At 32.1% G+C, this 72089-nt stretch overlaps 3 protein-coding genes and 1 pseudogene across 3 annotated transcripts; 3 read left to right on the top strand and 1 right to left on the bottom strand.

The window, feature by feature from the left end:
• Positions 1-13540: 13540 nt before the first annotated feature.
• Positions 13541-17014, bottom strand: LOC139895958 (SEC12-like protein 1). Its single transcript, XM_071878515.1, has 10 exons — positions 16758-17014; positions 16567-16664; positions 16144-16276; positions 15972-16063; positions 15224-15323; positions 15056-15128; positions 14817-14937; positions 14332-14451; positions 14063-14133; positions 13541-13953 (listed from the first exon to the last, which is right to left on the bottom strand). The coding sequence occupies exons 1-10, from the start codon at positions 16929-16931 to the stop codon at positions 13757-13759; spliced, it is 1179 nt and encodes a 392-aa protein (XP_071734616.1). The 5' UTR covers positions 16932-17014; the 3' UTR covers positions 13541-13756.
• A 23769-nt stretch (positions 17015-40783) lies between these two features.
• Positions 40784-62111, top strand: LOC139895957 (ATPase GET3B-like; annotated as a pseudogene).
• Positions 62112-64778: 2667 nt separating this feature from the next.
• On the top strand, positions 64779-67103 carry LOC139899873 (protein FAR-RED IMPAIRED RESPONSE 1-like). The gene is made up of 4 exons (XM_071882701.1): positions 64779-64872; positions 65452-66259; positions 66548-66758; positions 66870-67103. The coding sequence occupies exons 1-4, from the start codon at positions 64779-64781 to the stop codon at positions 67101-67103; spliced, it is 1347 nt and encodes a 448-aa protein (XP_071738802.1).
• Positions 67104-67339: 236 nt separating this feature from the next.
• On the top strand, positions 67340-68352 carry LOC139899872 (uncharacterized). The gene is made up of 3 exons (XM_071882700.1): positions 67340-67473; positions 67740-67858; positions 67934-68352. Exons 1-3 carry the CDS (start codon positions 67343-67345, stop codon positions 68350-68352), a joined length of 669 nt encoding a protein of 222 aa, XP_071738801.1. The 5' UTR covers positions 67340-67342.
• The last annotated feature ends 3737 nt before the right edge of the window (positions 68353-72089 follow it).

Raw genomic sequence — 72089 nt, 5'->3', positions numbered from 1 at the left:
AGCACATGTTAATAAAGTCGAAAAGAAAGAAAAGTGCATCAACGACATGCCTGTGGCAAGAGATTTTCCTGAAGTTTTTCCGGAAGAATTGCCGGGATTACCTCCATTTAGATCGGTAGAATTTCAAATAGATTTAGTACCAGGAGCTGCACCAGTGGCTCGTGCTCCATATAGACTTGCACCGTCCGAGTTAAAAGAACTTCAAAGTCAGTTAAAAGAATTACTGGACCGTGGATTCATACGACCGAGTACTTCACCGTGGGGAGCTCCAATTTTGTTTGTTAAGAAGAAAGATGGATCTTTTAGGATGTGTATAGACTATCGTGAATTAAATAAGTTAACTATCAAGAATCGATATCCACTACCGAGAATTGATGACTTATTTGATCAATTGCAAGGATCATGTGTTTATTCGAAAATCGACTTAAGATCGGGCTATCATCAACTACGCGTTAAAGAAGAGGACATTCCAAAAACTGCTTTTCGGACACGTTATGGTCATTATGAATTTTTGGTTATGCCGTTTGGATTGACAAATGCGCCAGCTGTATTCATGGACCTCATGAATCGAGTTTGTAGTCCGTATTTAGATAAGTTTGTTATCGTTTTCATTGATGATATTCTTATCTATTCCAAGAGTGAGCAAGAGCATGAAGAGCATTTAAGGTTGATACTGGAGTTGTTGAGAAAAGAACAACTTTATGCTAAATTTTCTAAGTGTGCTTTCTGGTTGAAAGAAGTGCAATTTCTTGGTCACGTTGTTAATAGCAAAGGAATTCAGGTTGATCCAGCAAAAACTGAAGCTATTGAAAAATGGGAGACTCCTAAGACACCAACGCAGATACGCCAATTTTTGGGTTTAGCCGGTTATTATAGAAGGTTTATTCAAGATTTTTCCCGAATAGCTAAGCCGTTGACAGCGTTAACGCAAAAAGGGAAGAAATATGAATGGACCTCGGAGCAGGAGAACGCATTTCAAATACTGAAGAAGAAGTTAACTACGGCGCCTATTTTATCGTTACCAGAAGGGAACGATGATTTTGAAATATATTGTGACGCTTCGCGACAAGGTTTTGGTTGTGTTCTTATGCAACGGAAGAAAGTGATTGCATTTGCATCCCGACAATTGAAGATTCACGAGCGGAATTATACGACGCATGATCTAGAACTGGGAGCAGTCGTGTTTGCATTGAAGATGTGGAGACACTACTTGTATGGGGTTAAATTCACTGTGTTTACTGATCATAAAAGCCTTCAACATATTTTTGATCAGAAACAATTGAACATGAGGCAACGTAGGTGGGTCGAGTTAATAAACGACTATGATTGTGAAATTCGTTATCATCCCGGGAAGGCGAACGTGGTGGCTGATGCTTTAAGCAGAAAAGAACGAGAACCAATTCGAGTACGAGCGATGAACATAAAAATTCGCATGAATCTCAACTCACAAATCAAAGAAGTTCAACGAGAAGCACTTACTAAAGAAAATATAGGAAATGAAATAATGAAGAAGTATGCGAAGCAACTCGTTATGCGGGAAGATGGAATTCGATATTTTGCAAATCGTATTTGGGTACCGAAGTTGGGTGGATTAAGGAAGTTGATACTGAACGAGGCACATAAGACAAGATATTCGATACATCCTGGAGTTGGAAAGATGTACCAAGATCTTAAGACGCATTATTGGTGGCCTAATTTGAAGACAGACGTTGCAACATACGTTGGGGAATGTTTAACTTGTTCCAAAGTCAAAGCAGAACACCAGAAGCCGTCAGGGTTACTTCAACAACCAGAAATCCCAGAATGGAAATGGGATGGTATTACCATGGATTTCATCACAAAGTTACCAAAGACTGCCTGGGGATACGACACCATTTGGGTGATTGTTGATCGTCTCACCAAGTCTGCACATTTCTTACCTATAAAGGAAACGGATAGAATGGAGAAACTATTACGATTGTATATAAAGGAAGTTGTTTCAAGGCATGGAATACCTATTTCCATTATATCCGATCGTGATAGTAGATTTACCTCAAAGTTTTGGCAATCACTACAGGAGGCACTAGGAACTCGTTTGGATATGAGCACCGCATATCATCCGCAAACCGACGGGCAGAGTGAAAGAACAATTCAGACTCTTGAAGACATGCTCAGGGCATGTGTGATCGATTTTGGAAACGGATGGGATAAATATCTACCGTTAGCAGAATTCTCGTATAATAATAGTTATCATGCGAGCATTGGAGCTGCGCCATTCGAAGCATTGTATGGAAGGAAGTGTAGATCTCCTATATGTTGGAATGAAGTAGGAGATCGACAATTAACTGGTCCCGAGATCATACATGAAACGACTGAGAAGATAGTGCAAATCAAGGAGAGATTAAAAACAGCCCGTAGTCGCCAAAAGAGCTACGCCGATGTCCGAAGGAAACCATTAGAGTTTCAGGTCGGGGACATGGTTATGCTAAAGGTGTCACCTTGGAAAGGTGTGATACGTTTTGGAAAAAGGGGTAAACTGAACCCAAGGTACGTAGGCCCGTTTAAGATCATCGAACGCATTGGACCGGTAGCTTATCGGCTCGAGTTACCGCAACAACTCGCTGGAGTACATAATACCTTTCACGTCTCAAACCTGAAGAAGTGTCTTGCAAAGGAAGACCTCACCATTCCTCTTGAAGAAATCCATGTCGACGAGAAACTACAATTCGTCGAAGAACCAATCGAAATCATGGACCGTGAAGTTAAACAGCTCAAGCAGAGCAACATACCGATCGTTAAGGTTCATTGGAATGCTAGAAGAGGTCCCGAGTTTACTTGGGAACGAGAGGATCAGATGAAGCAAAAGTATCCACACTTGTTTCTCGATGACGCAAAATAGGTACAATTTTAAAATTTCGGGACGAAATTTATTTAACGGGGAGGTAATGTAACGACCCGCATTTTTTTTCGATCATACTATACTTATAAGATTAATATTTACATAAATTAAACCTTACCAACATGATAAGCAATCCAAATTGTCGAGATTTATATTTCCGAAAAGAGTTTTACACAACGTTTGATCGTCTAGTTTGACTGATGATATCACGAACTATACAATATATGATAATTATACGTTTGTGTATATACATGTATATATACATATTTAACATGATTAATGAATGTTTTAATATCTCATTTTGTATTAATAACAACAAGTTACAAGTATATTTTGAAACTACTAACTTAAGTTTTCAAAACGATAACTATACGTAACGTTATTTGACATAAATACTTAAGACTTATAATGTTATACATATATCGTATAAGTAATGTATTTAATCACTTTTAAAGACTTAAATACATAAAACCATATAAGTGTATTCACAAAAGATAGCTATATTTGAATCCTCATTCCATTTTTCACAAAATTTCTATACGTATACCTAGAGTATTTGTACTCGTATCATACCTAGCTTCTAGATGTATTTACTATTGGTATATACCAATAGGAAATACCAATGATCAGCCATGAATGATTAAGGGACATGATAACAACTTGTGGGAACCATCTTTAGTCATTTATCAAGACTTATTTGTAACAAAACAAAGTTATACATATCATGTATCTATATATCACGTTTTTATATGTGTATATATATACATGCTCATTTCCATTTTCTTCACTAGATCACTAACTCTAAAACACACACACTTATGAGCCTTAAACCCCTTAATCATCTCAGCTCACATCTATGAAAATCTAGCTTCAAAAACCATACTAAAACACCATAAGAAAACCATACAAAAACACTTCAAGAAATCCTTCCAAGAACACCAACTTACTTCCAATCTTTCATCCACTTCTATCACCCTTTTGATTCTAGCTTCTTACTCCTCTTTTACAGCAACCTAATCCAAGGAACTTGAGGTAGAATCTATGTTCATAACCTTCTTCGATTCATATATATATAGCTATCTTATTTTGTGGTACAAAAGTTTAACAACAAGAACATAGTTTGAATGTTTTCAAACTTGTTTGCAAACTAAATAGATCCTTCTAACTTAACTTTTAAAATACTTCAAGACCTGTAATATAACTTATGTATATGCTAATTTAACAAGGTAAAACTTGGTTTTTCAAAGTATAAGTATTTTTAGAAAAATGGTCATTAAATGATTTTGTTGTAACAAAAATGTTTAACTTCATATGTTTCACTAATGTTTCACTTATGCCGTATGATTTTGAATACAAACCAAGGTATTTACAGTTCATAGTCTTAAAGAAGAACTCGATCCAAGAAGATGGCAATTTGAATCAACGAAAACGGATTTGTAACGAAGAAACTATGACCGAAACAAAATTGGTTGTCCTAGATCATTTCAACTACGGGATCAATTGGAAAAAAATGATATAAATCACATATTTCTAAGATAACATGATATTTTATATATATGTACTCATAATTCAATTTCATATGGTTCAGGATCACCCGTAAGCAACACGAGAAGATTAATCATAAGATCCCATGATTGTACGCAACACGTCATTTGACAACACCGGTACTTTATGTACGCAACACGTCATTTGACAACACCGGTACCATGGGTCAAGATTAATCTCGACCAATACATATACGATGGGATTTTATTTATTTCGTTGGGGGTTTTGTTTATTGCGGGTATATTAAACATCTAAAAATGAACCATTAAAATTGAATTACTAACATCGGACTGCTAACTACGGACTAAGGAATTATCCAAAGTATTAAAAGTATAACAAGTATATATTTATAACGTTTGTTTAAAAATGAAAACATATTGATATATTATATATGGATAGGTTCGTGATATCAACCGGAAGACCGAGTCAAATTATTTATATCATCAAGACAAGAGTGAGTATATAGTCCCACTTTTAAACTCTAAATATTTCGGGATGAGAATACATGTATTTTATGTTTTACGATATAGACACAAGTAACTGAAAAATATGTTCTACGTTGAGTTGTACCACTGGCATACTTCCCTGTAGCTTGGTACCTAATATTTACAGCGGTATTGTAAACGCGAATCCTGTTGATAGATCTATCGGGCCTGACAACCCCAACCGGACTGGACGACCAGTATTCAACGGTTGCACAGTACTTCGTTTTGTGACTACACTTGGTACGGTGTAGTAAGATTTCATATTAAAGGGAATATGCGACGTGAAAATGTTAAGTATGGTTACCAAGTGCTCAACCACTTAGAATACTTTTATTAAACTGTTTATATATACGAAATCTTGTGGTCTATATATATATTGCTGCCGGCATTAAACCTATATCTCACCAACTTTATGTTGACCTTTTTAAAACATGTCTATTCTCAGGTGATTTCTAAAGCTTCCGCTGCATCATGTTGGATCTAACCAGGATCTTGCGTACGCATGTTTGTGTCAAAAATAAAACTGCATATCCGAGATGTTGTATTGTAAAATATGCTAGAAACCGTGTTGTTGTCATCATTTGTAAAGTTTGTAAGTCGAAGATTATCGCTAAACGTTAATCTTCTTTTTATTGTCTTAAGCTTGTAACAAAAATAATGGTTATGGTTTGTAATGTATAATATATGCAGTTTTCTTTCAAAAATGTCTCATATAGAGGTCAATACCTCGCAATGAAATCATACGTTATCTAACGCGTTCTTATGGTTAAGGACGGGTTATGACACCGGCGAGACCCAAAAATTGACGAATGTGAGTAGGAGTAGTAGGAGTCTCCCATTTGCTAATGGCTTCGATTTTCGTTGGATCGACTTTAATACCTTGGTCACTTACAACATGACCAAGAAATTGAACTTCCTTTAACCAAAATTCACACTTGGAGAATTTGGCATAGAGTTGTTCTTGTCTTAAAAGTTCAAGCACAAGTCGGAGATGTTGTTCGTGCTCTTCTTCATTTTTAGAATAGATCAATATGTCATCAATGAACACAATAACGAATTTATCGAGATACGGTTTGCACACGCGGTTCATAAGATCCATGAACACCGCCGGTGCGTTAGTGAGACCGAAAGGCATGACAAGGAATTCATAACTACCATAACGAGTCCGGAAAGCGGTTTTGGAGACATCTTCCCCTTTAACCCTTAGTTGATGATAACCCGAGCGGAGATCGATTTTCGAATATACACAAGACCCTTGTAGTTGATCAAAGAGGTCATCGATGCGAGGAAGAGGATATCGGTTCTTAACCATCAATTTATTTAGTTCACGATAATCAATGCACATTCGTAGGGATCCGTCTTTCTTTTTAACAAACAAAATCGGAGCGCCCCAAGGTGAATGGCTAGGTTGGATGAAACCACGATCAAGTAGTTCTTGGATTTGACTTTGCAATTCTTGCATTTCAGATGGAGCGAGTCTATATGGTGCACGCGCTACGGGTGCGGCTCCCGGAATAAGATCGATTTGGAATTCAACTGGTCGATGAGGTGGAAGACCCGGTAATTCGTCGGGAAATACATCGGAAAAGTCACTAACAATTGGCACATCTTCGATACGCTTTTCGTCGGCCTCGACTTTCTTAACGTGAGCAAGAATCGCGAAACAACCCTTGCGAAGTAGCTTTCGAACTTTAAGGCACGAAACGAAATTGAGTCCGGTGCAATTTTTGTCGCCATAGACAATCAATGGTTCACCATTCTCGATAGGAATTCGAATTGCGTGAAGATCGCAAAGAATGTGAGATTTATTTTTGACCATCCAATTCATACCGATTATTACATCAAAACTCCCTAATTCCATGGGTATCAAGTCAATTTCAAATTTTTTACCCAAAATGTTCAAAGTACACCCCCGGTAATATTTGTCGGCACTTAAGAGTTTTCCGTCGGCCACTTCGATGGAATAAGTAGTATCTAAAGGGTGTGGTGGAGTGCAAAGGGTAGGAGCTAAAGTCTTGGACACAAAACATTTATCGGCACCCGAATCGAATAAGCAAGTAACATAAGAGTTGTTGAGGAGAAACGTACCCGTGACTAGTTCGTTGTCATCTCGGGCTTCCTCGGTGTTGATGTTAAAGGCTCGGCCTCGGTTGTTGGGGTTGGTTTTCTTTTTCGGGCATTCGTTCTTATAATGGCCCGTTTGGCCACACTCGTAACAAGTGACCGTTTTTGGAGGATTGGGCCCCTTTCGAGCGACGGGGGCGGTGCTTGTGCAATTGTTGGCCCTATGACCAACTCCTTGGCAACGGTGACAAATTAGCTTGTTACATTCGCCGTAATGATGTTTGTGGCACTTGTTGCACAAAGGTAAGTTTCCGACATAACCCTTCTTGCCGTCGTTGTTGAAGGGCTTTTTGGTGAAGGTGTTGTTGTTGTAGTTAGTTGATGGAGTGGCTTCCCATTTCCTTTTGTTGCCACCCGACTTGTCCTCGGCCTTAGGAGCCGGCACTACGACTTCGTCAACCGTTTCGATTAATTGACGAGCCATGTTCATAGCGGCTTGATGAGTAGCGGGTTTGGATGACATCACCCCTTGTTTGATGCTTTTTGGAAGACCGAGCATGTAGAGCTCAATCCTTTGAGATTCGGGGTTAACAAGGTTAGGACACATTAAGGATAGTTCGGCGAAGCGTTGATTATAAGCCTTAAGATCGTTTCCGACCGCTTTCAAAGCTCTTAGTTCTTCCTCGAGCTTTCGGGTTTCTTCGCGCGGAAAGTATTCGCCAATCATCTTTTCCTTCAAATCGGCCCAAGAGAGGGCATGAGCTTCATCGGTACCCACCGATTGAACATAGGTGTTCCACCAAGTGAGAGCAACACCGGAGAACGTGTGGGTGGAGTATTTGACCTTGTCTTGATCCCGACAACCGCTTATGCTAAAGACGGCCTCGGTTTGTTCAAACCAACGAGTAAGCACAACCGGTCCACCGGTTCCATCATAAGTGTGAGGTTTGCACCCCATGAAAGCTTTGTAGGAGCATCCCTCGTTTGAGTTACCGGCCCCATTGTTGTTGTTGTTGTTGTTGTTGTTGTGGTTGTTGTTATTGTTATTGTTGTTGGAAGAGTGACCGGCCATGGCCGCATCTACGGCGGTAGCTATCATCCGTTCGAGAGCTTGTTCGGGAGTTTCATTGCGGCGTACACGACGAGGAGCCATTGTTCCTTCAAAACAAAATAATACCGTTGGTTAGTATTCTAAATAATACTAACCGTGATATGGGATAAAGATAGAGAGAAAATTATCCTTGACCCGCCTTAAATTCTTTATGTCATAATGTCGGTATGTTCATATGAGTCACCGTAATATAATTTCCGGGAATTATATTACCCTAATTCATATGTGCATTCGACATTACGTCATATAGTCAAGGTGGCGTGTCAATTAAATTATATAACGCAAGATTTAGATAGAATAAGAGTAGATATGAGTAGAAGAGTTAGAGTATAAATGCACAATTTGTCAAGTAATTCCTATGTCAAGTCTATATGCCGGTTGTAGTCTAGACTCACCAATGTACCCTAAGACTCGGGGTTGACACCAATGAACTCTAAATCCCTACAACCAAAGCTATGATACCACTTGTAGCGACCCCGACAAATCGTCAAATGACGGCGTCATCTACGTATGGTCCCATTACATGGTCGTAAGTCTTTATAACAAAGTTTGACCGAAAAGTATGTCGCATTCATTTCATAAATAAGGGTGTTTCAAAGTTTACAAAAGTAGTTTCCATAACAAGTACATAACAATGTTTAAAGTTGTATGAAACACGTGCGACACGATTAAAAGTAGTCAAAAAGACGCTCCACGTATGCAAGTATACTCGACATCCAATGCAAGTATCAAATAGTATGAGCGGAAGCATGTATCACCTAAGTTCAAGGACCTGAGAAAAACATAGAGAATCTGTCAACGAAAACGTTGGTGAAATCATAGGTTTAAACAAGTAAATGAGTAATAGTAAGTTGAACCACAAGATTTGCAACATCGATAAAGCCATAGTACATTCTAAAAGTTAATATTCACGAGCACCCAATTATCAAAGCTTAACGTTCCGTCCGTTGAATACCCCATCAATTAGTGCTAGAACAACACTGTTCCCGAAAATATATTTCATTCGTAAACGGTAGCGAACCGTTTGAATGAGGGTTTGTCAAACCCATATGGCCATATAACATAAGTTCTCGCTTACACCATCTGATGTAACTAATGATAATCGGATTGGGGATTTTCGTTCTAAACTCGTATGTAGAATGTTTGTTTTCCCGTCTTGTGTTCACTTAGTTCAAAAGTATCGTTTATGTTTTCTCATCCCAAAAGTAAGTTAAAAGAGTAAAAGTGGGACTATGATCTCACCTTGTATGCACGAACCAAAAAGTACTTCGACAAGTAACGTGTGCAAAGAACAATGCTAGTCTTGACCTAAACAAATAGGTTGTATCAATAACGATAGTCACGAAGGGTCAAAGATGTTCAATTAGTCCTATGGCTCAATACGACTCGATTAATATAGCATGTGAATCAAATCATCAAGTTTTATGCAAGACACAAGTATAAAAGCATGTTAGAAAGATTGCATAATTAATTGATTAAGTTTGACAAAAAGTCAAACTTGGTCGGTCAAAGTCAACGAAAAAGTCAACACGTTCGGGTCGTGTCCCGAACTATTTTTCTGAGGTTCTTAATCATGTATGAGCATGTTAGGACAAGTTACATGTGAATCGGAGGTGCGTAGCATAGCAAACATTATTCAAAAATTGACCAAGTTGGACAGAATTCTGGCCAGGCCATTTGGCGCGCCGCGCGGGGTAGGGGCGCGCCGCGCCACCATCTGTGCAGGTCTGTTTCTGTTTTTCCCAAGTATGCACGAGCCAAAACCTTTTCCAACCCAACTCTTGACCCGCAAACACTTATAATGCCTATTATATATCGTTGGAAAGGTAATTTGACGAGGAATACAACTAAGCACATTTCATCAATCAAACTTCCACTTACAATAACCAAAAACCGTAATTAAACATTCATAATCAAAGTTTAAGTTCCAAAAACGCATTTTATGATTCGGGCAACCAATTTACATGTATTTTATGCCGTTTCGAAGGTAATCAAACACACATTGCAACAAAACACTTAACAACAATATCTCATAGCATTTGACGCATCAAAAGTTCATGTAAAGCTCATCAAACCCTAATCCAAAATCACAAATTCAACAATCTTGCATATGAAACTAATCCATGTCAACCTACATACCAATTTGAAGCTAGTGATGCTAGGAACACAATTAAAACATGAACTTTCATCATTCAACAACATATGAACACCTAAAACTCAAGATTAAGCAAGCATTCTTTCAATATGAACTAGTTACATCAAAATATCAAAAACGAGCATACAAATCACATAAACAAACTAGACTCGAGCCATAGACACTAATTAACAACCTTATAACTTAAAAATCTCAAGAACACAAGAATTAGTGATTTTAGAAAGTTACCCAAAATTGATGAAATCGGTATGGAAACGAAGAGGAGATCACGAGGAGTTCAAATATGCTATTTGTTTTGATCGAATCCTTCTTGAACGAATTTGGATGATGATTGAAGGTTTGAGGGTTTTGAGAGAAAAAGGTGAAGTATTATTTGGGAGGTGATAAAATGAATGGAGAGGAAAGAGTTGACTAGTTGACCTAGTCATCTCTTTCTCCATTTGGCAACTTTAGTCCCTCAATTTAGGAAACGGGTACGGGAATTACCTAACCGAGATAATTCAAACGCGTATTAACGAGATGTGTTATAAACATATAACGGAACTTAAATAGTTAAACGGAAAAGTAAACGGAAAAAAGGCGAGATGTTACACATCTCACGTTATCTCTCTGTTAAACTTCAGAGATTTCGATCAACAAATGGAGCTCTGAACCACCGTAACTCCAGATCTACAATGGCGTCGTGCTGGTGATCGATTGCAAAAGCAATTAATTAGTATAAATTCGGTGTCGGAAAATTTAAACCACCAGAATATTAGTTTCAACTTGCCGGAAAATTTCGAGATTCCATATGTGATATTTAACATTAATTGATTTTTATTTCTGTGTTCATTTGTTGAATCAAGTCCAATCGTATGATGAAATTGGTTCCTTCGGTTATAACAAAAGTGAAAGCGAGACAAAAAGGAAGTGGTTATGATGAAATTGGTTCCTTCATTTGTTGATTTTTATTATCATTTTATGTGATTATTAGTATCTATAGCTCGTATATATATACATACGCATATAGTTCGTTCTTGGTTTTTATATGAAGTCGTATATGTTCCCAAATACATGATAACAGAGGAGTACCGACTGTTTGATATAATTTTTGGTTTGGTCTGGTTTTGATTCGGGTTTAATTTGATTAGTTCCATCTCATAAATATTTAAGATTCTTATTTTATAAATATTAGGGTTCTTATTTTTTTGAATTGATATGAAGATTTAAAGGGATGGGGAAAAGTGACAAAAGGAAGTGGTTAAATGACAAAAATATCCTCACATGTTTGGCACATGATCAAGTTTAACGGAAATATAGACGTCTGTTAAGCGGAAGGACAACAAGAGTTACTTTTTCAAAGAATAGTGACGACACCAGTTAAAAAAAAAGTTTAAAGACGACCCTAGTGATTTGGGTACAAGTTCAAGGACGACCTGAGTAATTTTGTCTTCTGCAAATATCACGATATCTATTACTGTGATCGCCTTGATGATCACCATTTCAAACTTTCTAGCTATACATAATACATATATGAACACTAATGTTGGAGTATGTAACTTCATCGTTAACATTTCGTTTACGTGGTTTTATCATACCTGCCAAACAAGGTTGAGGACTATCATTACTGATAAAATGCAATGTGTTATTAGGTTCTGTTTCATCACTTCATTAAGCTCTTTCACTACTTTTTGTTCTTAGCCTTCTTCAGGTTTTGGATACCGTATTGTTTGCGTTGGTTGGTTGTGAGTTGGCTTCCAGTTCATCCTCCAACTTTCCCAACTGTTGATTTTGAAATGAATTGTTCAAATTAGAGATGTTGATAAGATAATATAGTGTGAACCCGAATGACAAATTCACACATATTTACTTTGTATTTTACACCAACTTTAAAGGTAGAACTCTCAACCACCTGATTGCATAATGCATAGTACTGTAAAGGCTATCGCTAGGTCAAAAGCATCTTATGAAATAAAATGGATGTTACTCAACTATAAAGCCATTGGATGCTACGCTGTGACAGATTTAAAGTTTAATACTGTAACAAGTTCACATAATAACTAACTAGGATCCGGTTTGGTAAACTGCTTCTGTTAATTAAAATTGTTAAAAGAAACAGGTGGGATTAAATGCACTTAGTAGTTCACCTTGAGATATCTTAATTCTTAGATAGGATTGAATGTTATAAGAACATATTCACTGATATTTGTAAATAGCAAAAGATGTGTGAAAAGAGATTTTGTTGTTGTAGCATAAAAACAATAATAACTGCTTTTCATACCTCAAACACGTTATTCAAATATGACAAATGGTATACTCCGTATTTGGCAAAACTAGCTCTAATTGGGAATGGTAGCTTATAATTAGAAGGGGTTGAGGAGCCTTGTTTGCCAATCAAGAGTACTTTTTCTCATTGATTTGAGATCTAAGTAAAGCTTTTACATTGAATGTGATTTACTATTTTGTTGCACACGAACGTTCCTTCCCGCATACGGCTTTTTTCCTATTTTCCATATTGAATAACCGGATATCCATTTGATAGCTTGCCATAATTGTTTGCCAATATCAGTTTTTAATAATGCACGTTTCTGTTACAGACTTCATCTAGATTATGTGGTGTTGCACGAATTAAGTTCCACCATTTGAACGCCTGTAACCACCAGACTTCTTTAACGAGGTAGCAAGAAACGCTGCTGGATTTGGTCCTCCAATGGTATGAACCTCATGCTGTCAAAAAGTTTGCCAGATAATAATGCTGACACTTTAATTACTGTAGTTCTTTTACTGTACTCTGACATTTTGATAGTCTATCAGAGAAGGTGTTCTTTCGATTAGTTGGTTTTTCTGTGTTTTGGTTGTTTATTATGAGTCCAATTTACCATTTTGTGTTTGGATTTCAAGTTCAAATAATCGAGTTGGCTATAAAACTAAACCCACACAGTGACCATATCTTGTATAGAAAAAATATTCCATCATGATCAAACACGAGCACCCAACGGAGTATTAGATCACAATTATACTACTGGAGTATAAGGGTCACAGTCAAGCTAACAGGCACTACTTATAAAAATGGAAAGCGTCAAATGTTGAAAATCACCCAAATTTCATTTTTAACCATCTACATATTTTTTGGTCAACGTATTTACATTGTTACATATTTTTTCCCTGACAAGAATTTGTCTAATACCAGTTTTTATTCTGACCCGTATTGATGCAGTGAAAGTTCATCTTTTTAAGCTAGTCTATATCCATATCGCAATTTACTATCAGGTTCTTTAAAAAACATGATCAACAAAATAAGATAAGTAAAATCATCAGATAGAAATATATATAACAATCCTACAAACATGATAACATAACTATCATAGGGTTCAGCCTTTGGTGTAATTTCGTGTTACACATTTCAAGTGAGAATAACCAAAAGTAACAAAGTTTTGTGTTTAAACATAGGATTCCTTTTAGGAGAACAAACACGTAGAGAAGTTACGAGTTAAAAGTTGAGTAATTATAGAAAGAAGGAACGCGCAGTGAACACAATTTTACAAATCAACATGACCCCACATGTTCTGGTCATCAGATTGAGAGTCTCCTAGAAAGGAACCGAGGTTGGGTTTTACTACAGGCGGGTCGTTTCCAAGTGGAAAGTTCCAAAATGTATCAGACTTCTCAAAGAATACGTAGACCAAGATTGCAGATGCCAAAAATAGCCCTATAAGCAAAAGGTACAACTGCCATTCTGTACCAGAAATGAAACAGTTGCATTAGTTATAGAGAGGATTTCTGTGTGTCTCTCTCTCTCCGTGTGAGAGAGAGAGAGAGAGAGAGAGAGAGAGAGAGAGAGAGACCTTTCCAATCAGCAGGAACATTTAGCTTGGTTATCATAGCTCCCCATTCATTAGAAGTAGATAAAACAACCCTGCACAAGTGCACCGACACGAGTTAAAACAAGAAAGCGAGTTCATAACAAGGATCTTTCTCAAGTAAACAATGATATATCCAAATAACAACACTCGCAGAACCGATTGGAACGGGACCACTGGACAGCTGGACTTGTGTTACAGCGTAAAATTCTAAACGGCTTAGCCAACACATAGTAGTTAAAAAAAACATATACCTTTCACTGGGACAGAAATCGAGAAAGGTGACAGGAAAACCCAAGTGAAGTCTCTTGCTCCAGTGACTCACCTCCATCTTCTTCACTGACACTACACACACATCACCATCTTTACTTCCCCTGTAACATTAATATGTTTCGTATGAGTTTAGTTGACAGAAGTACCTAGCCTCGCTCACTAGAGATTAGCAACTTTGGTAATATAATCTACTACTTTTTTATATGTTATAGTGATCTCAATAAGAGAGTGCTAAATCATTAATAAAGTTGACTATTTTCATTAACAGGTCAACTATGTGTGTCGATGAAAGCAGAGACAATTACAAGTCTTTTTCTCAAGGGTAGAATCACTGTTATTTATTGGCTGATGAGAAAACATAAATACAATTTTTAGAACCTTATTAAGTTACATCTGTTTGATCACTGACTGCATATTTATATACAGACGAAACAACAGCGATAAACTGTTGAACCAAGACACTTACTGTGCTAGATACTTCCCATCCAAGCTGATTGACATTACGCACGCAGGCTTTTTAAGAAGTCTTTTAAATCCAATTCTATTCCATGTACTGATATCCCAAACAACTGTCGTTGATTTATTGTCTGCAAATATATCCAATTACCCAAGAGGAATATAAAAAAACAAAGAAAAATTTATACTCCGTACTCCAGAAAAATAACTTAATCATATTACCACATACGAAAATATATATAAAAATACCTTTTTGGACAGTGCAAAACAAAAATGGTTTTGTTCCATCCTTGGAAAATCGACACAGTTCAATTTTCTCCCCCTACAATGTACAAAAAAGAGAAAAACTAAGCATTATAACGATAGAATTAACAGGAAATTTGGCGTTATCAGAGTTTGTCAATAATTTTATCTTACTGAATTTCGAGTCAAAGAGTTCACTGGAACACCATCATTCGCATTCCAAATCCTAGCGGAGCCGTCAGTGGACGTTGAAGCTAAGAACTCCGAGTCTAGGCTGAGAATACAATATCAATAAGACAGAAAAAAAAAATGAAAAAGATATTTTACAAATACATAATAGAGAACAAAAAGACTTAGTGGGGTGATCATATCATAGTATTGACCATAAAAGATTATTACAAAGAAACGCAAAATAATAGATATTAAATTTACCCACTACGCTCTCATATACTTGTACAAAGATTAGGTAAATTATGTGAAAACCTTAAACAAATACAAAGAGAACAGTTAGCACATGGAATCATATTCAGTTTCAATTAGACCACATCAAATCTTAGTCAAAGTTAAAATTTCCAATTTTGATTTATTCAGGTATCACGTGACAATGCTCAAGGTTCGACTATGAAATGATAGCAAACAATAGTAAACTAAAATGCATACACAAGTTTTGAGAGTAAACTATACTTTTACAGACTAGTTTCAAGCTTTACAAAGAAATGTGTGTTATCAAAAATGGTTATGGTGAATATTAAGTTTTTATACCAATGGTACTAAAGGCATTTCACATTTATTAGTACAGGCAAGATTCACTGGCGCCAAAAATCTTTAAAACTGACATGGTATGCCAAAGCATGTAGTAAATGAAATGATAAAGTTTTAGGAATACAGGTTTTACATGATGAACATTCAAAAATCTATCCACCTGAAATCCATATCGTTGAAAGACTTGTGAGCTTTTGATTCATCTACTACGACGCGCATGCTTGGCCACTCGTGTATTCGGAGATGCCCATCCTATACACAGTTAACCAAACAAGAATTAACTGCAGTTTAGATAATAAGACGCAAACAATAAGCTCTGTCGTTAAACTTACCACCCCTCCAGCAGCAAATCTAGATCCATCAGGGCTAAAGGCTAAGCATTTTTGTGGTCCTACATCTTGGAGTGGTTTTAGGTCTTTGTTCACCATCTTAACATTAATGTCTTGACCATACAATTGAAATAACCTGCACACCATTTATAAGGATCTTCTAAGTAAACTTTTCAACAATATATGCCAACAACATTGAAAACATTTAAACAAAATGAGCACAAACATTTCCGAAAAGGATTAAATTGTTTCGTATAATAATATTTTGTATCATGAACATGACTTACAAATAAGATTAACAAACTACTTAATCAATCCCAACTACATCCGGTTCCTATAGTTAACTAATTTTACAGTCATCATTTATCTCAGTACAGAAGATAATTAGATAAATTATGTGACTGTTTGAGTATAAATAAAACTAACCTGCATCCACCCCTAGCGGTAGAGCATACAATATCATCACCGCTTGGATGCACAGCTAGACTCACTGGATCACATCCTTCTTCAAACTCATAAGTAACCTAAACTCCTCCAAATAATTAACAAAAATATTCAACATCTACAGTATTGTTAGTTACTTAAACACACACATGTCGATATATAAAGAGAGATACCGAAGGAGATGAAGATAGACAGTTTGTGATACGATCGAATGTGAAAATTTGAAGGGAAGCAGGAAGATCGCCGTGTTTTGACTTCCCTAAGGCAACTAAATGAGCATTTTCCGGCCGCCGGATCCAGGATGCACAAGTAACCGTGCCTTGCTCAGCCGTAATGCCGCCGTCCATATTTCGGTGGTGAGATAGAAGGGAGGGTTTTGGTATTTTGGGGGTAATTTAAAAAGTTAGTTTTTGTTAATTTAGGAATGATAAATAAGTCAACTACGTACTATATAAACAAGAATATGAATTGGATGGTCAACTATGTGATTGGATCGGATCAAAACGGATATCCGGTGTAAACGATTCGGTGAGACGGTGCTGTTAACGCGTGGGCCGGCACCTGCCGTTAATTACTAAGTGGGGACCCACATAATCATTCACTTTTTTACAATTTTGGGTAGTTTCATTCACTTTTTTATTTTAAAATTCAAAGACAAATAAATCACTTAGCGATCCTTTTAACTTGAACTAGTTTATAATGTGATGACCCGGGAATTTTCGATTAAATTTAACTTAATCTTTATATGATTTCGATACGATAAGCAAAGTCTGTAATATTGAGTCTCGAAAACTTTGAACTGTGTTCATGCATACATTTGACATTTGACCATTCTCGACGATTCACGAACAATTATTTGTAAATTGATACATATATATATATATATTTACTTTAATTTGAAATAATATACGATTAAATTATTAGAACTAAATATGTAAAAATAATATAAGATGTAATGGGAAATATTATTATATGCATATATATATATATATATATATATATATATATATATATATATATATATATATATATATATATATATATATATATATATATATATATATATATATTCAATATATTTATTTATGTAATAAAACATGTTACTAAAATGTGTTTATATATACATATACATATAGTATATTGAAAATACGATTTCGAGCTTAAATAGTAAACGTCAGTACAACTCGGTTGGCATTTCGCCAGCGCTCATATAGTTCTAATACGTGTTTAAAAAGATTGAAAATAAAAATTGAACTATAAATTAATTACGAAGATTTTAGGTTTGATAAAAATATTTTTACCCTTTTAAGTTTAAATATTTGTACTCCGTATATATTAATTGGAACAGAAAATAAATATTTATCGAACATTTTTTATCAGGTTTCAATCAGATAATGAGTGAAATAATTAAATATATTTAATCTAAAAATTTAGGATTTTTAGGAACATTTTTATACGTTAACTGTTTAGCAATGGACATGATATAGTCATCCGGGATAAACTGTCGGTACAACAGACAAATATATTGATGGCTCTTCTGTTTGTGATTCAATTCACATGTTTTAAGTATAACAACTCTCATATTTTCATACCTGAATTGACTAATTTGACAATAGAGTTGTTATCCATACGTAATATATAATTAAATTTGACATTGATCAAATATTTATTTTTAGTCGACACTTTTTGTTAACTAAAGTTTACTCTAATTATATAAAATAACTTTAGTTAATATTAATATTAATGCTATTATATATAAAACTATATGAAACATAATTATTAATTAAATGATAAGTTATTTTAATCATTATATATATTTTTTTAGCTTATAAAAAAGATATTTTTTTTATAAGTTAAATAATGAGCCCATGAATTTTGACTAAATATTTTCAAAAATAAAAACTTATTAAAAACATTTTTAACATGTTTTTATTTTTTGTCAAAATTGGCACCTTTATTTTATTTATATTTTTTCTTTTCACCAACCATTTTATTCCTATAAATACCCACTTCCATTTCATAAAAACTTGTATCAAATCTTTGGAAAAACTCTCTCACAAACTTGGGAAAGTACTTGAGGTATTTTCTATATTTTTTTATCGAATTGCTTTTATTTTTTTTGTATATTCTTTAAAAATTCTAATTTAATATATATAAATTATTTTTACATGTTATAATTAGTATTATAAGTATTATGATGTATAAAAATAATTTTGATAATTTATGGAATATTATTTATAATTAAATACGAATTATGTAGTATTTAAACATAAAAATAATATAAAATTCGTAATAAAATATTAAACAATAATAAAAATCATTATAAATTTTTTTTGAGATTATTATACTTTTATAAACAATCAAAAATTATAAAAATTAAATAAATGGGACGATTATTATTTAAAAATAATTTACCTTTACATTATTCTAAACCGAGAGAAATAATAAATAAAATACAAAATAAATACAAACGTGTATTAAGTATTTTTATAAAAATTTTATATGATTAGTAGCATCACTAGATACTTTAAAAATAATATAAAAATTAATTTTAAATTATTTTTCCTATTTATTTAATTATAGGCCGATTACAATAGTTAAATAATTAGAAAACATTAAATAAATAATATTTTGATATAAAATTTGATTTAATAATTTTTATAACATTTTTACATAATATAGAACCTGTAAAAAATATAAAATTATTTATTTAGGTCGATTTAATATTTATTACCTAATTAAATTTGATTAATATAAACTGAGTATTTATATAAAGAAAAGTGGGAAATAAATACAAAAACTTGATAAAATTATTTTTATAAAATATCCTTCTGAATTATATAATTAAATAAGTTTATAAAAAATTATAAATATAATATTTAATGAATTAATATTCGAATTAACATATATTAGTATGATTTTCGATTAACATAAGTATATTACATATACTAAATTAATGTTATTATTATAACTTACGGTTAATAACTAAGTATACTATATAATAAAGTATAATGCTTATAATGTAAGTTAATAACAATACATTATTAATAAACACTTATTTTATAACTATACTAATTTAATAATAATAACTTATAGTATATAATATAAGATAATCAAATTGTTAATACATTAATAAATATAATATAACATATATAATAACATATAAACCTAAAGTGAAGGTTAATCAAAGATAATGTACAATTCATGTGAACTTCATCGCTACTCACGGTCGTAAGTGAATGATGTCTATGTTGCCATTTATGGGTAAGCTTGTGGATCTCGAATGCCATGACTTAGATTCTGGTCAAGAGTCCTGGGCCCCCGGTTACATCTGGTCATTCCTGACTTATTTGATAGCAACGAAGTTTGAGTAAAGTTATACAACGTCTTGCTAAAGATTAACCCGAACTTTCTAAAATTGGAAAATTTCTATAAGTGAAAACTTTCCATAAATAATAACCTTCCGAAAATGGAAATTCTTTAGTGAACCATTACTATCAATATAGTACTATATACTATTGTCTGTTAGGAATTGTCTGATCATACGTTCTATCTCTAGGTTGAGATCTCGGTCACGTCCTTCCGTTCAATTCTTTCGTGGAATACTTTTTTGTGCTACTAAGGTGATTTTCATAGCCCCACTTTTACTGTTTACTTAACTATTTATAACTTTTGGGGTGAGACACATGCTTGCTTTATAACTGTTTTATGCTTAGACACAAGTACTAAATTGTTAACTATGCTGTCATGCTTTGATTCATGCTAAATCCCTACCGTAATATCGTTAATTGCTACGTTTAAATGCAAACTTAATTATTGTGAGTAGGCCTATTGAGAGTAACGTCTCTAACCATTTGACCGTTGGTCTTTGGTTACATAATAATGATTCCACGACACTGACAGTACAAGGTGTCATAGGGTAAATTGTTTAGTAGCGATATTACAAACTGAAGCAACACTTTTAGATTGATATATCTATATTGATCAACTTTAAACTAAATCTTGTGGTCTAAAACTTTGGATATTATTTATAAACCTATGAATTTCACTCAACCTTTTTAGTTGACACTTTAAGCATGTTTTGTCTCAGGTAATGATTGAGCTAGCTGCTACTTGCTACTAGATGATTGATGTATACTTTGCTGCTTGCATGGAATCCATCATTCATATTTATCATTTTGTTTAGACATTTCCCATTTACTGTACTCTTATGATGTAAAACTTGAATAATGCTTCCGCTGTTTATTTAATAAATAAAACGTCTCATTTAGAGTCGTTCTCGTTTGTACAACTGTGATTTGATATAATTAGTCACAAATACCCTAGGCCCTATTTGGGGCTGTGACAGATTGGTATCAGAGCAGTGCTGTTGTAGAGAACCAGGATTGCATTTTAAGTGTGCCTTATACAATTAGGTACCTTAGCAATGTAGGACTACAACTTTCCTTGACTATAGTGCCTTTAATTGTTGCCTTTAATTGTTAAATGTTACACTATACTTTAGAAACTTTACTTATCTTAGAATGCCAAGTCAATCTAAGAACTCTATTCACTTTTCTAAGTACTATCCAATTACGCCACCGCGTTTAAATGCGACACTACGATTTCTGAAATTCTCGACATTCCTAAGTCATCTATCATGGTTTGTGTATTACATATGTAGTACATGAAATATTATCCATGAATTTTGAAACTCCTATATTTTTTACTATTCATGCTCAAACGTATATAACTCCCTATTATATCACGTACCTATATGCCTTATGCCTTTATGCATCGGTTTGCGAACCAGAAAATGTTATTGAGTTATCGAGAATCTCAAAGACATTATAATGTCATCACTATTCATATTCATTACTTTATTTGCTTTCTTGTTGTTTTGATCATTGAATTTTCCTGACGGATGACGTCTACGAAACTATAGAATAGAAAGCGTTTGGATTACTGATTTAAAGGATCCTATAGCTTAAGCCCCTGGACCTAAATAGGACATTACGAATTGAAAATCTTTAATCAAAAGATTACCAGATTACATACTTATCATCTAGACACGTCATACTACCATTATTAGAGTATAGACACATCATATCTTATTATATCTTATCGTATCTATCCCAATAATCTTTGTCTAACACTTTTCCTAAATTTCCTCCGTAAATTACGGAAATCTTTTTGCTACATATACATATTCAAGGAGATGAATATATCATCCAGTATTCAACACTAATCTCATATCAAACCCTAATTCAAATCACATAATATGGATTTCTCAACCGATTCCTCGAGCTCCAATGCCAGCGTAACCGGAACAAACGAACCAATCAACCATCATCTATTTTGGATGAATTGGGGATGGGTTCGTAGTAAACTTAATCAATGGAGACAAGAAGAAGGTAATCCCTTCCACCAACCGAATTCACCTCTTGGTAAAGAACCTGAAGCACTTACCGGCGAACCCGTTCGAAACACTATTTTCACCCTCATTTCCAGAATATCTAGTCACGAATATATAATATCTAAAATTCTAGATCTTATTCATCCACTTGTCCGAACCGCCAATCATCCCGGAATAATAGAAGAAGTCAACGAGCTTCGCGCTCGAGTGGTGGCTCTGGAGAATATGGTGCGAAACCTACGAACACCAGCATCAGCACCAGCAGCATAACCAGTACCATCAGCATCACCACCAACAGCATCAGTTTCACCAACAACGACATCCGCATCCCACGCCTCAACATCACACTCAGTACCTCGAACATCAACATCATACGCCCCATAGATACTAAGGAATATTAGTAATAATGAGTTAAGATGTATTGACTCATTCTTCCTGAAGAACTATATATGTATACTTTATATATATGGATTGGAACAATAATAAATCTTTTCGTACTAAGCTATTACGTGTGAATCTTAACTAGTATGTACTACTTGGTTAATTCATATCACAATATGCTATGATGTATATCCTTTGTTAACGACTTAACAATCGTTAATCACCGCTTCAACAAAATAAACTCTGTTTCATAATAAACCAAGTGTATTACTCATATACAAGATTGATTGTATACTTCCATTTTTGATATACTCGAAACTTTTTAAAAAAACATTATTCGTGTCTTGTGAATTTCACAAGGATTACACGAGCACCAACATCATACACCAAGGTATATCTATAACAATGAACGATGAACTATTGAATCATAACTTCATTAGCGAAATATTTCGCGACAATTATGAAATCTCTAAGATTTTGGAGATTATTTACTCTCGTTTCAACAGCAAATTAAATGAGTTTAATATTATATTACTCATTAAACCTATCTGAAGAATACATATATAAACGTATATCTTCATAAAGATTGTAATTCTTTTGTACAAACTGTTAATTGTGAAAATATTTTAACGGGTAGGTAATATCTGAGAAATATTTAGATTTCACATTAATATGTTACACCGTATATTCTACAAATTCTGATTCAATAATCAGTAACTATACATCCACAAGATATATGTATCATTTCACTAAAAAAAACAACCATCTTCATACAAATTCAATTATCTATTCTAATTTTGACATATCAGAATCCAAGTAAAGCTTTAGCAGGTGTTATCCTTCTAAAAAAATACTACATTCATGAATTATATTCATTCGTATTCTATGATGAATTATCACATCAAACCACCGAAATTATCGTTCATTTCTTTTGAAATCAACAACGCCTATTCATCAACCATTAGATCCATTGACGATTACAATCAGTGTTTAATCATCTAAAAACGAAATTTCTTGAAACCATCTCGGATTGATAACCAATGATTCAAATATGGCTGCATTAAATGCAGAGGAAACAGCAAAATTGTAGATGGTCTCTGTGATGACCCGGAAATTTCGACTAAATTTAAACTTAATCTTAAATGATTAATGACTTCGACACGATAAGCAAAGCCTATGAAGTTGAATCTCAAAATTTTGAACTATTCAATTACCCTTCGGTTGTTCTCAACGATTCGCGAACCATTATATGTAAACAGATACATATATATACTATAACTTGAAAACGTAACAAAGTTTTAATTGCATGATACCGTACATTAAACTTATTGGTTTATATATCTATTTGAATATATATGATTTCAAGTTATTTAGTAAACGATAGTAACATTCGATTATTGATTCGATTGATATTTAGATAAGTTAACTAAAACGTTTAAGATGAACAAGTAAAATACTAATTTGCTACAGTATTTTCAAATTGCTACAGTACCCAAAATGCTACAGTGTTTTCAAAAATCACTATTTGCTACAGTGAAATTGACTTTGCTACAGTAAAAAATGGCTTTGCTACAGTAACTTTGCTACAGTAACATTATTTCAAAATGAAAATGTATATATTATATATATATATTAACAAATAGCGAGACGATGATTTATAGAAGTAAATGACCAAAACATTTGAAAGTTTAAGATATACTATGAGTGGTATAGTTTATGGATAATTTAAGACTATATTTTGACAAAGGTACGTGACACGAAACGTAAAATGCAAGTTTTCTAAAGGTACGAAAGGACATTCGAAAAACTGGAACCGGGACATAAGTCGAGTGATGACGTACGACTTATCGGAACAAAAATTACAAGTCAACTATGCACGTGAATTTAATATAATATATAATTAATTATTTAAATTATATATATTATATTAATATTTTATCATGTCGACAAACAAATGGACAAATGATTCTGAGCTGGAAATTGAGGCCATGCGATCGCATGGCCATCATGCCCAAAATCCATGCGATCGCATGAGGCAAAATTTCAGGCCAAGTGCTATAAATTCTCGAGTTTTGGCCAGATAAATCACACACACATATATATTATTTTTACTCCGTATTTATTTATTTTATTATTATTATTATTATTATTATTATTATTATTATTATTATTATTATTATTATTATTATTATTATTAATAAGATTATTATTAATCTTATTATTTTTATTATTAGTGTTATTATTTTTGCGATACAAAAATAATAATGTACATAAAATATTACGACGGAGTGCTGTCCAAGTAATTTTTCAAAACGAGTTTCCGAGAAAGCTAGAGCTAAGGAAAATATGGGTTATTGCCAAGGAGGTTATGGGTAATATTCGGGGGTATTTTTGTGAATCAAACCTCATGCTTATTATCTCCAATGCGTCTACGTGCTTTCCTGCAATATTGTATATCAATATTAAACTGTGAGTTTCATATGATCCCTTTTTCAAATTATATTTTTGGGCTGAGAATACATGCGCAGTTTTATAAACTGTTTTACTAAATGGATACAAATACTAAAACTGATTTTGTGTGAGTTTCATATTATCCCTTTTACTCTCTACATTTTTGGGCTGAGAATACATGCAAATGCTTTATTAACCGATATACAATATTTATATGCGTGAGTTTCATTTGCTCCCTTCTTAATTGCTTTTGCAATCTATATTTTTGGGCTGAGAATACATGCAATTTATTTTAAAACGCAATGGATACAAGTACATACTTAATTCTACACTGAGTTTGAACCGAAAATCCCTTAGCTTTGGTAACTAGTAGCTGCCAGTACATAGGATATGGACTGGTGGGCGCGAATAACAGTATATGGATCCATAGGGCTTGACATCCCCGTCCGAGCTAGAGCGCTAGCCTTTTAACAGACGTATGCTATTTGATAAGCGTACACGTTGGTTTGCGTGTATTATTAAGATGATTATACAAAGGGTACAAATTATATATACGTTAAAGTTTAGTTACCAGGGTGCTCAACTTTGTAGAACCGATTGATAAACGTTTCGGATGAAACAACTGAAATCTTGTGATCCCCCTTTTATGTAAAACCTATTGATAAACGTTTTGAATAAAACAACTGAACTTTTGTAATCCACATTGATATACGGATTATGTGTAATATTAAAACTATGAACTCACCAACCTTTGTGTTGACACTTGAAGCATGTTTATTCTCAGGTTTCCTAGAAGTCTTCCGCTGTTTGCTTATATGTTAGACAAGCTATGTGCATGGAGTCATACATGGCATATTTTTCAAGGAAACGTTGCATTCACCAAATCATCACCATGTATCTTATTTTGACTGTACTGTCAACGGAAGTACTATTGTAAACTATTATTTACAGTGATTGTCTATATGTAGAAATCATCAGATGTTGAAAACCTTTGATTTAAATATTCATTTATGGTGTGCCTTTTCAAAAGAATGCAATGTTTACAAAACGTATCATATAGAGGTCAAATACCTCGCAATGAAATCAATGAATGACGTATTGTCCATATGGATTTGGAGCGATCGTCACAGTCTCAATGGTCAAAAGTTTTATAATAAAGAATGTTACGTTGGAAAAGCTCAAAAGAAAATTTGGAACTGAAAAACGGATTGAGCTAACCATGGAGGAGACCAAGGACAAATACAAGGACCAAACCCTATATTCAAAGAATCCAGGTAATTCTGAATCCGGTGAATTCTTTAGAGAATATCTTGCTCCGAAGTCATGTTAAAAGCTTGCGAAAAAATTTTCTTCATCAACTTTCGAACTTAGAAATTCCAAAATATCATCATAAATATCCTCTATATTTCTGATGATATCATCATAACGATTCTTGTCCGCAATTAATTATCTCTTTGCGATATCTTTATCACAACATAAAGGAAACTGTATTAGTTTCTATATTCTGTAAAATTCAAGTTTAAATTATGAATAATTTGAAGAAGTGTTGGGAATTGAAGCATGAGTTAGTATAATATAATGACGTCAGGCCAACGTGATTATATTACTGTAAGTCATGCTAAATTTTTAATGGAAAATGATGATTCATAGACTGTATAAATCACCATTCGCCATGTTACACGACTCTTACATTCTATTTAACCTCTAAACATATCAAGAAAATATTTTTCTTGATGATTCGGTTATTTTCGAATATTCTGGTAATTTGACAAATCAAATCGTGCTATTACCTTTCCTTTCTACTTTATAAATTATGATCATTCGAAACTTCATACCTACGAGTTCTGGACCATTATTCGCTTGACTTGAAGTCGGGAAGAAGAAACAAAAGCATAAAGCTCCGACATATAAGGGAAAATATAAAGTCCGATAATGACTCCGAAACTACAAACCGTGTATATCAATGCGTATAGCAATATAAAGACACGGGAGAATTAAAAACACTATAACTCCAAGAGCATAGTAGAAGTAAACAGATTCCTCTGGTGGTAAAAGAAAAAGAAGAATGACTGCATATATGGTCAATATAATAACAAGTATCAATACAGGATTGAGCATATTAACAAATCTTTTGGAAGCATGAATTTAGGAAGAAAGTATAGAAGTGGTGAAGATAATGAAACGGAAGAAGCTAATTTATAGCAAAATTTCCAAACACGTCAATCAAGGCAATTCACTGCATTTAATCAAAGAAATCTCAAAATTCCGTGAATACCGGAGAATCAAATCTTATAGATTACGAAGATTTTCTTTAATCCCTTGAATTTCGAAAATCAATCGTGACTACGTCAAAAGTTAAGGCGAACATTTAATTTTCTCATTCACTCTTTTACGATAGCTTCGTTTATACGCTTCCTATAATCGAATCGTTTTATCCATATTATAAAATAGTGATAAAACTTTATTTTTCAACTCATATTCATCATTAAGATATTCTTGTTGTAAACAATGATGATCTCTATCAAATTTCATGAATATGATTTCACGAAGTCCTCTCTGTCTTATCTGCCCCAATATTGTGGCATAAACGCTCAAGGTTTTAAATAAGCACAATATTATTCATAACATATTTTATGTATCCAATTTACTGAAATGACTTGTATAACATCATCATTTTGAATGATCACCGCATTAATAATAAAATGCACTTCGTAGAAGAACTTGTAGAAATTATGGTTTGTATGATTTTAATTCTTGAAACAGAACAATATTCTATCCGTTGGAATTCACGCAAGGTCCCGAGCATACATGGGAACGTGAAAATCAAATAAAACGTAAATATCCTCATCTATGTACGAACAACACCGATTAATGGCAACAACTAAATTTCGGGACGAAATTTCTTTTAACGGGTAGGTACTATAACAACTCTCATATTTCCATACCTGAATTGACTAATTTGACAATAGAGTTGTTATCCATACGTAATATATAATTAAATTTGACATTGATCAAATATTTATTTTTAGTCGACACTTTTTGTTAACTAAAGTTTACTCTAATTATATAAAATAACTTTAGTTAATATTAATATTAATGCTATTATATATAAAACTATATGAAACATAATTATTAATTAAATGATAAGTTATTTTAATCATTATATATATATATTTTTAGCTTATAAAAAAGAGATTTTTTTTATAAGTTAAATAATGAGCCCATGAATTTTGACTAAATATTTTCAAAAATAAAAACTTATTAAAAACATTTTTAACATGTTTTTATTTTTTGTCAAAATTGGCACCTTTATTTTATTTATATTTTTTCTTTTCACCAACCATTTTATTCCTATAAATACCCACTTCCATTTCATAAAAACTTGTATCAAATCTTTGGAAAAACTCTCTCACAAACTTGGGAAAGTACTTGAGGTATTTTCTATATTTTTTTATCGAATTGCTTTTATTTTTTTTGTATATTCTTTAAAAATTCTAATTTAATATATATAAATTATTTTTACATGTTATAATTATTATTATAAGTATTATGATGTATAAAAATAATTTTGATAATTTATGGAATATTATTTATAATTAAATACGAATTATGTAGTATTTAAACATAAAAATAATATAAAATTCGTAATAAAATATTAAACAATAATAAAAATCATTATAAATTTTTTTTGAGATTATTATACTTTTATAAACAAGCGAAAATTATAAAAATTAAATAAATGGGACGATTATTATTTAAAAATAATTTACCTTTACATTATTCTAAACCGAGAGAAATAATAAATAAAATACAAAATAAATACAAACGTGTATTAAGTATTTTTATAAAAATTTTATATGATTAGTAGCATCACTAGATACTTTAAAAAAAATATAAAAATTAATTTTAAATTATTTTTCCTATTTATTTAATTATAGGCCGATTACAATAGTTAAATAATTAGAAAACATTAAATAAATAATATTTTGATATAAAATTTGATTTAATAATTTTTATAACATTTTTACATAATATAGAACCTGTAAAAAATATAAAATTATTTATTTAGGTCGATTTAATATTTATTACCTAATTAAATTTGATTAATATAAACTGAGTATTTATATAAAGAAAAGTGGGAAATAAATACAAAAACTTGATAAAATTATTTTTATAAAATATCCTTCTGAATTATATAATTAAATAAGTTTATAAAAAATTATAAATATAATATTTAATGAATTAATATTCGAATTAACATATATTAGTATGATTTTCGATTAACATAAGTATATTACATATACTAAATTAATGTTATTATTATAACTTACGGTTAATAACTAAGTATACTATATAATAAAGTATAATGCTTATAATGTAAGTTAATAACAATACATTATTAATAAACACTTATTTTATAACTATACTAATTTAATAATAATAACTTATAGTATATAATATAAGATAATCAAATTGTTAATACATTAATAAATATAATATAACATATATAATAACATATAAACCTAAAGTGAAGGTTAATCAAAGATAATGTACAATTCATGTGAACTTCATCGCTACTCACGGTCGTAAGTGAATGATGTCTAAGTTGCCATTTATGGGTAAGCTTGTGGATCTCGAATGCCATGACTTAGATTCTGGTCAAGAGTCCTGGGCCCCCGGTTACATCTGGTCATTCCTGACTTATTTGATAGCAATGAAGTTTGAGTAAAGTTATACAACGTCTTGCTAAAGATTAACCCGAACTTTCTAAAATTGGAAAATTTCTATAAGTGAAAACTTTCCATAAATAGTAACCTTCCGAAAATGGAAATTCTTTAGTGAACCATTACTATCAATATAGTACTATATACTATTGTCTGTTAGGCAATGTCTGATCATACATTCTATCTCTAGGTTGAGATCTCGGTCACGTCCTTCCGTTCAATTCTTTCGTGGAATACTTTTTTGTGCTACTAAGGTGATTTTCATAGCCCCACTTTTACTGTTTACTTAACTATTTATAACTTTTGGGGTGAGACACATGCTTGCTTTATAACTGTTTTATGCTTAGACACAAGTACTAAATTGTTAACTATGCTGTCATGCTTTGATTCATGTTAAATCCCTACCGTAATATCGTTAATTGCTACGTTTAAATGCAAACTTAATTATTGTGAGTAGGCCTATTGAGAGTAACGTCTCTAACCATTCGACCGTTGGTCTTTGGTTACATAATAATGATTCCACGACACTGACAGTACAAGGTGTCATAGGGTAAATTGTTTAGTAGCGATATTACAAACTGCGGCAACACTTTTAGATTGATATATCTATATTGATCAACTTTAAACTAAATCTTGTGGTCTAAAACTTTGGATATTATTTATAAACCTATGAATTTCACTCAACCTTTTTAGTTGACACTTTAAGCATGTTTTGTCTTAGGTAATGATTGAGCTAGCTGCTACTTGCTACTAGATGATTGATGTATACTTTGCTGCTTGCATGGAATCCATCATTCATATTTATCATTTAGTTTAGACATTTCCCATTTACTGTACTTTTATGATGTAAAACTTGAATAATGCTTCCGCTGTTTATTTAATAAATAAAACGTCTCATTTAGAGTCGTTCTCGTTTGTACAACTGTGATTTGATATAATTAGTCACAAATACCCTAGGCCCTATTTGGGGCTGTGACATTAAGACTTTTTATTATATTTTAATTATTAATATATTATTATTAATATTATAGTACATATCATATATCTCTATATCTCTATATAAGTATATACCGACATGAAGATGGAGAATAAACACCATTGCCATCTCATCGCCACCACCACACTACTACCAACCGCCACCATTAATCACCATCGTGATCCATCATCTACAACCACCACCTTAAACTACCAAGAACAACCGCCATCACCGAAACAACCATCACTCTCTCTCTAAAACCTTTGTTTCATCGAAACCCACCTCACCACCTTGTAACCAAAAGTCATCGACAACCCATGCCACCACGACCTGCGTTTTATTTTTATATGTTTCCTTTTTTTTTCTTGTCACACCACAAACCCATTTGTCTGTTTCATTTTGACACCCATTAACCGCCACTTCAATTATTTATTTATTTTTTTTAGTCGCTGAAAGAACTACGACTGCAACTGAAACATTTCTATTTCACTTCGACTTCTGCTGCTGGAAAATAATTGATTTTTCTGTTGTTAAGTGAAGAAGAAAATAAAGATAATTAGGATAATAAAGAAGATGATCATAACCGTGTTGTTTCATGTTTCCATTTCCACTGCCGTTCGCCCGTTCGAGTTATCAAAACCAACACCAACATTTAGCCACCTATTAACTACTCGCTACTATATTTTTTCTCTGAAAACAGTAACATCGAACTGATATGGGTGTAAAGAAGGTGAACAGTGAAGTGTTCATGATATTTATGATTGATAAACCGATTGTACATGTTAAAGAATTAAACGTTCAATGTCTTTACAAGAAAGAAAAAACGGTTCAGTGGTTTAAGTGAGTGTTGTGTAGGCAAGGGGTCCTGAGTTCGATCCCAGGCTTCAGCAAATTATAATTTTTTTATTTGTTGGGGCTGCTTGCTTCGTTTCTTAATTGAGCCGAGGATTAGAAATCAGGTTGGGCCGAGATTTTGTCTCACTTGGGCCGATTATGGTTATTTGTGGCTGGGCCATGATTATTTGGGGCGAAATAGATAATAGGTAAATAAATAAGTTACGAATTATAAAAGAAAAATAAGAATGGTGGAATGGTTTAAGGTGTTCTTGTGATTCGAGAGGTTGCGGGTTCGAGCCCGGGCTATGAATTATTTATTTTTGGAGCATAATCTTTTGAGGTAGTTATGTTATTATTATTATTAAGATTATTATTATTATGAATATTATGATTAAGATTGGGATTAGAAAAAGATGAATACAAATTTAAAGATGTTAAGATTTACACTAACTAATACGAATAATGATAAGATGTGATTTTTTTGTAAGTTACAATGATATTAGTAGTAAATTTATAAGATGAAAATATTATGGTATAATATTAAGATTACGATATAATAAGAAGATTATGATATAAAAGTTGTTTATGATTAAAGGTTGATAAAAGGATATTCATTATAATAATTAATCGTCAAAATTAAGACTATATATGAGAACTCGTAATTTAAATATAAACGTATAATACAAATAAAAATGATGTAAGAACAACGATTAAAATAATGTAAAACGATGATAACGATTAATGATGAAATTATTATTATTTTTATATTATTATTATTAGTATTATTTTTATTGATATTTTTTTATCATTATTATTATTAGTACTATTAATATATCAAATAAAGATTTTCTATATAAAAATATATTTATGACATAAAACATAATTACATTAATATCAATATTATATATTATGTTAAATACTATTATAATGAGTAATTACTATATTAAAATTTAATATGATAAGTATTAGTTATATAAAATATATAGACTAAATATAAATTTATCTATATAACAGATAATATAACAAGTATATTATAAATAAAAATATATATAAACTTGTTCGATTACTATTTGGTGTTAATATATATACTTGATATAGGTTCGTGAATCCGAGGCCAACCCTGCATTGTTCAGTGTTTCAATATAGTCATATGTATTTTTACTACAAAATACATTAGGTGAGTTTCATTTGCCTTTTTACCCTTTATATTTTTTTGGGCTGAGAATACATGCGCAATTTTTATAAATGTTTTACGAAATAGACACAAGTAATCGAAACTACATTATATGGTTGAATTATCGAAATCGAATATGCCCCTTTTTATTAAGTCTGGTAATCTAAGAATTAGGGAACAGACACCCTAATTGACGCGAATCCTAAAGATAGATCTATCGGGCCCAACAAGCCCTATCCAAAGTACCGGATGCTTTAGTACTTCGAAATTTATATCAAGTCCGAAGGAGGATCCCGAAATGATGGGGATATTCTTATATGCGTATTGTGAATGTCGGTTACCAGGTGTTCAATCCATATGAATGATATTTTTGTCTCTATGCATGGGACGTATGTTTACGAGAAATGGAAATATGAAATCTTGTGGTCTATTAAAATTATGAAATGATTATTTATGTTAAACTAATGAACTCACCAACCTGTTGGTTGACACTTTAAAGCATGTTTATTCTCAGGTACGAAAGAAATCTTCCGCTGTGCATTTGCTCATTTTAGAGATATTACTTGGAATCATTCATGACATATTTCAAAATACGTTGCATTCGAGTCGCTGAGTTCATCAAGATTATTATTAAGTCAATTTTAGTTAGATTTATTATGAAATGGTTTGCATGACGTCAACTTCCGATGTAATGAAAGATTGTCTTTTCAAAAACGAATGCAATGTTTGTAAAATGTATCATATAGAGGTCAAGTACCTCGCGATGTAATCAACTGTTGTAAATCGTTTATAATCGATATGGACTTCGTCCGGATGGATTAGGACGGGTCTTCACATATAACCTGCGCATTCGCGGGTATTTTATCATACACGATTCTAAAAATATATATTTTAATAAGTTACTTATGTTAATATAAGTAATAGTAGTGCAATATATGTGCATAATAAATCGACAAATATCAAGAATATAAAAATTAGGCACACAAGTAAATGACTATAAATTGTGACATGTTATAATTATCAAAGCAGTTCACCCAAACGATCCGACATTTCAATCCTCGAGACAACATGTTTGGTGTATCGATGCTTTGCTTGAATAGATCAACTGGAAGTCCATATGTTGCAGTGTTTTCCCTTTTTATCACGTCACCGATCTCACTGATATAAGAAAAAATGATACAAAACATGATATTAAAAATTCATTTTTGCGTTGCAACACATAATTAATGATGTAATGATGAAGATAGTGTCAGTTATAATTGAGCTATCACCATATCATACCATTTAAGCATACAGTTACATTGTGATGCTAAGTTAGTTCGATAAGTTTTATACATATCAGAAGAATCGGGTTGTCGAAGGGTAACGCTGGAAAATACACTATTAGTAGAAAGAATGCATGTTGCACGTGGTCCTTTTGAGGAGAACGATATAACCTTCATCATCACATCCTCATTGAACGAAACAAAAATATAAAAATAAAAACTAAAAAATAATAAACTCCGGACGAATATATTGTAAGAATATACAAATTTGCATCACCTCAATTAATAAAAAATGTTTATTTTACCTCCCCTGTATTGATACTAATGATATGAGGCATCAATATTAGCACCAAGAGAACTTTAAACCCTATCGCCTGAGCAATAAACGTTGAAATGTATATCTCGTTATTGAGTAATGTAATATAACCTGAATAGTTAGATCTAGAACAAAATTACACTTGCAGCCGAATCTGTCATCTCCACATTCAAGGGTAGCCTTGCTTTCAACTCTATATCTTTTGTAACGTTAGATCTTCTCAAGTTGCTAAGAATCAATGTAAAAATTTTCATACGGTTTTCAATATTAGCACATATTCACAGAAATTTCAATTGCAAGCATTCACGAACGGGGTATATCTCTTGACATGTTGACTGATTCCCATAGTTGCGGACTTGCGGTAAAGCCTCCTTGACGTAGTGGATGCTCACCAAGGTGTAGTCTGCACCTTTCTTACATTGTGACAACCAAACCTTTTTCTAGCCACAAAAAAAAGAGCACACAATATCAGCAATAGAAACTATCAATTTATCCAATTAGTGCAGTCTACAAAATTAACTTACCAACACAATGGTGATACCTTTGATTTTTGGAGTCTGTATATTGTGAAAGCTATCATCAAAGAACAACTGAAACGCCATAAATTAATCAATGACAACCTACTGTTTTATGAGGGTTAAATTCTCCATCTTAAATGCCTATTGAAAGGCATTTTCAAATGGTTTGCATATAATAGGAGCCTTTTCTAGTAAACCAACAGGTTCTTTGTCGTTAAAACCCCATTAAATTTAACTGTGAGGCATCAATTACCCTACGAAAAACGCATTCGACATCAGGTTCTTTTTAGCTGAAGTTCAACATTTGAAAAAAGTGTACATACGTTAAATCTATTTAGCAGGGTTACAAATAAAAAATTAAATGAAACTAAATAGTAGTTTGACCTGTAAAAGTCAAACTGATATGTACAGCGAGTTTCAATTCGTGCTTACAGGTTTCCTTATCTAGAAATAACTCAAACTCCTTCAATTCCATGATCTTCACATTTGAATGCCCAACTCACTCTATTCCATCTTTCACTCCCATTATCAAATATCATAACCATTTTTCACCATTTTGCAATGTACAATTTGACTTAAAGTTAAAATCCACATATTTAAAACTATTGCAACTACCTCAACTTACATTCCATTTGGCTTCTAAAATTTCACACTTGCTTACCACATCACTATATCAAAAAGTACTTTTCAAGCCATACCTAAAAGCCTTACTGTGCCCACAAACAATATGTACACTGTTTTGACCAGTTTGACCACACGATGTCAAGTCAAACTGACCCAATTTTTCTTGTTTGTCTTATATACTACTCGACATTAATAATTCAAACTTGTCCTATAATTTAGGATACCATAATGCATCAAACATGAAAGATTATTTTAATACTTTAATATAAGAGTAAGACACCAAACAAAAAAAAAATTTAGTACCCAACCATTTAATCGACCATAATCACTGACCATAAGTGTTTTGTATACCATAACTATTTTTTACCTTTTGAAGAGGCATGATACCAAAGTTAGTGACCATGCGTGTTTTGGACAAACATGGTGTTACCAAAAGATTACCATCAGCAATTGTCTAACCCATCACAGAATTAAACATGACATATTAAAATAACCAATAGCCAATAGCCAAAAAGAGAATAATCATTGCAATGAAAATGAGAACTGACATCAAAAGAGCATGATACCTGAAATTAAATGGTAACAATCACCTAGACCACAACTTATTTTATATTTAAACAACCATAATAAGTGCTTAAATAGTCAATAAACTGCAAATTATCAATAATAAAAAAATGTTAGTTTACTTTAGACAGAATATTTCTTTCCAACATACTATAGAAACTATGTAATTCATTATAGTAGTTACAGTTTATTACTAACTGAGAGTTACTTTTTAGCTAACAGTATCAAATGGTGCGATAGAACCATACAAAAGCGTCATTTACATATTATTTATAAAGAGATAAAGAAGCTTTGATCACTAAGTGCTGCATGAATAAAACAGTATCAAACAAATACTTTGTAAACTTCCACATCTTGAACCAAAATATTATATTTATGCAAAGAAGTAATCATTTTGATCGTATCACCTATTTATCAGCAATGCATAGGTATTTATAGTTTAGAGATATAATTTGTGAACTATAAACCATACGTGCTCATCCATGTCATATCTAATTCCCCACTTGAAGAACTTTCATCTTAAAGGCAAACTTAATTCGCAAGGACTAAGAGACCACAAGTAAACCACAAACTACTATTTTGGTTATTAAGTCGACTTTGGCAGTTTAGCACATTACCTTAAAGTCGAGTATGAAAATGCAGAGTAGAACAACCATCATAATGTATGCAGCTTCCACTTGACCAATGTTGGTATAAATGTAATTGTTGTAGTCCTGAACTGCGTAAATGCTTCAAATATGGGGATTGTGATGCTTATAATGTTCCCATGACTCCTGAAATCGAATAAAGTATATGAATGAGCTATTTCAGGAATCAAAACAATAAGTTGTAGCAAAAAAAAAAAACTTACGGGTACATACAATTAACAATTCAAACCATGAAATTTCTATTTAAGAAATGCATAGGATCATGTGTTCCTTATATTCTTTGTTTAGTTATTAAACTAAATGACAGTATAGAGTTAATAAGACCTAATGACCCACAATGACATATGGAATGCTGTAATTTGACAAATGATTACAGAAACCATATTATTATTACAATTATAATCGAAACATCAGTCATTTATATAACCTATTTGACCCCTTTTGAGTTAATGACTTCATATAGCTTATCACAGTTGACCCGTATGATGTGAAAACATAACCCATATTTACGCATCTGTATATTAATGACTTATCCAATAAGCTACTATAACGAATAACTAACAAAACTCTCTCGTCTTTATGCTTATTGAGGTTCTGTGTATTAATTTTTATCCTTTAAGCATATCAATCAGTTAGGACAACTAACAGATCAATAAATATCCTAAATATAATATAAGCATAACAATAACAGATCAACCCACATGTTATTTATTAAGCAACTCATAATCAAGTTATAAACTTTACACAAAATCTCAACTAATAAAAACAATAAGTTAGATCTCACCTCATAAGAAAGCAAATTGAATAAAAGCAATATCATTAAATCCATCATACCCCGAAAGCAAATTGAAAAAGAATTGTACCTCCACTAATAAGCATAAGAATAAATGAACACTACATACAATAAGCATAACGGAAACGAATCAATCAACAAGTTAATTGTTAGGCATAGCAGAGTCAGAGTAACGTGATAAACTTTACACAGAACCTCAACACATAAGGTTGTAATCAAGTCATTAAAAATAAGGTTCTTATCAAGGTTTTAGCACATTTAGAATTACGAATTCATATAAACACTGAATAAAGTCTTACCTGACAATCAATAAATATGATAATTACGAATTCATATAAACACTGAATAAAGTCTTACCTGACAATCAATAAATATGATACTCCATAAATATTTTTAAAACGTAGTTACTTTGGTGGGTTCATACCCAACTGGTTTTGGGGTAGAACCATTATTATGGTTTTTTTTTACATGCTCATATCAAGCAAATCAAATACTCCGTATCAAGAATGATCTTCAAATGTTCATTATTTTAGAGGATGATATCAAGCTAATCAATTAGCAAAAATGAACTACAAAATTTAATAAACAATGAACAACAAACTTTCATTATCAGTTAATCTGAAAAGCAAGGACCTTTATTATCAGTTTCGAGACGATTCATAATCTTGTGCAATAAAATAGATACACACCGAAATAGGCACCATTGACCAATACTTGTAAAAAGGCAATAAAATCGCCATCACCATCGACGTCGTTGAAGCAAAATAGCATCTGATTTGTGAGTTTTGAAACCCTAATTAAGAATGGTGGAAACCGATACAAGGGTTATTAGGGCTAAAATAGCATTTTCAATTAGGGCTAAAGGGTAATTAGGCATCCTAACTGCCGAGGTTAATCCTTAATGACACCATAAGTATTTTAAATGGCTGAGATTAAATGTTTGGAAAGTCATCTAAGGGTGAGATTTTGCCGTGTAAACTTTTTTCATAGTTAATGATATCATAATAGTTTTCTTATTATAAATAAGAGAGATAACTATAACTATAACTATTGTACATAGTGATTAAGATTGAATTTTTAATAGAGGTTATATATCTATCTATACATTATTATAAAGCGCGTGCCAATAATCCTACGTGTCAGTCTGTTATTAATTCTGGTTAAATTTGCTTATGTGGCGGCTTGTGGTTAACTTATAATTTATAGTAATTATCCTATACACTATATTTAAGGAAATTCCAAATCAATCAAAACTTATCCATACATCTATTTATTATTAATTAAATATAGTACAAAATTATATATAAGTTTTATATAAAGAAAAAAAAATCGAACACGTATATGTCCCTTCAGATAAAATTAGGAACTTGAAGTTGAAAGTGGAAGCAGATTAATGTATTAATGGCCTATTTAGACTTTCAACCGGATTCATGCCTAAGCAATAAACAATACATAATCTGTTTTTTTTTTAAAGGCTATATTTATTTATGTTAACATGGATGGTGGCCAAAACCACTTACATAACACCTAGGACACTAGCAGTGGACCTTATGCAAGTACCAAGAGGAACTGATACAACTTTGAGCTTATTATAAAACCTCTATACCATAAACAATACATAATCTGAATGAAGTAATACATAATCTGAATGAAGGTTCTTAAACTAACACTATATTACGTAGTATATAATAATTTATATATATAATTAAAAAGATATTAATGGTGAGAAAAAAAAGGTTCTAGACATTAAGTTACTAACACCACTCAAAATCACTTTTAAATTTTGTCTCTAAAACTCAAAAGAACTTATAAAATTTGTCAACACTACAGACTCTTAAACTCAAAATAACTATTAAAATTTGTCAACACCACGGGCTCTTAAACTTAAAAGAATTTTTAAAATACATGTCAACACCACGAGATCTTAAATAATTCTTATACTTTTCCTATTTTTTTAGTATCGCTATTTAAATATCAATATAAAATTGCAAATTACATGTTTTTCACAATTTTTTACACACCCGTGCGACGCACGGGCTCAAAAAACTAGTACAATAATAATACAAATATATCATGAATTTATGTACATTATCGATTATCGATAGCCATAAGCCCGTAAGAGGAGTTAGCAAAATTTCATAAATTAAACAATTAAATTTTAAACAAAAGCCACTACATATAATATATTTTAAAATCAGTTGTTGAAATTCAAACGAGTAAATTAAAAATTTGAAAGAGCCAAAAAAGTCGCACTCGGTAAGCTTGAAATTCGACATTTTTGGGTCGGGTTCGGGTCGTGAGCCAGGTATTGAGATGATTTTTTTTTCGGGTCCGTGACCCGACCCGTATACTTTTATTAATAACAATAATAATATGAGCTACAATGTAGTACTATATTGTTATTCAAAATTTATACATAGTCATGTAGATTTAATACTCATTTTAATAACATTATTGAAGCAAAAACTAAAATAAATGAATGGTGAATGAGAATGAGTAACAACAGAGATATTCGATACTCGCAAGAAAACCCGATAACCCGATCGTTAGTGAGTAAATGGGTATTCCCGTTTACCTATGGGGATTCCCGTTTACCTGAAGGGAAACCCGATAATCGGATTGCTATTAAGTAAATGGTGACCGGATGAGATGAGTGCGGGATTGGGACAAAGCTTCTTAACCGAGTTCGAGTCTGGAATTACATAAATCCAACCCAAACCAATCAGATGTCATCCCTAAATTCAGCTCACAATAAAATTTATATTTAAAACTCACTAACATCATATTTTAAAGTGACAAAAAAAAATCAAACACGCTCATAAAATAACAGGATTATGTCACATATATACGAAGTATGAAATAAAAATTACTCACCACGCTCGACTAATTCACACCTAAAAATGATGTATCTTTGTTTTCTAGTATAGAGCCTTCCATTATCATGATTTATTTTTGTTTGTTTCGTTCATCTTTTAATGAATTACTATTTGTAGTATTGGTTAATTAGCCAAGAAAAAATAAAAAATTCACACCTAAAAATATAATCGGTGGATTGAAGTTACAAGGACTAATAACAAACTTCTTTCAACTGCGGTTCTTTTTTTTTTCTTTTCTTCATAATAAGTGGGTCAGCTACTCAGCTCTAATGTGCAAGTTATCTTACCGTTAGAGCACTGGGAGTGGTGTGAGGTCACTTGGCATGTCAGACGTAATTTGCTGAATGAGAAAAAGTGGAAAGTGGTGACCTATGCCAGTTAGTGTGTTAGTTAGTGTGTTAAAATAATATTTTATTATATTTAATAATTTATTCCTTTAAAAAAACAAAAATAAAAAAAGGGGTAAACATCCGTCGCCATTGCGACTGATATGGGGGAAAAGGGCACAAGTAACTAGGATGAGGAGTGGTATCACTAAGTGACATGAGGGTGACATGGTGGGTGACGTGCTCGACCTCCTGATGCTCTTAAACATGGTATAAAACCCATTCATCCTTCAACTCATTTCGTTATTTTCCACCAAAAAAATCAAATAAAAATGGCAATAACACCTTATCATGCGACTACTTTTATGTATTCGTCTTCTCCTTCAATGAACCGGGTCACATGATATCAGGAACCGGGTTTATTTCTTACCCAACCTCTTTCTCCATGTAAACTCGATTCAATATCGAGTTCTAGTACTCTTTCCATCTATTTGAAAAGAAAGCAATCAAGAAAAATGTTTATAGGTTAGATTTTTATTGTTACCCTTGCTTATATATTACAATTTATTTATTATATATGCATATGTGTTATCAATTTGGGGCTAATTTTTTATTTTTAATTGTGGATTACTGTGATGATGCTTGATAATTCAAATAATTATGTAGTTGGCATTATTTTATGTTTGAAACATCGAACGTACCTACAAAAAGATGACATCTTTTGTGGTGGCAAGTTAAGTTTGTTCATGTGACGACCCGAAAATTTTCGACCAAATTTAAACTTAATCGACTTGATAAGCAATGAATTTTAATAAATCGTGAATCTCCGAAAAGAGTTTTACACAAGCTTTTGGTCACCCTTTTATTCCGACGATTCACGAACGTCATAACTTGATTTAATTGTTTAATTGTTTAATTATTGTGTATATATATATATGAATTTATATATATTTAACTTGAAAATAAGATAATTAAATATCTCATTAAGTATATTAACAAAGTCATATATATATATTTTCATACTACTAATTTAAATAGTTTTCAAACAATATATATATTACTATTTAAACGACGTAATTAACTTATGTTAAAATGTATTTACATATAATGTATTACGAGTGTAAATACATCCTTACAAGTATTGAATACACTTTATAATATACCAATACATATAAAGGATAGTTATACTCGTATTTTCGTTCAATTTCCTCAAAGAATTCTACTCGCATTCATACGGTATTTTTACCCGTATTATATACAATTTCTAGAAGTATTTACTATTGGTATATATACCAATAGAAATCTGCAATTATTTGTGTAATATGTCATCCATGACCTAATCAATTTAATATGTCATGCATGACTTAATACAATTTAGCTTATCTTAGATATTTTCACTAAAAGCCAAAATTATAAGCTTATAAATAAGAATCATTTTAACTCATTTTTACTCCACATTTTCTTAAACTAAAAACACACACTTAAATGCTCTCATATCATACTTTAATCTCAGCAACTTTTCTCTTCATAATCAAGGTAAAATACTTTTCAAAATCCTTGTTCAATTTCTTGTATAGTTGCTATCTTATTATACTTATAAGACTTGTAAAAACTACAACTTGTTTTGGTGAACACCAAGCTTGTTTGAAAAACTAATCTAATCTTTCTAACTTAACTCTAATAACACTTATTCATATGTATTATGATGTTATATTAAGTTAATATAAGAACTTATAACTTGTACATATGAAGAACACCTTGAAACTTAACATATATCATTTAATCTCCATTCGGTAAAAAGCGGGCTGTTTTGGGTTGGGAATTAAAAACCTATCATAGACTTTGAGTTCGAGGCTAAGACTTTGGAAATATGTTAATATATGTAAATAAGACTTCCAGTATTTTTTCCATGATTTTAGACAAAGTGGAAGTATTTTATCAAAAATCATATATTGGGTGGATGCCGGGATTTTTCCAAATCTGTCCACCGACACAAAAAGTGGGTAAAGCTCTAAAAATTACTACTTGGGATGAACTTTTCGAATTGGTTTTGTAAAATTTACTTCTTAATGAATCCATACCAATTTGATTCACTTTAAGCGGAGTTGTAATGAATATTTGGCGAGCAAAACAAAATCTGCTAAAATTAACGTTGTATGGACGAAATTTATATTATAAAAACTATATTAACCATATCCTTGTTAAATTTTCCTATATCCTATATATATTTGGACATGTTATCAGTACTATAACAAAATATTATAATCTTGGTTAATTCTGTGATTGTATATATGTATAATAATATTCTTGGTACGTACTAACACAATAAATATACAATACGTTTTGATAAATCCTAAGACAATACGTACACAATACGTCTTAGTTAATTCTAAGACAATACATATACAATACGTATACAATACGTCTCTGGGTTGATGCAAAGACAATACGTATACAATACGTCGTGGGTTAATTCTAAGATTTTATATATATATATATATATACATATATATATATATATATATATATATATATATATATATATATATATATATATATATATATATCGATTATTGGACTGTTAGACTTTTCGGACTATTTTGGACTACTAACAAAGGACTACTAACAATGGACTACTAACATAAAATGTTAAAAATTAATATATAAATATTCTATGAACTTGCTTTATTTTATTCATATGTCATATTATTATCTGAATCGTTATTATTGTTATATGTTCGTGAATCCAAGGACGACGGTCATATTTTTAATAAGTTGAAAACTTATTATTAATATACTTTTACTACTGTGAGTGTATAGTCTCATTTTTAAACTCTAAAAATATTTTGGGATGAGAGTACATGCATTTTATGTTTTACGCCATGGACACAAGTACTTAAAATATATTCTACGTTGAGTTGGTACCACATTGCATATCTTCCCTAATAGCTTCGTAACTAATATTTACATGTTGTAAGAACATGTAAGCGCTAATCCTATTGATAGATCTATCGGGTTTGACAACCCCAACCGGACTAGTCGCTCTAGTATCGTAAACGGTTGCATAGTACTTCGTTTTTACTACACTTGGTACGGTGTAGGGAGATTTCATAATAAAGGGAATATGCCACATTAATGGTTAAGTATGATTACCGAAGCGCTCAACAACTTATAGAATACTTTTATACACTTGCGAGTGTACATATATTTATAACTATGAAATCTCGTGGTCTATATTTATATCGATGATAAACCTATATATCTCACCAACCTTTGTGTTGACTGTTTACGCATGTTTATTCTCAGGTCCTTAAGAAAGTCTTCCGCTGTTGCATTATCTGAGCAAGCTGTGCATGGAGTCTCATACTTTTATTTAAATAAAGTGTTGCATTCAATAAAACCTTTGTCATTGATGTGTCAAGACGTAACCTTTAAAATGTAGACAATATGCTCAATAATTAACACATAATACAGGCAACTAAACCAGATCATGCAGTAACTAGTAAGTAAATTGACCAGTTCGATCCACAGGGAGAAGTTTGTTTTAAGAATTTTACCACGATTAATTATTCTAAAAGGGGGTTTGTATTTGAAGTTGTGTTTTTGTATAATACTACAATAATCAAGATATAGTAAATAACAGGAATGAGAAAACGATGTTTACTTCTATGCTTGATAAATGACAGGGATTGTTCTTTTGTAATTAAAACGGTTATTTCATAGTTACAAGTAATTAGTTTATATCAATTTCACAATATCTATAAACTTAAGAGCTATGTTTAATCAACAGGATTCTTTCTTGGTTAAATTCACATAAAACCTAGTTTACTAAGATCACTCTAAGTAGACTACACGATTGTAAAACTTAAATATCATCCAATTACCATCCTATATTAACATATAGGTGTCTAGATCACTAGGTGTTGAAGTACAAGTTATAGCCTTTGATAAATTCACATAAATCAAGTCATAACTCGTATAATTGAACTAGAATATAAAGATAGTTACAACAATGGATTTCTTGAAAGAACATGGTGATTTAGATTGATTTAACTAGCTAGACCCAACCCGGTTAAACTTACGTAAAACCTAAATTACAACAATCACTTGAGGTAATTTCATAACTATGTTGCTTTGGAACTCATTCAATTATCGAATTAAACACATAACAAAATCACTTAAGCATATGCATCTAATCATCTAGATTACTAGGTGTATTGAAGTATAGATGGTTTTTCTAATTAACTCACATTAATAGATTAACAATCTATATAATTGAAGTAATGAACTAATAAAGCATAACAATGGTTCTGATGGTTGAACTAGATTAATAAATCAATCAAAACATACTTGTAACTATTATAACATCAAAATATAGAACAATCCCAAGCCATAAATCTTACATTGAAGTAAACACACAAGGTTTTTAGCTAGACATGATTAAAACAAGAACAATAACACAATACATACAATTGAAATTCATAATTTGAATGAAAACAAGAGTACCAATTGAGATGGCTGATCTAAATTCAATCTTGGTGTTGAAATAATGAAGATTCCTTCAAAACAAGCTCTTGAACCCTTCCTTAAGCCTTTTATTACGTATATATCTTACTGGTCTCAGTTCTCTCTTGATTATGAATGTTAACCATCAATAAATAGGCTTAAAAGTTAGGTAAAATAGTGATTCAGGGGCTGATGCGCCGCATCTGAAAGGGATGCGCCGCATCTCTTTAAGTTCTATGTATTCCAGCTCGTTTAGCACTCAAAACCGTCGGCAGGCAATGGATGCGCCGCATCACCCCTCAGATGCGCCGCATCTCTTTAGTAAAATGAGAAAATGTCTAAATGAAAGTTGTAGTGCTCTGAGTTACGGACGTCTGGGCTCCGGATTCACCCTTTTTCGAGTTCGTATGACCGAGTTATGGCCAAAACCGTATAGGTGCGCAGAATCTTCTAAAATCAGCAATATTTTCCATAAATCTTCGCTTCAACACTCGCAACGGATTATACACACATTTTAACTTATTACAATACACAAGTACAATAATTACATACAAAATGATACAAAATCGGATCGAAATAACGACAAAAAATATGTATGATTTTGGCGTTATCATTCATGTATTATATTCGACTGTTACGTCACGTGTGTAGTATTTGGAAACCGATGTATTTTGGGGATTATTTCTTAAATAATCGCCCACTTGTTTAAAACATGCATTATGTATAATAATGATGTGTTTTTTATGAAACGAATGCAATATTTTCTAAAACGTATCATATAGAGGTCAAATACCTCGCTATGGGATCAATGAGAACGTACTGCATTTATAGTAATATGGACGGGTCGTTTCAGTTGGTATCAGAGCAGATTTAAGCTGTTTCATCGGCTTAATCGTAGAGGGGGTTCTCACAGTGTTACCTGTGACGAAGCATTGGCTCTTACTCCTCGCGGTCCGATTATGGTTGGCTTTCGTCGAGAGGCGGGCCGTAAATTCAGTGTCTGAGGTACGCTCAGTGGTCACCAGGCGGTTATCTGGGAAGGCACTGAGTGGGATGCGTCCCCAACTTTTCAGTTGGTATCAGAGCGGTGGTCTTAGCGAACCATGTCTTGCATTAGTGTGTCTAACGGATAGTTATTAAGATGCATTAGTGAGTCTGGACTTCGACCTTAACTGCATGTCAAAAGTTTTGCTTATCATTTTTAGTCAGAAATCATCTGCTTATCACCCTTAAAAAATTACATGCTTATCATTCTTAGTCTAGACACATCTTACTACATTGATTGCATAAATAGTGTATAGACAAAGTTCATATTTTAGCGTATATGCTAATTCATATCTTAGCGTATCTGTTACTGTAAACTTTGCCTAACATATTCCGTAAATTCCTCCGTAATCTATGAAATATTTTGCTATATATATATATATATATATATATATATATATATATATATATATATATATATATATATATATATATATATATATATATATATATATATATATATATATATATATATATATATATATATTCTATGTAATTAGAATACCATCCGATAGCCGGAAATCATTTCATATAGAAAAATCCTTTATTCAATCGTACGAAATGGAACTCTCCACTAGTTCAAGTCCCTCGAATTCCGATATGAAATTTCACTCAAGCACCGAAAGCAGTGTGACCGGAATGGATCAACCAATTAGCCATCATCTATTTTGGATGAATTGGGGATGTGTTCGTAGTCTACTTAATCATTGGAGACAAGAAGAAGGTGATCTCTTCCATCTACCACATTGCCCTCTTGGTGAAGAACATGAGACACTTACCGGCGAACCCGTTCGTAACACCATTTTCTCTCTCCTTTCCAGGATATGCCGCAACGAGTATAATATTACAAATATTATTGAGGCTATCCGACCTTTACTCCGTATCTTGCATGGTGAATTATTTAGTAAAAAAAAAAAATTACTGTCATGAAAAGCAAAACTTCATTAGCAAGTGCATCATACATCATTTCATTCCCTTTATAAAGCTCTTGATCTCTATTTTTATTCAAGAAACTTTAAACATCTTCTTTCACAATACAAAACAAAACAAATTTTCATCATCTATACTCACATCAAACCACTACCAGCAACAGCATTACCAACAACATCACAACCCTCAACATCGCAAGCAGCATTACGAGCATCAACATCATAAGCACCGCAGGCACTGAGGGATACCAATAATAATGAGTGATGAAGTATTAATTCATTATTTCATTTACGTTGAAGAAATATTCCGCGGCGATTATGTAATCTCTAAAGTTTTAGGGATTGTTCATTTCTAGTTCCAACCGTAAACCAAATGAGATTAATATAATATTAACTCATTAAATCCATATTACATCTGAAGAAAATATACATACATATATTTTCATAAAGACTGTAATAAAAATTCTTTTGTACAAAATATTACTTGTGAAATTTTATTTTAGCGGGTAGGTAATACCCGAGAAATACTAAAGTTCACATTAATATGTTACACGGTACATTTTCAATGATGTTTCGACAATCGTTAATTATACTCTCTCCTTTCATAGCAATATACATTATTTCACAAAATTCAAGACAACCATTTCCCATACCAATTCAATTACATATTCTGATTTTGACAGATCAAAATCCAAGTTAAGATTTAAGAAGTGCCATCAATCTTAAATTCCTACATCCTTCAAAATCATACTTTAAATTTAAACTATACTAGAACATCACTTTCATTCACAGAACTCATAAAGATATTCGTATCATTCAAGATTCACGACGAATTCATTATACGGATATTAACGATGACAACCTGCGTCTAAACCCTTCAAAATTCTTGAAAACATCTCAACTAAGGAACAATCGAGAGAATGAACCAATTACACGATACATACGAAGAATATATGAATATAGATATGCATTCGGAGGACAATTGAACCTAAGCAAAGGTTCAACACGTATCCGTATCAGATCGTTTAGTATTATTATTACCCAAAATAACTTTACAATCCCTTTTCGAAATAGCGAATTTTATCACAGCTCCAAAAAGACAACTTCGACTTTTTATCCGGAGTAGCCTTATTATAACCTTGATATATACGTTGTCTTTTTGCCATCGTTACTGGGGAACCTTTTATATTCCACCACATTAGTAGTAAGCTTACCAGCAACTTTATTGCTCTTTAACTTAAATCTCTCTGAAAGATCACTATAAAACCTTGTCATGTACCCATCTACATCTTGTAACAATAATTGTCATACCAAACCCCAGGAAGCATCAATAATTATTCTTGAATCTCACATCATTTCTGCATATACATATAACGTTATTTCCTGAAATTATAATTCTGAAATCCGGAATAGCACTTCATCCTACGAAACAGTACTATGAAGTTTTGAAAAAGCTGAATGAAGCAGCAGAAACTGTAGACAACCGTAACAGTCAAAAGATGATGATAAAGAATATTGTGTTAGCAAAGCACGGAAAAAGAGAAGGTTTGGAACTGGAAAACGGATTGAGCAAACCCTGAAGGAGGCTGTGGAAAAATCACAAGGACGAAATCTACCTTCAAAGAATTCAAATGATTCGGTGTCTGCTAAAATCCTTAGCAAATACCTTGCTCCTTACTCTAAAACCCTTATGGACAATATTCTTCATCATCCTCTTATCTTAAATATTCTAAGATATCATCGTATCTTCCATTATAAATATCCTTCATATTTCTGAAGATATTTTCATAACCATTCTTATCTGAAATCATTTATTCCTTCGCGTTATCTGTATCACATCATAAAAAAAATGTTTTAGTTTTTAAATATCTGAAACCTATGAGTATAAAGTATGAATGTTTTTGAAGTAATGTTGGGAACTGAAGCATGAGTTAGTATAATATAATGACACTTGATCAACGTGATTATATTACAGTAAGTCATGCTGAGTTTTTAAATGGAACGTAATGATTCACAGACCATAACGTCATCATGTGCCATGTTACATGACTCTTACATTCAATCTAATCTCTAAACATATCAAGAATATATTCTATTGATAGTTCTATATTTTCCTTTGGATTCTGGTAATTTCACAAGTCAAATTGTGCTATTACAATTTCTCTCTTAGAGCATTAGCTATGTTCATTCCGAATTTCATATCTATGAATTCTAGACCATTATTCGCTTGACTTTAAGTCGGGAAAAGAAGGCGGAAGCATGAAACTCCAAAATATAAGGAAAAATATAAGCACGAAGACAACGCAGAAATTACAAACCGTGTATATCGATGCGTATAGCAATATAAAGACACGGGAAAACTAAGAACACTATAAACCCAAGAGCATAGTAGAAATTAACGGATTCCTTCGGTGGAAGATGAAAAAGAAGAATGAAAGATGTGATAGTCAAGAATATATCAAGAATTAAAACTGAATGGAGCATATTGACGAATGTTTTGGAAGTACGAAGAAAGGAAGAAAGTATAAAAGATGGGAGATGTGGAAATAAGAAAATGTAGGAGGTTGATTTATAGTAAAATATCCGACAGAGAAATCGAGGCAGATTATTGCATTAAATCGAAGAGGATCATAATTTCCTTAATCGCCGAAGAATCAAATCTTATATAGATTACAAAGATTTTCTTTAATCCGGATATCAACCGTGATGACGTCAAAAGATAAGACGAATCCCTATTTTCTCATTTCACTCTTTTACGATAGCTTCACTCATACGTTTCGAGTAATCGAATTATTTTATCCATATTTCTCAATCATGATAAAACCCTATGAATCAACATATATTCGTCATAATAACATTCTTATTGTTAGCCATGACGACCTCGAACAAATTTCGGGACAAAATTTCTTTAACGGGTAGGTACTGTGACGACCCGGAAATTATCGACCAAATTTAAACTTAATCTTTATATAATTCCGACTTGATAAGCAATGAATTTTAATAAATCTTGAATCTCCGAAAAGAGTTTTACACAAGCTTTTGGTCACCCTTTTATTCCGACGATTCACGAAAGTCATAACTTGATTTAATTGTTTAATTTTTAATTATTGTGTATATATATATGGATTTATATATATTTAACTTGAAAATATAATAATTAAATATCTCATTAAGTATATTAACAAAGTAGTATATATATATATTTTTATACTACTAATTTAAATAGTTTTCAAACAATATATATATTACTATTTAAACGACGTAATTAACTTATGTTAAAATGTATTTACATATAATGTATTACGAGTGTAAATACATCCTTACAAGTATTGAATACACTTTATAATATACTAATACATATAAAGGATAGTTATACTCGTATTTCCGTTCAATTTCCTCAAAGAATTCTACTCGCATTCATACGGTATTTTTACCCGTATTATACACAACTTCTAGAAGTATTTACTATTGGTATATACCAATAGAAATCTGCAATTATTTGTGTAATATGTCATCCATGACCTAATCAATTTAATATGTCATGCATGACTTAAAACAATTTAATTTATCTTAGATATTTTTACTAAAAGCCAAAATTATAAGCTTATAAATAAGGACCATTTTAACTCATTTTTACTCCACATTTTCTTAAACTAAAAACACACACTTGAATGCTCTCATATCATACTTTAATCTCAACAACTTTTCTCTTCATAATCAAGGTAAAATATTTTTCAAAATCCTTGTTCAATTCCTTGTATAGTTGCTATCTTATTATACTTATAAAACTTGTATAAACTATAACTTGTTTTGGTGAACACCAAGCTTGTTTGAAAAACTAATCAAATCTTTCTAACTTAACTCTAATAACACTTATTTATATGTATTATGATGTTATATTAAGTTAATATAAAAACTTGTTACTTGTACATATGAAGAACACCTTGAAACTTAACATATATCATTTAATCTCCATTCGGTAAAAAGCGGGCTGTTTTGGGTTGGGAATTAAAAACCTATTATAGACTTTGAGTTAGAGGCTAAGACTTTGGAAATATGTTAATATATGTAAATAAGACTTCCAGTATTTTTTTCATGATTTTAGACAAAGTGGAAGTATTTTATCAAAAATCATATATTGGGTGGATGCCGGGATTTTTCCAAATCTGTCCACCAACACAAAAAGTGGGTAAAGCTCTAAAAATTACTACTTGGGATGAACTTTTCAAATTGGTTTTTAAAATTTACTTCTTAATGAATCCATACCAATTTTATTTACTTTAAACGGAGTTGTAATGAATATTTGGCGAGCAAAACCAAATTCTGCTAAAATTAACGTTGTATGGACGAAATTTATATTATAAAAACTATATTAACCATATCCTTGTTAACTTTTCCTATATCCTATATATATTTGGACATGTTATCAGTACTATAACAAAATATTATAATCTTGGTTAATTCTGTGATTGTATATATGTATAATAATATTCTTGGTACGTCCTAACACAATAAGTATACAATACGTTTTGATAAATCCTAAGACAATACGTACACAATACGTCTTAGTTAATTCTAAGACAATACTTATACAATACGTCTCTGGGTTGATGCAAAGACAATACGTCGTGGGTTAATTCTAAGATTATATATATATATATATACCGATTATTGGACTGTTGGACTTTTCGGACTATTTTGGACTACTAACAAAGGACTACTAACAATGGACTACTAACATAAAATGTTAAAAATTATTATATAAGTATTCTATGAACTTGCTTTATTTTATTCATATGTCATATTATTATCTGAATCGTTATTATTGTTATATGTTCGTGAATCCAAGGACGACGGTCATATTTTTAATAAGTTGAAAACTTATTATTAATATACTTTTACTACTGTGAGTATATAGTCCCATTTTTTAACTTTAAAAATATTTTGGGATGAGAGTACATGCATTTTATGTTTTACGCCATGGACACAAGTACTTAAAATATATTCTACGTTGAGTTGTACCACATTGCATATCTTCCCTAATAGCTTGGTAACTAATATTTACATGTTGTAAGAACATGTAAGCGCGAATCCTATTGATAGATCTATCGGGTTTGACAACCCCAACCGGACTAGTCGCTCTAGTATCGTAAACGGTTGCATAGTACTTCATTTTTACTACACTTGGTACGGTGTAGGGAGATTTCATAATAAAGGGAATATGCCACATTAATGGTTAAGTATGATTACCGAAGCGCTCAACAACTTATAGAATACTTTTATACACTTGCGAGTGTACATATATTTATAACTATGAAATCTTGTGGTCTATATTTATATCGATGATAAACCTATATATCTCACCAACCTTTGTGTTGACTGTTTACGCATGTTTATTCTCAGGTCCTTAAGAAAGTCTTCCGCTGTTGCATTATCTGAGCAAGCTGTGCATGGAGTCTCATACTTTTATTTAAATAAAGTGTTGCATTCAATAAAACCTTTGTCATGTGTTATATTCGACTGTTACGTAACGTGTGTAGTATTTGGAAACCGATGTATTTTGGGGATTATTTCTTAAATAATCGTCCACTTGTTTAAAACATGCATTATGTATAATAATGATGTGCTTTTTATGAAATGAATGCAATATTTTCTAAAACGTATCATACAGAGGTCAAATACCTCGCTATGGGACCAATGAGAACGTACTGCGTTTATAGTAATATGGACGGGTCGTTTCAGTTGGTATCAGAGCTGGTTTAAGCTGTTTTATCGGCTTAATCGTAGAGGGGGTTCTCACAGTATTACTTGTGACAAAGCATTGGCTCTTACTCCTCGCGGTCTGATTATGGTTGGCTTTCGTCGAGAGGCGGGCCGTAAAATCAGTGTCTGTGGTACGCTCAGTGGTCACCAGGCGGTTAGCTGGGAAGGCACTGAGTGGGATGCGTCCCCAACGTTTCAGTTGGTATCAGAGCGGTGGTCTTAGCGAACCATGTCTTGCATTAGTGTGTCTAACGGATAGTTATTAAGATGCATTAGTGAGTCTGGACTTCGACCTTAACTGCATGTCAAAAGTTTTGCTTATCATTTCTAGTCGGAAATCATCTGCTTATCACCCTTAAAAAATTACATGCTTATCATTCTTAGTCTAGACACATCTTACTGCATTGATTGCATAAATAGTGTATAGACAAAGTTCATATTTTAGCGTATATGCTAATTCATATCTTAGCGTATCTGTTAATGTAAACTTTGCCTAACATATTCCGTAAATTCCTCCGTAATCTATGAAATCTTTTGCTCTATATATATAGATATTCTATGTAATTAGAATACCATCCGATAGCAGGAAATCATTTCATATCGAAAACTCCTTTATTCAATCGTACGAAATGGAACTCTCCACTAGTTCTAGTCCCTCGAATTCCGATATGGAATTTCACTCAAGCTCCGAAAGCACTGTGACCGGAATGGATCAACCAATTAGCCATCATCTATTTTGGATGAATTTGGGATGTGTTCGTAGTCTACTTAATCATTGGAGACAAGAAGAAGGTGATCCCTTTCATCCACCACATTGCCCTCTTGGTGAAGAACATGAGACACTTACTGGCGAACCCGTTCGTAACACCATTTTCTCTCTCCTTTCTAGGATATGCCGCAACGAGTATAATATTACTAATATTATTGAGGCTATCCAACCTTTACTCCGTATCTTGCATGGTGAATTATTTAGTAAAAAAAAAAATTACTGTCATGAAAAGCAGAACTTCATTAGCAAGTGCATCATACATCATTTCATTCCCTTTATAAAGCTCTTGATCTCTCTTTTTATTCAAGAAACTTTAAACATCTTCTTTCACAATACAAAACAAAACAAATTCTCATCATCTATACTCACATCAAACCACTACCAGCACCAGCAGCAGCATTACCAACAACATTACAACCCTCAACATCGCAAGCCGCATTACGAGCATCACCATCATATGCACCGCAGGCACTGAGGGATACCAACAATAATGAGTGATGAAGTATTAATTCATTATTTCATTTACGTTGAAGAAATATTCCGCGACGATTATGTAATCTCTAAAGTTTTAGGGATTGTTCATTTCTAGTTCCAACCGTAAACCAAATGAGATTAATATAATATTAACTCATTAAATTAAATTCATATTACATCTGAAGAAAATATACATACATATATTTTCATAAAGACTGTAATAAAAATTCTTTTGTACAAAATATTACTTGTGAAATTTTATTTTAACGGGTAGGTAATACCCGAGAAATACTTAAGTTCACATTAATATGTTACACTGTACATTTTCAATGATGTTTCGACAATCGTTAATTATACTCTCTCCTTTCATAGCAATATACATCATTTCACAAAATTCAAAAGAACCATTTTCCATACCAATTCAATTACATATTCTGATTTTGACAGATCAAAATCCAAGTCAAGATCTAAGAAGTGCTATCAATCTTAAATTCCTACATCCTTCAAAATCATACTTTAAATTCAAACTATACTAGAACATCACTTTCATTCACAGAACTCATAAAGATATTTGTATCATTCAAGATTCACGACGAATTCATTATACGGATATTGACGATGACAACCTGCATCTAAACCCTTCAAAATTCTTGAAAACATCTCAACTAAGGAACAATCGAGAGAATGAACCAATTACACGATACATACGAAGAATATATGCATATAGATATGCATTCGGAGGACAATTGAACCTAAGCAAAGGTTCGACACGTATCCGTATCAGATCCTTTAGCATTATTATTACCCAAAATAACTTTACAATCCCTTTTCAAAATAGCGAATTTTATCACAGCTCCAAAAAGACAACTTCGACTTTTCATCCGGAGTAGCCCTATTATAACCTTGATATATACATTGTCTTTTCGCCATCGTTACTGGGGAACCTTTTATATTCCACCACATTAGTAGTAAGCTTACCAGCAACTTTATTGCTCTTTGACTTAAATCTCTCTGAAATATCACTATAAAACCTTGTCATGTACCCATCTACATCTTGTAACAATAATTGTCATACCAAACCCCAGGAAGCATCAATAATTATTCTTGAATCTCACATCATTTCTGCATATACATATAACGTTATTTCCTGGAATTATAATTCTGAAATCCGGAATAGCACTTCAGCCTACGAATCAGTACTATGAAGTTTTGAAAAAGCTGAATGAAGCAGCAGAAACAGTAGATAACCGTAACAGTCAAAAGATGATGATAAAGAATATTATGTTAGCAAAGCACAGAAAAAGAGAAGGTTTGGAACTGGAAAACGGATTGAGCAAATCCTGAAGGAGGTTGTGGAAAAATCACAAGGATGAAATCTACCTTCAAAGAATCCAAATGATTCGGTGTCTGCTAAAATCCTTAGCAAATACCTTGCTCCTTACTCTAAAACCCTTGTAGACAATATTCTTCATCATCCTCTTATCTTAAATATTCTAAGATATCATCGTATCTTCCATTATAAATATCCTTCATATTTCTGAAGATATTTTCATAACCATTCTTATCTGAAATCATTTATTCCTTCGCGTTATCTGCATCACATCATAAAGAAAACTGTTTTAGTTTCTAAATATCTGAAACCTCTGAGTATAAAGTATGAATGTTTTTGAAGTAATGTTGGGAACTGAAGCATGAGTTAGTATAATATAATGACACTTGATCAACGTGATTATATTACAGTAAGTCATGCTGAGTTTCTAAATGGAACGTAATGATTCACAGACTATAACGTCATCATGTGCCATGTTACATGACTCTTACATTCAATCTAATCTCTAAACATATCAAGAACATATTCTATTGATAGTTCTATATTTTCCATTGGATTCTGGTAATTTCACAAGTCAAATTGTGCTATTACAATTTCTCTCTTAGAGCATTAGCTATGTTCATTCCGAATTTCATATCTATGAATTCTAGACCATTATTCGCTTGACTTTAAGTCGGGAAAAGAAGGCGGAAGCATGAAACTCCAAAATATAAGGAAAAATATAAGCACGAAGACAACGCAGAAATTACAAACCGTGTATATCGATGCGTATAGCAATATAAAGATACGGGAAAACTAAGAACACTATAAACCCAAGAGCATAGTAGAAATTAACGGATTCCTTCGGTGGAAGATGAAAAAGAAGAATGAAAGATGTGATAGTCAAGAATATATCAAGAATTAAAACTGAATGGAGCATATTGACGAATGTTTTGGAAGTACGAAGAAAGGAAGAAAGTATAAAAGATGGGAGATGTGGAAATAAGAAAACGTAGGAGGTTGATTTATAGTAAAATATCCGACAGAGAAATCGAGGCAGATTTTTGCATTAAATCGAAGAGGATCATAATTTCCTTAATCGCCGAAGAATCAAATCTTATATAGATTACAAAGATTTTCTTTAATCCGGATATCAACTGTGATGACGTCAAAAGATAAGACGAATCCCTATTTTCTCATTTCACTCTTTTACGATAGCTTCACTCATACGTTTCGAGTAATCGAATTATTTTATCCATATTTCTCAATCATGATAAAACCCTATGAATCAACTTATATTCGTCATAATAACATTCTTATTGTTAGCCATGACGACCTCTATCAAATTTCGGGACGAAATTTCTTTAACGGGTAGGTACTGTGACGACCCGAAAATTTCCGACCAAATTTAAACTTAATCTTTATATAATTCCGACTTGATAAGCAATGAATTTTAATAAATCTTGAATCTCCAAAAAGAGTTTTACACAAGCTTTTGGTCACCCTTTTATTCCGACGATTCACGAACATCATAACTTGATTTAATTGTTTAATTGTTTAATTATTGTGTATATATATGGATTTATATATATTTAACTTGAAAATATGATAATTAAATATCTCATTAAGTATATTAACAAAGTAGTATATATATATATTTTCATACTACTAATTTAAATAGTTTTCAAACAATATATATATTACTATTTAAACGACGTAATTAACTTATGTTAAAATGTATTTACATATAATGTATTACGAGTGTAAATACATCCTTACAAGTATTGAATACACTTTATAATATACCAATACATATAAAGGATAGTTATACTCGTATATTCATTCAATTTCCTCAAAGAATTCTACTCGCATTCATACGGTATTTTTACCCGTATTATACACAACTTCTAGAAGTATTTACTATTGGTATATACCAATAGAAATCTGCAATTATTTGTGTAATATGTCATCCATAACCTAATCAATTTAATATGTCATGCATGACTTAATACAATTTAACTTATCTTAGATATTTTCACTAAAAGCCAAAATTATAAGCTTATAAATAAGGACCATTTTAACTCATTTTTACTCCACATTTTCTTAAACTAAAAACACACACTTGAATGCTCTCATATCATACTTTAATCTCAGCAACTTTTCTCTTTATAATCAAGGTAAAATACTTCTCAAAATCCTTGTTCAATTCCTTGTATAGTTGCTATCTTATTATACTTATAAAACTTGTAAAAACTATAACTTGTTTTGGTGAACACCAAGCTTGTTTGAAAAACTAATCTAATCTTTCTAACTTAACTCTAATAACACTTATTTATATGTATTATGATGTTATATTAAGTTAATATAAGAACTTATAACTTGTACATATGAAGAACACCTTGAAACTTAACATATATCATTTAATCTCCATTCGGTAAAAAGCGGGCTGTTTTGGATTGAGAATTAAAAACCTATCATAGACTTTGAGTTCGAGGCTAAGACTTTGGAAATATGTTAATATATGTAAATAAGACTTCCAGTATTTTTTTTCATGATTTTATACAAAGTGGAAGTATTTTATCAAAAATCATATATTGGGTGGATGCCGGGATTTTTTCAAATCTGTCCACCGACACAAAAAGTGGGTAAAGCTCTAAAAATTACTACTTGGGATGAACGTTTCGAATTGATTTTGTAAAATTTACTTCTTAATGAATCCATACCAATTTGATTCACTTTAAACGGAGTTGTAATGAATATTTGGCGAGCAAAACAAAATATGCTAAAATTAACGTTGTATGGACGGAATTTATATTATAAAAACTATATTAACCATATCCTTGTTAACTTTTCCTATATCCTATATATATTTGGACATGTTATCAGTACTATAACAAAATATTATAATCTTGGTTAATTCTGTGATTGTATATATGTATAATAATATTCTTGGTACGTCCTAACACAATAAGTATACAATACATTTTGATAAATCCTAAGACAATACGTACACAATACGTCTTAGTTAATTCTAAGACAATACGTATACAATACGTCTCTGGGTTGATGCAAAGACAATACGTATACAATACGTCGTGGGGTAATTCTAAGATTATATATATATATATATATATATATATATATATATATATATATACCGATTATTGGACTGTTGGACTTTTCAGATTATTTTGGACTACTAGCAAAGGACTACTAACAATGGACTACTAACATAAAATGTTAAAAATTATTATATAAGTATTCTATGAACTTGCTTTATTTTATTCATATGTCGTATTATTATCTGAATCGTTATTATTGTTATATGTTCGTGAATCCAAGGACGACGGTCATATTTTTAATAAGTTGAAAACTTATTATTAATATACTTTTACTACTGTGAGTATATAGTCCCATTTTTAAACTCTAAAAATATTTTGGGATGAGAGTACATGCATTTTATGTTTTACGCCATGGACACAAGTACTTAAAATATATTCTACGTTGAGTTGTACCATATTGCATATCTTCCCTAATAGCTTGGTAATTAATATTTACATGTTGTAAGAACATGTAAGCGCGAATCCTATTGATAGATCTATCGGGTTTGACAACCCCAACCGGACTAGTCGCTCTAGTATCGTAAACGGTTGCATAGTACTTCGTTTTTACTACACTTAGTACAGTGTAGGGAGATTTCATAATAAAGGGAATATGCCACATTAATGGTTAAGTATGATTACCGAAGCGCTCAACAACTTATAAAATACTTTTATACACTTGCGAGTGTACATATATTTATAACTATGAAATCTTGTGGTCTATATTTATATCGATGATAAACCTATATATCTCACCAACCTTTGTGTTGACTGTTTACGCATGTTTATTCTCAGGTCCTTAAGAAAGTCTTCCGCTGTTGCATTATCTGAGCAAGCTGTGCATGGAGTCTCATACTTTTATTTAAATAAAGTGTTGCATTCAATAAAACCTTTGTCATGTATTATATTCGACTGTTACGTCACGTGTGTAGTATTTGGAAACCGATGTATTTTGGGGATTATTTCTTAAATAATCGCCCACTTGTTTAAAACATGCATTATGTATAATAATGATGTGCTTTTTATGAAACGAATGCAATATTTTCTAAAACGTATCATATAGAGGTCAAATACCTCGCTATGGGACCAATGAGAACGTACTGCGTTTATAGTAATATGAACGGGTCGTTTCAGTTCATAAGCTACAATTTAATAACAAGGATTGATTCATTTGATAGTAGTTTCAATGTGTTAGCACTGGTTCTGATAAAATCGATGCCAATTTCAATGTTGGGAAATGGTTATCATTCAGAAGTCATTATTGCTAAATGGTTGTAAACATTTAACTCAATTTTGCAAACCTTTGTGATTAGTCGATTACTGGTCATCTCTCTTTTTTTTTTTTTTTTTTTTTTTTCTTTGGCAAGGTTGGTTGTTTATCTTCTACCTAAAAAAAGTATGATGGTGAAGAAAGTTAACAACTTTATGAAAGTGTATAACATTTTAAAGACTGATACTTTCTCAAATAATATGATATGATCCTCATCATCTTAATAATTGTCTACAGTAGACTAAAGTTACAATGCTAATAAAGTATATCCTTTTGATGCTGCTTTATATACTTATAATTTGATTACAGTTAAAGCAACAGTCGCTCCTGTTGAAACAACAGCAGAGTATGATGAAATGGTTTCCGGGACTCAAAGAAAGTATTACATGCTTGGCGTAAAAGGCGGTGTTGGTAAAACGAGTTGTGCTGCTTCACTTGCTGTAAAATTTGCAAATAATGGACATCCGACTCTTGTAGTTTCAAGTTTCAACTGATCCCGCACATTCTCTAAGTGACTCTTTTGCCCAAGTAATCCATTAAGTTTCTTTCCCTAATTGTTCAATTGAATAATATTTGAGGTCACCAGATAGATAGGTTGGGTAAAAGGTCAAAATGGGTGGTTTGCCAGTTGTAACATGTCTTTTTATATGGGTCAAATGGACCGGGTTGATGGAAGGAGTTTTGTGCCCAATTTTTATATGGGTCAGTTGCGTTGAAATTTGAACTCCAGATATTACATTTTCTCATATTGATTTTGTTTGTTTTGTTTTCACTGTTTGTGAAGCTTTATTAAATGTTGCATTTGTTTTACAATTTTTTATTATAGGATTTAACTGGTGGAACTCTTGTGCCTGTTTTTTTTTTTTTTTTTTGCCTGTTGAAGGACCTCTTTCTCCGCTTTTTGCTCTGGAGGTTTGTGTGATATGTCCTATTGGTTCGATATCTTTTTTCCCTTATAAGTTACGTTTTCATTGTTTTAGTTGCATGTTTGTTTTACATACATAGATCACCCATGTCAGATAAACCCAGAGAAAGCAAGGGAAGAATTTCGTGATGTAAGCAAGAAAAACGGTGGAACCGGAGTCAAAGACTTCATGGATGGCATGGGTCTCGGAATGCTTGCTGATCAGGTGAATAATCATAGATGTGTTATGACCCAAATTGACCCATTTCACATAGATGTGTTATAACCCAAACTGACCCATTTCTAATCTTGTTTACAATTTTAAAAATGCAGCTTAGGCAGAAAATATCATCAGCAACTTCGGCAATCAAAAATGTATTTGGTCAAAATGAAACTCGTCAAGATGCTGTAAGACCTATTGTAAACTGGAAATGAGCACTATTTAACTAGAGTAATTAAATAACTAACCGTATGTCTACTTTTGCATGCATGTAGTTAGATAAACTAGAAAAACTTAGGGAGAGGATGATTAAAGTACGCGAGCTTTTTCGTGATACCGACTGTACAGAATTCATTATAGTTACTATTCCTACGGTCATACCTTATATAAACACAAAATGAGGGTTGATTCAGTTTTATTTTTTTCTTTTTTTAGCACCTAAAAATATGGAAGATTTATATCTCGTTTCCTTTTTTAATGCTATAGTATGTTGACACTAAAACTGATGTTTTGAACTTACCACTATCATGATTTGAATAAGGTAATGGCGATCAGTGAGTAATCAAGGCTGCGTGCTTCACTTAGTAAGGAAAACTTGCCTGTCAAAAGGCTTATTGTTAATCAAATTCTTCCCCCGTCTGCTTCGGACTGCAAATTTTGTGCCATGAAAAGAAAGGTACATACATATTTGTTTATAGCATCATTTTATTATCTTTCTTCTATGTGAAATAAACATCGTTTAACTAGACTTCAATAAACGGTCAGTCCGTTGTTGACATGGAACTCTATAAATTATATATTACACATATACTATACTACATAGTAATTACAACATTATATAGGTGTCTGCCTAGTTTCATTTTAATTGTAAAATTGTATTGTTTCAGGACCAGACGCGTGCAATTGATATGATCCAAAGTGACTTCAAGCTGTCTAGTTTGGTTTTGGTACAGGCACCTCTTGTTGATGTAGAAATTGGAGGTGTTCCTGCTCTTCAATTTTTAGGGGACATTATTTGGAAATGAAAATATGTCTTATCTCTTTATGCTCGATAAAGTAAGTTTTATCATTCTAAACTTCTTATTTTGACTTTTTTTGTTCCTTTCGTAATGCTTACGATTATTCATTATTGTTCATTAATCTTGTTTTGTTATCTCAGGTTGCCACAATTAGCAGTTGCAATAATTGCTGTGGGCTTGGATATATTGGAGTCTTGGTGCAGTTGTCGATTTTTAAGAATTTCCAACCACTTTTTTGTTACAACAGTCGTCTAGTACTGTCATTGATGGTGAGTAAGTGGTCCGACCATACAGGGCCTCTTGATCTTTGAGGCAACCAGATACTGTTACAGTATTAATTTCAATATATAGTACGTAGTATATATATTGGAGATTCGAGAGGGGAAAAAGTTGGTACAAGTATATGTTGTATGGCGAAACAATTTGGTTGTCAAACTATTGGTTGACATAGAAAATTCTAAATATTTATCATGTTACTTTCTATATACTTCCTTCACCACAAATGCACCTATTGTCGTTGCAAAAGCCGCCTCGAGGCGCACACGCAATCCTGCATACTTGGGGAACGCATTCAGACTGGACCTTGGTATCTATAGATGATTTTGGAGCCAAGTTTCCAGGTTGACAAACGCATGTTTTCTCATCGACACAATATGCATCTTTGCTGTTGCAAAGCTTAGTACAATAGTTATTATCTAATGGCTGGCATTCTGGTGCCGAAGAACGTCGCCACCATGGTACGTCGTCAGCTGCAAGACATGATTCATATTTTATTCTCAATAAAATAATTCTATCTTATAAAACTATATATACACACAAGTTGAGACAAAAACTTATACTGCAAGAGATTGGATTAGTTACCTAAAGAAGTAGCCAAGATCATGGTAAGAAAAATAAGTGCTTTGTATTCGAATCCCATGAAGATTAAATCGATTGTTATGTTTTACTGATATATGAACAATACTAGTGTAGTCCTATTTATAAGTGATAATGATGTAACGAAATTAAGTTAATGAATTTAAATTTAGAAGCATTAATGGAAGGTATTTAACTTTGTATTGTAACTCCAAAGTTAATTAGTATCATGTTACTTACACATCATGTTACTTACAACTGTTTGCAAATGTATTCTTCAAACTTTTCTTTATTAAAAATATTTGTTTAGGTACGACAATGGGCAAGAAAAAAACCCGTGACTAGCGGTACCCGATTCACGATAAGCGGGTAAAATCATTAAAGTTTATCCGCGGCACGGATACGGGTAAAAAATATAATCGCCGACGGTCACAGGCGGGTTACGGGTATATACTATCCGTCGTGGGTAAAATCCGATCCGCTAATCCATGAGACTTCTTTTTAATTACCCGCAAACTTACACACACAATTATTAATTTTAAAATTAATTTCACTTGTAATGGAATAATATTAAATATATAATATTAATTGGGATTTGCTAACATGTACCATATGGTACATGTTAAAAAACATTTATTAAATCAATACTTTCCTTTTAAAGACAAAATAATATTAAATATACATTTTATTTTGGCATCTTCCCAGATTATTGAATACAATTTAAATTATTTAGGGAAACAATTACCATCATCAATGCATCTTATCATGTGTTATGGTGGCACATTGCAGCAAAATCCAATTAAATATAAGTAAAAAACTAAATTTTCACGAAATGTTACATGTAGCTTGAACATATGGTTTGTAATTAATAAATTATTTGAATTTTTTAATGTTTTTTTAACAAGTTGTATTTTTTATTTTTTTTATTTTGAAAGGCAAGCAAATCATTTCATTCAACCAAATTAAAGTACATAAGGCACACCTTTCTGTATTTTTTATTACTTGCGGGTCACGGGTATCCGCTGGTTATGGGCGAAATTTTTTACCCTCTGGGTAACGGGTCTTAACGAGCAAAAAAAACTTGACGGGCATGTTGCAGGTATATATAATAATAATGTATTTCATTCATCCCAAATCTATAGTCTATTATTTGGAGAAAAAAAACTAACTTGTGCTCTAAGGGCACTAGTTAAGAGTGGTTAATGAATTCAAAGTTTCCATGTATATTATAAAATGTAATTAATATAAATGTAAATTTAGAAATTTGTGAGTTTAAAAATTTAAATTTCTAATATATTTAGAAAGTTTGAGTGAAATAAATGAGGCTTAACTTCTGCCTTTAGGGCACAAGTTAGCCGAACCCTATTTCTTTTTGGATGTATCAAATTAATTATTACCTTCAAATAAGAATAATGTGCTAAAAAAATTTTGTGCCCGTAGTTTATTCATATGAGTTGTAATCAGAAGAAAACAAGTAAAAGGTTGAGAACCAAGGAACACATCTCAGCCTTTGGATCTTTTTTGATCAATGCACCAGATTAAACCACCAATTTGTACTGGAAGGGTATTTTCATCATTTGCCAATTACACCCTTACGTACTTGACAAAACCACGAAGGCTATCGATCAAATCCCTCAAAACCCTAACAGGCTCCTGGCGATTGGCGATTAACGTTTCTCCGGCGACCGATCGGTCATCTTCAACCTCGTTAACACCGTTATAGCTCCGATTTATAATCATACGATTCTAACAGATTTAACGTTGATTCGTAAAAGCAGTCGATCACTCAAAAATTGCAGGATATACGAATTCTTCTCAAAATCAATTGATATTCACCTTCAATTTAAGCAAAATGGAACCAGAAATCGATATCAGTAACGAAGAACAAATCGAAATCCAGAATGCTGAAGGTATGTGTATTGTTTCTTCTTTAATCACATGTGATTAAATTTGGATGAAAAAGTATATACTTTGAATTTGAGTAATTTCTTTATCAATCACATGTAATTTCCAGTTAAAGTGATAATCATAAATAGAATGAAGACAGAAACTGAACTGTTGTAAATTTCAAGTTAGTCAATCACATGTGATTGAGTTTAATGATATGTATTTTGTTGCATGATCGTTTCACTGCTGCGAATCAAATTATCCAATCAATTAATCAATGGAAGAAGAATACGAAGTAATGGAGCCAGAAAATGAACCAATTGAAGTAGAATACGAGATCAGTGGTGAAGAAATTATAGATAACGCTACAGGTATGTTTTTTTTAGTATTGGATCACATGTGATTGGGTATTATGATGATACATTATTGTGATTTAATACATGTGATTATACTGTGATTGTATATATTCAATCACGTGTGATTATCTTTATTTAATCACATGTGATTTTATTTTATGTTAATACCTGTGATTATACGTATGATGAAATAAAACATATTGTAAATTTTTTCGTATTGGATCACGTGTGATTGGGTATTATGATGATACATTACTGTGATTTAATACCTGTGATTATACTGTGATTGTATTTATTCAATCACATGTGATTATGTTTATTTAATCACATGTGATTTTGTTTTATGATAATACTATATGTGATATGTATATCTGTGTCTCTTATCATGCACTTTTTTCTTGTTAAAAATCACTTGTGATTGTTAAAGTCATTTATCATATGAATGAGTGAATAACAGTTAAATCACATGTGATTTTCTTTATTAGATAAGAATGAGTGAAAGTAACATATTAGTCACTGATCATGTGTTAGTTGTTTAAGTTATATTTAGTGAACATTTAAATCACATGTGATTGTCTATTTTTTTTTGGACAGGTATAGATACACCAAAAGTAGCTACAACACGTAAAAACGAAACACCAGGTGGTTCATTGTATTATGCACCAATCGTTGATGAGAGTTTACTACCAGTTGTTGGAAAAAATTATGGAACACTTGAAGAGTGTGAAAAAATGTATAGGTTATACGCGTTTCATGCATGTTTTGACATACGAAAGTCAACTCAAAAGACTACAAAATATGGGTCGGTGAAGCAGAAATATTACTTGTGCAATAGAGGTGGTGTGTCAATGCAAGTGAACTTTGACACATTGCAAAGTAGTAAAAAGCCAATTAGGAAAAGCAACATGGAATGCACTGGATGTAGGGCTAGGGTTAAATTCGATTGGGTGTATGAAACTAATACGTTTATACTGTCCGACTTTCAAGAACACCATAATCATGAGTTGCTACCCCAAGAGTACCGACATTTAAGTAAAGCGGAAAGACAGATGAAGTATGCAGAGCAGTTGTTTGTATACCATTCGTCAGTGTCAAATATTGGTCCAACAAAAGCATACGAAGTTTATAGCAATATGAAAGGGTCTGAGAAAAATGTGCATGGGACTGTAACTGATTTCAGAAACTGGAGACGAGATTTGAATATTTTTATCAATGCAAGTGATTCTCAAATGCTCGTTAACAAAATGAAAGAACGGAAGAAATATGTTCCTGGTTTTTCATTTGAGTACAAGCTTGAAAAAAGTCAACTACGTTCAATTTTCTGGGCCGATGAAGTTGCAAAATGCAACTACAAGGAGTTTAGTGACATAATCTCATTTGATGCAACGTATAGAACGAACAGGTATGTTTTCTGGCTCACTAGACTCTCTAATCACATGTGATTGACATGTTTTCTGGCTCACCAGGGTTTGTAATTACTTGTGATTGACATGTTTTCTGGATCATTAAAGTTTACAATCACTTGTGATTGACATGTTTTCTTGGCTCATTATAGTTTCTGATCACATGTGATTGACATGTTATTTGGCTCATTACAATTTCTAATCACATGTGATTGACATGTTAATTGGCTTAATGACATGTACAACATGAAATTTGTACCATTTACTGGCATAGATAACCACCATAGGTGTGTCACTGTTGCTGCGGGATTGATCAGGGATGAAACAGCCGAGAGTTACACATGGCTTCTTACATGCTTCATGAAGACATTCGGGAAAGAGCCAAACATGATAGTGACAGATCAGGACAAATCAATGGCGATAGCGATAAAAGCAGTTTTTAAGACAGCAAAACATAGACTATGCATGTGGCACATTATGCGAAAGGTGCCATCAAAGGTATGAATTTTGTTATCACACAACAAATGTATTTAATCACATTTGATTGAAATATTTAATGATACATGATTTGCTTAATATGAATGATTAAAAAATGATATGTAATTACAGATTCAAGAAGCAATTCCTACTATTGAAGATGAAGTAGAAAAAGACTTCAAGAATAGACTTAATAAGCTTGTTTGGAATATGTATATAGAACCAAATGTTTTTGAAGAAAGATGGGAAAAGTTGATGCACGATTTCTCATTGAAAAATGATAGTTGGTTCAAACATATGTTTGATATTAGATCAACTTGGATACCAGCATATTTTATCGACACTGAAATGTTTGGTTTGATGTGAACTACTTCAAGATCTGAGAGTGAGAATGCTTTTTTCAAACTTTACAAGATCAGCAGCAAATCTGTTAACTTTTATGGACGGCTTTGAATCTGCAATGTTAAAACAGAGGTCAAAGCAAGAATCTTTGGATGCACAGACAATCAAGAAAAATTCAAAATTGTTAACTCAGCTGAAAATTAAAAAGCATGCATTAAAGGTTTACACACATGCTATTTTTGCAATCGTTCAAAAAGAGATTTATGAAGCATTGTATAGCTGTTTATTGGATAAAATGGACAAGGAGGAAGAAACGAAAATCTATGTTGTTAAAGAGGAAAAAGAGAAGACAAAAGAGGGTTCGAATGAAGAAAAACAGTTCTTCCATTACAAGGTAAAATTTATTTACATCTATGTTTATGTTTATAATCACATATGATTGCTGATTCAAAAATGTAGCCACTTATATCAGAACCTGAGAAAAACATTTACATGTCTGTTTATATATGTAATCACCTGTGATTGGCAAATCCAATCAAAATCTTTTTATCAATCACATGTGATTGATAATATAATTTTTTTTAAGGTACTTCCTAACAGCAAAGACGGATCAATGGTATGTACATGTAGACACTGTCTACGATATGGTCTTCTGTGTAGACACTGTTTTTGGGTTTTAAAGAACAAGAACATAGAAGAAATCCCTGAAAAATACATAATGAGACGTTGGAGAAGGGACATAATACCACCCGAGTTAAGATCAAGGAGAAATAGATATGGCAATGAAAACATAGTTGTACAAGATTCTGTTAATGAAATTACCTCAGTTGTTTATGATTGTATGGAACTTGTAGGCAGTGATGAAAAGATGCTAAAAGTGGTTCTTGAAAAACTTAAATTGTTGAAGAAAGAAGTTGAAGCTCAAGTGCCAAAACCGTCAAAGAAGAAAGATGATATAATTGGAAACATGATTGGAGTTTCAAAGCCAAGTACAATAGAAATACAAAACCCACCTGTTGGGAATTACAAAGGATGTGCAAATGATAAGCGTCTAATGAGTGGAAAAGAGAAAGCAATAAAGGAAAGCAAAAAGAGAAAGTTTACTTGTGGTAAATGTGGACGTGACGATCACAATCATAGGACCCGTGACAAAAAAAGAAAGCAAAAGAACAAGCAGAAACTTCAGAAATCTGAAGTTACTACTGAATTATTTAACGATTTTTTATTTTTTTATTCTCTTTCGTACAATTGTGAAATTCTGATGTTCCTATGAAATGCTTGAATTACATTTTTTATGTTTTTATTTTCATACAATTGTGAGGTGTTTCAATCATATGTGATTAGATAAGCCAATGAAGAATCACAAATGATTGGTAGATAATGAATAAGTGATTAAAAACACAAGTGATTGCCAATACAGAATCACAAGTGATTGGTAGATAATGAATAACTGATTAAAAACACAAGTGATTGCCAATACAGAATCACAAGTGATTGTTAGATAATAAATAACTGATTAAAAACACAAGTGATTGCCAATGAAAAATCACAAGTGATTAACAATGAAGAATCACAAGTGATTGTTAGATAATAAATAACTGATTAAAAACACAAATGATTGGTAGATAATGAATAAGTGATTAAAAACACAAGTGATTGCCAATACAGAATCACAAGTGATTAACAATGCAGAATCACAAGTGATTGGTGATTAACATTGAAAAACACAAATGATTGCCAAATACAGAATCACAAGTGATTGGTGATTAACAATGCAGAATCACAAGTGATTGGTGATTAACAATGAAAAACACAAATGATTGCCAAATACAAGATCACAAGTGATTGGTAACGAAGAATCACAAGTGATTGCCAATAAAGAATCACAAGTGATTAACAATGCAGAATCACAAGTGATTGGTGATTAACAATGCAGAATCACAAGTGAATTAAAAACACAAATGATTGCCAAATACAGAATCACAAGTGATTAACAATGCAGAATCACAAGTGATTGCCAAATATAAAATCACAAGTGATTAACAATGCAGAATCACAAGTGATTGGTGATTAACAATGAAAAACACAAATGATTGCCAAATACAGAATCACAAGTGATTGGTAGATAATGAATAAGTGATTAAAAATACAAGTGATTGGTAATGAAGAATCATAAGTGATTGGTAGATAATGAATAAGTGATTAAAAACACAAATGATTGCCAAATACAGAATCACAAGTGATTGGTAACGAAGAATCACAAGTGATTTCCAATAAAGAATCACAAGTGATTAACAATGCAGAATCACAAGTGAATTAAAAACACAAATGATTGCCAAATACAGAATTACAAGTGATTAACAATGCAGAATCACAAGTGATTGCCAAATACAGAATCACAAGTGATTAACCATGCAGAATCACAAGTGATTGGTGATTAACAATGCAGAATCACAAGTGATTGGTGATTAACAATGAAAAACACAAATGATTGCCAAATACAGAATCACAAGTGATTAAAAATCACAAGTGATTAACAATGCAGAATCACAAGTGATTGCCAAATACAGAATCACAAGTGATTGGTGATTAACAATGTAGAATCACAAGTGATTGGTAATTAACAATGAAAAACACAAATGATTGCCAAATACAGAATCACAAGTGATTAACAATGCATAATCACAAGTGATTGGTAGAGAATAAATAAATGATTAAAAATACAAGTGATTATCAATCATAAACCATAGTATTACAAGTGATTAAAAACCATAGTCCATACAATGTGATTTACCATTCAACAAAAATATAGATATGCTAAAAAATATTGTGTACCAAATAACAAATTTGTTAACACATAAAAAGTTCAACAAAAATAACATCTTATATTGTTTTTCAACATAACACTTCACTTGATTTTTGGCAAGGACTCCTTTAATCTCTCAACCCGCTCATCTCTTGAGTTTTTTGCAGTCAAAACAACGTTCCTATATTCTTCTTTTGAATGAAGAATGTTGAACCGATTTGCATTTATAATCATCTGCTTGGAATGCAAATTTAGAGGATGTGTTAAAAAAATTTCTGCATACCGAACTCTCAACTTCCTGAGCTGATTATTTTGAACCGACGATTCACGAGCCAATTTCTCCATCCAATCTGTCTCGGGTGTGGCTTTAAATCTGTCCATGTGGTACATGGCAAAAACTCCACAATCAACAGCATTATCTCTCGTAATCCATGGAATCTTGATTCTACTTGGATGAATTTCTTGAATCTTCTTCGCCATTGGATGATTTTGAGATTTAAGATGCTCACCAAAGCAATATTGCTGAGAAAACAAATCAGAAAAATAAAGACCAGCTTTTCAAAATCACATGTGCTAATGATTGTTTGTAATCACATGTGATTGTATCATTCAATCACATGTGATTGAATAGTCTAATGACATGTTTAAATATACAAAACAAGTTAATTAAAAAAAAGATAAACTAACAACAAGGTTGCAAACTTTGAGATATTTTGCGTTGAAGTGCATCGTTAGTATAGCATTGTCAAGTATGAAGAGCTTTGGAACTTTCAAATCAAACACAAGGACAAAGAAATGATCATTTCTGCAGATTGGAAAAAACACCTGTAGAAAAGAATTAAAATAAAACAATTAATTTTCAGCATAAAAAAAGAAATTAATTATTATATTACAGAAAAAATAAACAAAAATGTAAAGTAAAATAACATACCAGCTCAGTTTTGCGGAAAGAAACATCGTTGGGAAACACTTTAAACAATGATGACGCATTTTCTTGAAATGACTTGAGTTTAGCTTCTTTTTTCAAACTGTTGTCATACATGTATGACCACTGTATAAAATAAACGAACATATATTAAAAACTATAACAAAATAAATGCAAACAATAAATATGATTGGCATGCTGAATCACAGGCATGCTGAATCACAAGTGATTGGCATGCTGAATCACAAGTGATTGTACAGTATGATATATGTACCTAAAATTTAAAAGTTAACTTACAATGATTGACGTTAGAAAGAAAAACTTTGTTCGGCTGGCTGGATCTCTATACCTACGCTCGTGGTTTAGTATAAAACTCCAAATATCAATCACACCAGCCTCAATATATAAATCAGGACAAAGTGATTCCATCGTGACACGATGAACATTCCAATCGGCATTTTTAACTTCAAATACAAGATCACTAAAAAAATACAATAAAACAGAATTACTATTTGTCAAATACTGATTCTATGTTTGATTAATAACATGTGACTGCAAAACATAAGCACTTGTGATTGACTAATATAATCACATGTGAATCAAATGATATAAAGTGCTGTTTAGATTAAGAAAAAAGTATAGAAAACTCACCAAGCGTTTTTTGCATTGAAAACAAATCCATAGCCAAAGCTAGTTCGGAGTTAGTCAATAGGTCTGAAACTGCCGTCAACCTATTGACATATGGAGAAGCCATAGCAACTTTCGTAGATCTCATAATCAGTTTCTTTTTCCCTTCTTAGACTTCTTCTCCTCACTAACCTCCTCCTGAGATAAAAGATGAAAAGTGGAGGGGTTAAACTGTTAAATGTTGGTGTATTATGAACATCTAACATTGGAAGACTATCCAATGTTGTGGGTGCATTAACAAGTAAAGAAACAATTTCACAACATTCAACAACCTCGTTAACATTCAGATCAAACCATTGTGTCAAAGAAGCTTGCTCTTCAACATCTACATCAGAATTATCGGCACCTTCACAAACTTCTTTTACAACATCTTCGGGACCCTTACCCTTACCCTCATCATCTTGATCAATCCGTACAACTTCTTCATTGGAATTCGATTCATTCTCAGTTTCATGACCACTAACCTCATCATCTTCATCAAGCTCAGTCTCTTCTTCTTCTTCTTCTTCTTCTTCTTCTTCTTCTTCTTCTTCTTCTTCTTCTTCTTCTTCTTCTTCTTCTTCTTCATCATCATCATCATCATCATCATGCT

The sequence above is a fragment of the Rutidosis leptorrhynchoides genome, chromosome 3, assembly GCF_046630445.1.
Source record: "Rutidosis leptorrhynchoides isolate AG116_Rl617_1_P2 chromosome 3, CSIRO_AGI_Rlap_v1, whole genome shotgun sequence".
Lineage (NCBI taxonomy): Eukaryota > Viridiplantae > Streptophyta > Magnoliopsida > Asterales > Asteraceae > Rutidosis > Rutidosis leptorrhynchoides.
This window is presented reverse-complemented; position numbering and strand designations above follow the sequence as displayed.

Bases quoted from the DNA above. Each gene is read 5' to 3' on its own strand.
- LOC139899873 (XM_071882701.1), top strand. From the start codon at position 64,779: ATGGAAGAAGAATACGAAGTAATGGAGCCAGAAAATGAACCAATTGAA. The intron at 64,873-65,451 runs GTATGTTTTTTT...TTTTTTGGACAG, and splicing joins AATTATAGATAACGCTACAG to GTATAGATACACCAAAAGTA. The intron at 66,260-66,547 runs GTATGTTTTCTG...TAACCACCATAG, and splicing joins GCAACGTATAGAACGAACAG to GTGTGTCACTGTTGCTGCGG.
- LOC139899872 (XM_071882700.1), top strand. From the start codon at position 67,343: ATGAAGCATTGTATAGCTGTTTATTGGATAAAATGGACAAGGAGGAAG. The intron at 67,474-67,739 runs GTAAAATTTATT...TCTTCTGTGTAG, and splicing joins AACAGTTCTTCCATTACAAG to ACACTGTTTTTGGGTTTTAA. The intron at 67,859-67,933 runs GCAATGAAAACA...TGGAACTTGTAG, and splicing joins ATCAAGGAGAAATAGATATG to GCAGTGATGAAAAGATGCTA.
- LOC139895958 (XM_071878515.1), bottom strand. From the start codon at position 16,931: ATGGACGGCGGCATTACGGCTGAGCAAGGCACGGTTACTTGTGCATCC. The intron at 15,324-15,971 runs GTGGATAGATTT...TTGTATTCTCAG, and splicing joins TTCAACGATATGGATTTCAG to CCTAGACTCGGAGTTCTTAG. The intron at 13,954-14,062 runs GTCTCTCTCTCT...TTTCTGGTACAG, and splicing joins TGTTCCTGCTGATTGGAAAG to AATGGCAGTTGTACCTTTTG.